General features: G+C 33.1%; 5 protein-coding genes, 2 long non-coding RNA genes and 3 pseudogenes across 9 annotated transcripts; 6 read left to right on the forward strand and 4 right to left on the reverse strand.

Annotated features, from left to right (window-relative positions):
• Positions 1-12,514: 12,514 nt before the first annotated feature.
• LOC108463231 (squamosa promoter-binding-like protein 3) lies at positions 12,515-13,569 on the forward strand. The gene is made up of 2 exons (XM_017763172.2): positions 12,515-13,003; positions 13,146-13,569. Exons 1-2 carry the CDS (start codon positions 12,702-12,704, stop codon positions 13,390-13,392), a joined length of 549 nt encoding a protein of 182 aa, XP_017618661.1. The 5' UTR covers positions 12,515-12,701; the 3' UTR covers positions 13,393-13,569.
• A 319-nt stretch (positions 13,570-13,888) lies between these two features.
• LOC128286887 (uncharacterized) lies at positions 13,889-15,228 on the reverse strand. The gene is made up of 2 exons (XR_008277567.1): positions 14,334-15,228; positions 13,889-14,256 (listed from the first exon to the last, which is right to left on the reverse strand). It is a non-coding gene; the product is annotated as an uncharacterized LOC128286887 (long non-coding RNA).
• A 7,890-nt stretch (positions 15,229-23,118) lies between these two features.
• LOC128286843 (uncharacterized) lies at positions 23,119-23,968 on the forward strand (annotated as a pseudogene).
• A 183-nt stretch (positions 23,969-24,151) lies between these two features.
• Positions 24,152-32,236, forward strand: LOC108464422 (uncharacterized). 3 transcript variants are annotated; one of them, XM_017764715.2, is made up of 21 exons: positions 24,153-24,439; positions 24,852-25,088; positions 25,701-25,757; positions 26,493-26,520; positions 26,608-26,730; positions 27,436-27,547; positions 27,772-27,809; positions 27,942-27,995; positions 28,194-28,262; positions 28,448-28,564; positions 28,693-28,761; positions 28,978-29,057; positions 29,265-29,393; positions 29,478-29,724; positions 30,075-30,167; positions 30,762-30,929; positions 31,090-31,220; positions 31,311-31,443; positions 31,523-31,647; positions 31,717-31,899; positions 32,023-32,236. In XM_017764715.2, the coding sequence occupies exons 2-21, from the start codon at positions 24,994-24,996 to the stop codon at positions 32,060-32,062; spliced, it is 2,091 nt and encodes a 696-aa protein (XP_017620204.1). In that variant the 5' UTR covers positions 24,153-24,439; positions 24,852-24,993; the 3' UTR covers positions 32,063-32,236. The 3 variants fall into 3 exon arrangements, 2 of the variants coding, with proteins under 2 accessions (XP_017620204.1, XP_017620205.1); XM_017764716.2 differs by having other exon boundaries at positions 31,314-31,443; XR_008277442.1 differs by lacking the exon at positions 32,023-32,236 and having other exon boundaries at positions 24,152-24,439; positions 31,542-31,647; positions 31,717-31,854.
• Positions 32,237-40,646: 8,410 nt separating this feature from the next.
• On the reverse strand, positions 40,647-41,166 carry LOC128286521 (uncharacterized). Its single transcript, XR_008277106.1, has 2 exons — positions 41,021-41,166; positions 40,647-40,929 (listed from the first exon to the last, which is right to left on the reverse strand). It is a non-coding gene; the product is annotated as an uncharacterized LOC128286521 (long non-coding RNA).
• Positions 41,167-42,699: 1,533 nt separating this feature from the next.
• LOC108463422 (ethylene-responsive transcription factor 4) lies at positions 42,700-43,414 on the reverse strand. Its single transcript, XM_017763364.2, has one exon. It carries the CDS (start codon positions 43,284-43,286, stop codon positions 42,786-42,788), a length of 501 nt encoding a protein of 166 aa, XP_017618853.1. The 5' UTR covers positions 43,287-43,414; the 3' UTR covers positions 42,700-42,785.
• A 1,690-nt stretch (positions 43,415-45,104) lies between these two features.
• Positions 45,105-46,057, forward strand: LOC108462650 (30S ribosomal protein S20, chloroplastic-like; annotated as a pseudogene).
• A 2,706-nt stretch (positions 46,058-48,763) lies between these two features.
• LOC108461420 (uncharacterized) lies at positions 48,764-52,041 on the forward strand. Its single transcript, XM_017761264.2, has 4 exons — positions 48,764-49,155; positions 49,521-49,916; positions 51,217-51,631; positions 51,730-52,041. Exons 1-4 carry the CDS (start codon positions 48,834-48,836, stop codon positions 51,929-51,931), a joined length of 1,335 nt encoding a protein of 444 aa, XP_017616753.1. The 5' UTR covers positions 48,764-48,833; the 3' UTR covers positions 51,932-52,041.
• A 1,063-nt stretch (positions 52,042-53,104) lies between these two features.
• Positions 53,105-55,918, reverse strand: LOC108461716 (putative pentatricopeptide repeat-containing protein At3g15200). Its single transcript, XM_017761639.2, has 2 exons — positions 55,505-55,918; positions 53,105-55,115 (listed from the first exon to the last, which is right to left on the reverse strand). Exon 2 carries the CDS (start codon positions 54,990-54,992, stop codon positions 53,277-53,279), a length of 1,716 nt encoding a protein of 571 aa, XP_017617128.1. The 5' UTR covers positions 54,993-55,115; positions 55,505-55,918; the 3' UTR covers positions 53,105-53,276.
• Positions 55,919-62,904: 6,986 nt separating this feature from the next.
• The window catches only part of LOC108462648 (probable bifunctional methylthioribulose-1-phosphate dehydratase/enolase-phosphatase E1), a 16,094-nt pseudogene continuing 15,269 nt past the window's right edge, over positions 62,905-63,729 (forward strand).

Below are 63,729 nucleotides of genomic sequence, written 5' to 3' on the forward strand. Positions count from 1 at the left end.
TAAATAGTTAATTAAGTAAAAAAGACTAATTTGTAAAAGGTATAAAAGTTGGTTTTTATTAGTTAAATGGACTAAATAGCTTTAAAAAGGTAAACCAATGGACTTGAATGGTAATTATATCATACTATAATTTGGTGGATGTTTCTGGATAGGTTTTGTGGTAGTTATAATGATTTTCTTAAGGTTAAATTAGTAATTTAGTAAATAAACAAAAAAACTAAACTAAAACAAATCATCATGTTCCTCATTCTTTCAATTGGAAAACCAAAACCACCATTAGAAGAAGCTTGGAGTATTCAGTCATGCTTGTATCTTGTGCATGGTAGGTTTTGAAGTTCCATTTTTAGTAATTTTTATGTTTTTGAGCTCGTTTTAGCTTAGACTATCTAGCCCAGGGTTAAATTGCAAAACTGTTAAAGGCTTTGGGATATTCCATGAATGAATTTGATATGTTTGTGAAATTAGTTGATGGATAATTAAAGTTAGTTGTTAAATGAACATGTTTTGTTATGATATTTTTAGTTAATTTAAGGTTTAGGGATTTATTTGTTAGAACGGTAAATTCCATGTATATTTTGTGAAATGAGGAAAAATATGGGTTGATATAGATATAAGGAAAATTTGGCCAATATGGGTTTTAGTTAAAAATGGTTGAAGTTCTAGTTTCGGGATTAGGGACTAAACTGTATAAAAGCTAAAATATCAGGGATAATTATATAATTTCACATTAATATAGATTATAGGTTTGAATTGGATATTTGAAGTTATTTGAAATACTTAATTGAATGTCAATATTATTTAGATCAAGATACGCAACAACAAGACTTAAATCAAAGAAAAATTAAAGCTTTGGACTAGCATTCAACTCTGCTTTCGCAACCTTAGTTATTGAGGTAAGTTCGTACTACATGTAATGTGTTAAGTTAAATTTCTTAATAGTTGTGTTATTCAAATAATTGTGGTGTTTGTTATTTTAATTTTTTTTTAGAAAATTAATATTGAGATTAAATTGAATTGGAGATGGCGATTTAGGCTTTATGCCTAGCAGGCGTCGTGCCAATGTGTTGATTTAGGCTTTGTTCCCAGCAGGCTTTGAGCCCGTGTATTGAATTAGGCCTTGAGCCTAGTAGGCTTTGTGCTGGTGTATTGTATCAAGTAATTTGTATTGAAAATATTAATACAAGTATTCAATGTTATTCTATTAAGTTCAATGAGTAAGTAAAAGTTAATGGAAAGGCATGTATACAATTGATTATTGTTCATGATCTTATGAAATTTAAAGGTTTAGAATTTATCATGTGATGTAAAAGAGAATTATGGAATTCATTTTCTAGTATATGCTATGTCACATAGATGTTATGTTTACATGTTGAATACTAATCATGTGGATTGTGGTGAATAGGAAAGTATAATATTTAAATGTTGAAATGAACTTGGTTGAATGGTTTATCAATTGATGTTCGGTAAGTTGAATTAAATCTTATGTGAGCTTACTAAGCATTTAATGCTTACCTAATTGTGTTTCTTTTGTTTTGTAGTCTATCAGATGCTCGACAAGTTGGAACCTTGTCGGAGTCTTATCACACTATCTAGCAATCACTTTGGTAGTTTTGGTTATTTTAAATTATGGTTATAAATGGCATGTATAGGGTTTGATGTCAATGCAGCCTTTGATATGTTTTGGTTTCTCAATAAATGATTATATGTATATATGGTTTAGTTTGGCTTGTATATGTCAAAACTCTTATGACTATGGTCATTTTGGTATGCCTATCTAAAATGGTATGTTGTGATGGTAATGGTTGTCAATAATTAGCTCTTTTATACCTATGTCATGTAGTTGAGATATGACATTATAGTTTTATTCTAGAGTGATTATGATTTGGTATGAATTTAGGTGCCTTTGAATGGTATATTGGTTTGAATTTTGTTAGGTCGATTGATTTGGTGTATTTTAGGATGTTTGAAGAGTGTTTTGGTCAATTGAATGTATGTGAAAATGGTGTAACTTGTTAGGCAAGGTTAGGCATCGAAATGGATTGTTTTAGGGGCTAAATTTGAAGACACAGCTTAGGACACAAGCTGTCACACGGTGTGTGCCACACACAGTCACCTCATATGGCAGTGTGCCATTTACATTTTAGGTGCATGTTTCACACAGTCTAAGACACGGCTTACGACACGGCTATGTATCTCAAAATAGTTTGTCACACAGCCTACGACACGGTTGTCTAACCCTATTTTGAATATACACACGGGCTAGGACACGGCTATGTGTCCCTACTTTGAATGCTCACACGTCTAGGCTATGTCACACCTCCTGGACACACGACCACATGACCCCTATTTTCCAATTTTTCATGTTTTTTCCAAAATTTTCTCATTTGATTCGAATTGATCCTCGATTATTTTCAAATTTTTTAGGGCCTCGAAGGCTCAATTTAAGGCCCAAGTGTGTATGTTTATTGTGATTGTAATGAGTTATTGGAAATTAATATTAAATTGTACTATTGTTCAGTTTCTAAGTTAAAAGTTCTGTTTTGTACAATACTACTCCATAACCGTAATTCGGCAATGGAGATGGGTTAGGGGTGTTACACGAGGATAATGGAAAAGGTTGTTCGGTTGAAAGCTGAGAACATCAAGGATCCATCTCACACAAAGTACATGTACTTTTCGGGAAACGTTTATCATTGTAAATATAAAAAATCGGCATGATTTTCAAATTTTTTATTTTCCTCTATGACAGAAAATCATTTTTAAGCTGATTTTTTTTCCAACATCCTCTTATAAAGAAAAACATGAAAGCTTCCAAGTTTCATTCTAAGCTGTGTAGGATTGTGTGAAAATATGTGGTAAAAAAACAAACTTCATGAATAAAGGCACATTCATCTTGATGACTTCAATGAACTAGACCTTGTGACTCAACTTCAATATTATAATATTTTCATATCTTTTATTCATGTGAAACCGTATGCGAAAGCCATTGTAAATGAGTTATATAGAAATCTTAAAAAAAATACTAAATATCAAGTTTTTGAATGGTAGATGAAAGTTTATTTACAAATACATTATATTACATTATTTATTTCTATTGTCGTGATAAATACCTTATTAAAAACCACTAGAGTTGAAAAAGATTTTGAAGTGGTGTAACACCCCTTACCCGTCTTCGACGTTGGAACAGGGTACGAGGCATTACCGAACTTAAACACAAGCAAACATACATTTTCGAGCTATAAATTTGAGTCCAAATTAAAACCATTCATATTTAATCACAATGTCCCTATTACGAGCCTACGAGGCCCAAAACATGCTATGGAAACGGTTCGGGACTAAACCAAAAACTTTAGAAAATTTTTCAAAACTTAGAAAATTTTTCACTAAACAGGGGTCACACGCCCATGTGGCTTGGGACACGCCCACGTGGGCAGGCCGTGTGGTCACACACGCTCTGTAACACCCCATACCCGTATCCCATGCCGGAGATGAATACGAGGTATTACCTAAGTCGATCTCATGCACCCAAACGTTCATAAGTCACCCAGACTCAGTCCAATTTAAAACTTTTTCAATTTCTACTTTAAACCTCTTGTTATGAGCCTACGAGCCCCTAATCGACCATTGAGAACTATTCAGGATCAACCCGGGCCCTTAAACCATCTATAGAAAATTTATCTTTAGGACATGGCACACGCTCGTGTAGAAGGGCAACACGCCCGTGTGGCCATTTCAATATGGTCATGTTGATGGCTCGTGTGGCTCACACGGCCTAAGCAATATAGGGACATACCCGTGTCCTCCACTCGTGTAGAATTTATTCTAAATGCACACCTACAGGGGTTTTTACACGGCCTGGTACACGCCCGTGTGCCTGACTCGTGTCCTTCACACGACCATGACACGCCCGTGTCCTAGCCTGTGTGCAAAAACATGGACATTTTATTTCTGACGTCAGCATCCCCAAAATGACACACGACCAAGGCACACACCAATGTGCTAGGCCGTGTCCCTCACACAGCTGAGACACACGGTCGTGTCTCTGCCTGTGTGTTTCCTATCATGCATACTGACTTGAAATTTTTACGTGCAGGGGACAAATGGCCGGACCATACGCCCATAGGGCAGACCGTGTGTCACACACGGCATAGACACATGCCCGTGTGTCTACCCGTGTGGACAATACAAGGCTATTTACCAAGCCTCTTTGCCACCCTTACTTACACATCCACACATTAATCAACTAAAACCAATACAAGGCTAACTCATGCAACCACATCAGCCATAATAAACAACATTCCATGAGTGCATTTTACTCATCTATGAAGATACATCTTTGTATATAAATCAAAATGAATATTAGGCATCATTCAAGGCTTAATACAAATGAGAGATTTATCCCAAACCAACACATTTGGCCAAATTGATAATGACACAAAACACAAGTCTAGTTACCTATACATACTATATTCAAAAATATAAATCAAACTATACCGAATGCTTCAATTGATAGTCTGATCGATATCTCTAACTTCTGATAATCCTTGAGCTAGATAGGCGGCACTATAAGAAAATGGAAAAGGAGAGGGAGTAAGCATAAAGCTTAGTAAGTTGCACATAAATAAATATACAACATAACTTTATCATATATCAACAAATATCATAATACACAAGTGGCATATGCCAAAATTGCTCATCAATATTCAATACACCTCACGTAGCATATATTGAGCTCACATTTCATACATAACATATAGGTACCTGTACCACTCACAACATAATTATACTTTCCTTGTTAACTTGAAATCATACATTCACCGTTGAACCATTTGGAACATTATCGGATACTCATTTAGCCTCAAACATGGGAGCAATTGTCGATGTCATGTCCCAGACATGGTCTTACACAAGCTCTAGCATATCTGTGCCGATGCCATGTCCCAGACAATGTCTTACACTGACACATCTCGTAGCCAATACATGTCCCAAACATGTCTTACACTGGCTTACGTCTCGAGGCCAATGCATGTCCCAGACATGTCTTACACTAGCACTCGTCTTAATGCCGATGCAATGTCTCAGACATGGTCTTACATTGGCTCTCAAAATGTGGTCGATACATGTCCCAGACATGTCTTACACAAGCACCCGTCTCAATGCCAATGCCATGTCTCAGACATGGTTTTACACTGGCTCTCAAAATGTGGCCGATGCATGTCCCAGACATGTCTTACACTAGTACTCAATAGCTCATATGTTATGGTATGAATATCCGATTCATTTCCTAAGTTCAAACGGGAACTCTACTATCTCTATTAACATCTTGCTTTCTCAATTCAACAATCAAGCAATTCATGCTATATTAAATTCAAGTACAATTCAACACATACATTAATATTATAGTTGTAGTATTTACATACAACTTACCTCGGATTACAAAATGTGGTGACTAGTCGATTTAGTCGATTTGATTGGCTTTCCCTCGGTCTAGATTCAGATTTGGTATTTCTTGATCTATAATAACAAAATGCACCTATTTAGTCACTTTATCAATCTAGGCACTCTACAATTCATAATTAGGCAAAATGACCAATTTACCCCTAGACTTTTGCAAAATGACCATTTTACCCCTAAGCAAAAAAATCGATTTTATCGAATTTCTTCATATCTTAAGCCTAGCCGAACCCTTTTTACTCTTATAGCAACTCCAAATTCCCACTATTTCACATACTTAACATCTATTTTACAACTCATGTAAAATAGTCCTTTTAGTTGTTTTCATGCTAACACATTTCACAAAAGTTGCTCATAACACACCCAAGACTTATTTTCTTCCATAAAAACTCAGCAAACATTACAAACCCTTTCATGGCAAAACCCTACACTCTTGATCATTTTGTAAAGTAGTACCCTCATTTGAAAGCTCATGCTTCAAGGGTCTCAAAAGTACAAAAGTATTCAAGAAAAGTCATTAAAATCACTTACTTGTGAAGGCTTAAAGTTGCTGAAATTTCAAGCTCTTAAAACCCCATTCTTTGCTAGAAATTTCAATGGTAGAGAAGAAGATGAGAAGGTGATATCATCTTTCTCTTATTTTATTTCTATTTTAATCAATTTAGCCACCAAACCCACCAAATTTGGACTTTTTTACCAAGTTTGTCTCCTATGGCCAGTCATGCCTCCTTAGAGGGTATATTTGCCCTTTAAAGGCCCCAATTAAAGGTGTTTGGCAATTTAATACCTTTAGCTATCAATTTAGGACTTTTTCATTTTATGCGATTTAGTTTTTTTTCTCAATTGAGCTCACGAACGTCAAAATTAACTCACCAAATTTTTCATACACTAATATAAACATGCAATGACTCCAAAATAATAATAAAATAATTTATTTGACTTCAGATTTGTGGTATCGACACCACTATTTTGACTAGGCCCTAAATCGGGATGTTACACGCTCGGTCCCAACGCCGTGTAACTATCTGTTTGTCACTAAAGAACAAATTGTAGACACAAGGCCAAGTCACACGCCCGTGTGCTTGGCCGTGTGGTCGAATTAAAATTTATGATTTTTCATAAAATAGGTGCAGACTTCACACGCCTAGGACATATGCCCGTGCCTGAGGCCGTGTCATCCACACGGCTAAGACACACGGCTGTGTCTCTGCCCATGTGCTCAATTCTAAGCATTCTGTTTTGCAAAAATTAGGGTGCAGGGGACACACGGCCTAAGCACATGCCCATGGGGCAAACCGTGTGTCACGCACAGCCTAGACACACGCCCATGTGTTTACCCATGTGGACAAAAATAAGGCTATTTACCAAGCCATTTTGCCACCTTTTGTTGCACACGCCTACACAACTCAACATAGCACCAATCCAAACATTTACATACAACCAATTTAGCTACAACCAAGACATCAACACATCATTCACATGCTACCGTCTATCATACACAAATATCACATACTTATCAATTCAAAATAAGTAAAATCTCACATCCATGAAAGACATCATCATATAAATTACTTATACCAATAGTAGCCAATTTCCAAGTGGCATTATACAAAATGAACTTTCAACCAATATAAACCAACACATTTGGCCAAATCAATTATGACACATAACAAAATGACCAAGTCCCTTATACATGCTATAACTCAAAATGTTGAAATCATTGGTACCGAAATAATTGTTGATAGTATGAGTGGATCTCCGACGGTCTCCGATCCCTCAGCTGGCTTGATGACACTGTAAGACAAGGAAAAGGAAAGGAGTAAGCTATATATCTTAGTAAGTTCCTATGCAAATAATAAGCATCATAACCATACATTAAACATGCAATTAACATGATGAAAACTAACATGAATGTTATTAAAATCTTATAACTTACTCAATCACGACCTTACCAAGGTTTCATCACATATCGAGCTCATTACTTATGAGTTTTACGTGCATACCTGTACCAACTCGCTACATAACCATATCCTTTCACAACTTTGACATTCCTGTTGAACACTTAGAATATTAACGGATACTCGGAAGTCTTGCACATAAGTGTCATATATGTAGCCGAAGCTACCTCATAACTCATAATACATATGGGCTCGTTTTCGAGCTATTCTCGAGCCTACTCATACAAGCTGTCAGTCAAGACGTAACTACTCAGTGCTACTTACACAAGCTGTCAGGTATCCGTAACATATGCCAGACTGCCCAGCCACTGGTAGGAAGTACAAGACCAGCACCCAGATCACATAAACACATAGGTTCCTAGTGACATGTCACCCGTATCCTATTCTATTCCTAAGGTTTAAACGAGATTTCTCGCTTGTCGAAACTTTTATCGATTAGTCGAAAAAGTCAAACACAATTCATAAAATATTAAAGAATTAAAACCATAAATATAATAATGCATTATTTACATACGAACTTAACTCGGTACAAAAATAGTAGAAATAGGACCCAATCGTCAAACACTTTGTTTTTCTTCCGATTTAGGTCCGAACCTCGTTTTTCTTGATCTATAATAACAAATTTAACTTATTTAATACACACATTGTTCAATTCAGTCCAAAAATCATATTATATAAAATTACATCTTTTCCCTTAATGTTTCACATTTTTACAATTTAGTCCTTAGGCTCGTAAAATGTTTTTCATCCAATTTCTTCATTACCCAAGCCTAGCTGAATCTTTATCATGTTCATACCAGCCCACATTTTCCATTTAATCGCACTTTTACTACTTATTTCTATAAATTTTACAAATAGGTCCTTTTTTTACATTTTTACTGAAATCACTTAGCAAAAGTCATTCAACAAACATGCATTTCTACCATTAGCCATCAAAATACATACATGTCTAACATGGGTCAAACCCTAGGCCTTAATTATACCTCAAATTGGTGCTAGAAATAGGTAGATCGAGTTACAACGACTTCAAAAATGTAAAAAAAAAAACATTAAAAACGGGGTAAGAATGGACTTACAATCGAGCTTGGAAGCTTGAAAAACCCTAGCTATGGAAACCCTTGAGAAATTCGGCCATGGGAGGATGAAATTGAGAAGATGACATCTTTTATGTGTTTTATTTGTCTTTACTAGCCAAATGACTAAAATGCCCTTCACTTAAAACACTAAAATTCCTCTTACTCCATATCCATTTTTGTCCATCTAATTAAAAAATGGTCTAATTACCATCTAAAGACCTCTAATTTAAAATTTCATAGCAATTAGATACCTCTAATTATAGAACTCAAGTTTTGTACTTTTTACGATTTAGTCCTTTTTACTAAATTGAGTATTCAAACATCAAAATTTTCGAACAAAATTTTCATAGAATCATTCCATTAAATTTTAGACCATAAAAATATAAGAAAAATAAATTTTTCTACGTCGAATTTGTGGTCCCGAAATCACTGTTCTGACTAGACCCAAAATCGGGCTATTACAAGTGGACTATGAAATGTGATCATTAAGGAACTCACTACTAAATCCAGATCATGGTGGCTAGGTGGAAAGTCTTTCCTAATAGTTGAGTTAACTAAAATGTATTCAACTTTGCATAAGGTAGCCTTAAGGAATTTGATGCCCTCTACATGAATTTAAGGTTTAAAAAAAAAAGCCTAGCAAGCTTACTGTACAAGGTAGGTAAGATAATTACTTTTAATCTTAGGTCAATAATCTTTAACCAAGTTGTGGCACAAACTAAGCTCCGAACCTCTTTCAGCACTCTCTAATTTTTGTCCATTATTTATAGGATTCTAATGAAACAACACAAGGTTAAGAGGGAATTTGATACCTTGGAAACAATGCCACCTGCTATAACAGTTTCTAGAAAATTAAAATAGAGAAGGCATGTTGATGATGTCCCAGAATTGTCATGAAGAAAGAGACTATGGCTCAAGGTTCCCTTATGCTTTCATCAAAGGGTGTTGAATTTGATGCTGCACCACAAAGTACAACTCCAAATATAGTTGTAGCCCATAAAGCTGAAAAGAATGCTTATCCATAAGATCTACTAAAAAAATTTAATTTAGAGATGCCAAAGCTTGCCCAATCTTAAAGACAAATTCTTGATTTACTTGTAGATCCACTAAGGACAACTTATTAAAAGGGAGCTTCAATCATTTTTAACAAAAAAAAAAAAATAGAGATAATACTAATATTGGATGCTAGTTGCTAATATTATTTGCAGATTATTTCTTCTCTTATATTGTTAATTTTCTGGCAAACTATTTCTCTAAACAAACATAAAAAAAGTGTAATTGTATTCACCATGTTACATAATCAACTCTTGTGCATTATTATATTAAACATTATAAATAACATCATAAAAAACCAGAAATTTCATTTTATTAATGTTCCTACAATTATTTTGAAAACCTTATTTAAATGTTGAATTTGAATCAATAATACATCTACACACGTGCACACTAACACAATGTTGGGTGAACATTTTTATCAAGTACCCTAGTACAATTGCCATATGAAACCTTTGTGTTGTGTCAATGTCACCAGTACAAGTTTTTTTAATATATGTAATTTTTTCTACCTAGATCCCAAGTTGAAAAACAAAACCTAACTGTTAAATTAATGAGTTTTTAGTACATGGATGAAAAATCAATTGATAAATTCTTTTACTGAAATAAAAGGAAATATTGCTTTCACATCTGGTAAAAAAAGAAGTAGATAAAGTAAGATAAAGGAATAAAGTGCGAAGAAAAAACTAGAGATTTATTAGTCCATTTGAAAATGGAGAAAAAAACAACATAGACTACTCTGATTCAATAAATGCTTGTCCAACTCAATATCATTAAATTATTAGTAAGTTTACTTTTTGATCATTCAACTTTAAAATTTTACAAAATAGTCACAGAACTACTTGGAAGTTTTCATTTAAGTCACTAAACTATTCGAAAACTTTTATTTAAGTCATTGGATTGTTAAGTTTTTTTTTTTTAAGTCTAGCTGTGAGCTCTAAGTGACGATTCGATGATTGGTACGGTGGATCAATACCCATTGACAAGTAGAAGAACATACCTTAAATCCAAGTCAATCTGATAGTTAATGTTGAAGATTGGAGAAGAAAATTATTTGGATTTTGGTTCGTTGATTTGTGACATTCAAAGTTGTTTCATGAAAAAAAAAACTAAACTATAGAAAAGAAAAGGAATGAGGATTTATATTAGTGTAGGCGATGCAAATAGATAAGGCCATATAGTAGCGATTGTAACAACCCAGTGACTTAAATAAAAACTTTCAAATGGTTCAATTATCATTTTGTAACTTTTTGAAGTAGAGTGACCAAAACATAAATTTACTAATAGTTTAGTGACATTGGTGTAGTTTACCCTTTGTTACATTATGTATTTTGTTATATCATAATGATGTTTAAAATATTTTAAATTTATATAAACTATAAGTTTTTAGATACCCTTAGTAGCAAGAGTATTATGTTGTAGCGAGAGTTTAGATTCAATTACGAGTAATATCATTTCACGCCCTCAATTATAATATATATTCAACATGGTTATTGGAATCATATAGGTTAATTTAAGTGGAGCCAAAATTTATTTTATAAGTTTTAATAATTTATTTAATTAAAATAAAATTAATAAATTGACTAATCGAGTTCAATCATCAATCTAATTTTAAAATTTTAAAATTTTAATGGTCATATCATATTTTTTTTATGTCATATAATACAAATGTGTGCCGCATAGAATATTAGGTGTTTCATTTAATACATGGCTTGTGTGCCGCATATAATATTAAGTGTTTCATTTAATACATAGCTTGTGAAGGTTTTAAACTCTAATAAATATGACAAGTATTTATTTATTGATGTATTTAATTTTTATTTTTATTATTATAATTTATAACACAAGTCACACCTAAAAATGTGTCCTCATATCAATGGATCTAGTTTTGGTGCTGTACAGTGCATTACAGGACTCATTTGAATGGCACTTTTGATATGTCTCTCTCAAGGGTGTCGTAATAACAGGTGTTATAATTTTACAACCTGTAGAATTTGTTCTCAACCATTGTAACCTCAAAAACTCTTGCAAAAGGTTCTTTCTTTGCTCAAATTTGTTTCAAAAATTATAACAGTAGGGTAAGTGTTGAATCAAATTGAATTTAGTAGAAAATTTTTGAATTAATTGAGTTTATATTGTACTATTTTATTATTTTAATTGATTTAAATTTTGTTGAAATAGAATTTAAGTCGAATTAAATTGAGTAAAATTGTTCGAGTTAAATTAAAAATTAAAGATATCAAATTAAAATCTTGTTAACTTATTTAGATCCCAAAATTATTATTTTAAAAAATTTAAATTTTAACTATCCTAATATATATTCTTTAATTTTTTAAAAGAAAATTTTATAATTTTTAAAATGTATAATTTTGGAATTATAAATATTTTGAATTTTAAAATTATTTTAATTTTCTTTTGTAATGTTTGTTAAGAAAGATTAATTTGTTCATTTTCAAAATTGATAAAAACTAAAGGGATATTTATATTAATCATTACTTGAAATATTTGAATTATAAAATTTAATTTGACTCAAACTCAAAATTTAAATTTTTTTTATTTTTCAAATCGAATTAAATTTTGTAATATTTTTTCGAATTAAATTTTGTACTTCTTATCTAATTTATCTTATGATAAGATAACTAGATCATAGGTTAACTATTTGAAACAATTAGTCTACTTCGAGGTTTTGGCGGAGGCCTAATAGAGATAATAAATCCATTTACATAAGGGTACTGAAGCTTTCCAAATTTGTGTGAAACATGTGCCATGAGGCATCATTGTATCGAAGGACGATGAAACCCTAAAATCACTCTATTAGATCAAATGAAATGGTAAAAATTTTGATGCTTTTCAAGTAAGATTTGGCAAAATAAATAATAATAATAATAAAGTTGATGAGATTACTTATGAAAACCAACAATATTCCCAGCTGCTTCCTTTTGAACATCCAATCATTCACTAAACAGACACACAAGCAAACATAAAAACAAGAAAAAAAATGTTGTTTCATTTGTGGTCCTCAACATCTTTTTCACCCTTTTTTTTTTTTTTCAAATTTTGATCTCAACATTTCATCACACCCCTCCATTATTTATATCTCCTCGACTACTGCAAATCGTAACTGCAGATTTCAGAAGAGAGAGTAAATTGCAAAGTAAATATGAATAAGGATTTCATAGCTGAAGAACTTGACAATGACATGCAAGAAGAAGAAGAAGAAGGTGTTGGGGGTGATCATGGTTTCCCTGATGATGAAAAGAAGAAGAAAGGTTATGGAAGGAGAGGAGCCGCTGGTGGCGGTGGTGGGGTGTCGCCGCCTGCTTGTCAAGTGGAAAAATGTGGGCTTGATTTATCTGATGCCAAGCGATACCACAGGCGCCATAAGGTGTGTGAGATTCATGCCAAGGCGCCATTTGTGGTTGTTGCTGGTCTCAGGCAACGCTTCTGTCAACAATGCAGCAGGTTTTGCTTTTACTTCTTTTTATCATCTTGATTTACTTTTTCTTCTTAATTACTTGACCAACAAGTCAATCAAAATTTACCATTTCATCTATATTTTTAAACATGAAAAACATTCTATGTTTCATGATGTATACATTCACAGATTCCATGAGCTACCGGAGTTCGATGAAGCAAAACGGAGCTGTCGAAGGCGGTTGGCCGGGCATAACGAAAGGCGTCGGAAGAGCTCAGCTGAATCATCATCAGCAGCAGAAAGTTCAAATCGCAGAGGGATGATGATCAGTGCTCAACTGAAAGAGTCTCATTACCTAGCTGATGATCAAAGAGCCAGAGTCAATCCAATGGCAATCCATGGCAGTTCATCTTTTAAGCGTTCCCAAATCAGATAAGGAAGCTTAAGAGACCAAAACAATACGCTCCCTCTCTTCTGTCATCCGATGGTTCATGTCTTGTACTATTCTGTCATCCGATGGTTCTTGTCTTGTACTCTGTACCACTTACTAGATTTTAATGGAGGATTTTAATAACAATGTCAGGCATCAACTCGATTATCGAGATTTCACAAAGTTTGTGTTCATGCGAACTTGCCTTGCTGTATAATGATGATAATAACCCTTTATCTATGGAGTCTTCTATTGTATTTGCATCAATGGTTATTTATATCCATAATCCCCAATTAGCTAGTTGATTAATTGCTATTATATTCATATTTTCGCCATTTAACAGGATTAAAAGCAAACATTTTTTTAAAGTGATTCTACACACTACTAATATTTTAATAAAAATATTATATTTCACAAAATTATACTATCAAATATATCTCTTCTGAAGCAATATCTCTTATTTAGAATAGTTGTTGTTAAGAACAATTTTGTTTGAGAATAATTATGTGTTAAGCAACACTAATATTGTTATCCAAAGTGGTTAGCATTTGGCTAAGTCTGTTATCAAAGTTGTTAAGAAGAGTTATTGCTTAGCTATCTAAAAATATTATGCTCAAAATATACAGAAACAAGTTTTGAAGTCTAAATACATAATTGATTTTTCTTCATAGCAGCTTAGTCTTTGCTTCTCTTGAATCTAAGTTTACCTAAGTTTCTTCATGGTATCAGTCGCTGGGTGATCCTCAGTCCTATGGCTACCACGAACTCCATCGACTCTGCCTCTGTTGATGGTGGTTGCGTAGCCTTTAGTGGCGATAGAGTGGTGACTTCTTTCCCTCGGCATGACGTTGCGAAACTTGATAAAGGCACCTTCATCCAATGGAAACAATAGGTTCGTTTAATTTTAGGTGGTTATGGTCTAATAGGATTTATAGTTGGTACTCTACCTCAGCCGTCATGCTTCGTTCAATCATCAGACGGTTCCCTCGTTGCTAATCCGTCTGCACTGGTGTTTGAGCAACAAGATCAGTTGCTTACCTCGTGGCTCCTATCCACGATTAGTACCTCGTGTTTTTTTTCCTCCACGAATGCTCGATCGGCCTGCGATGTGTGAAACACAGCGATGAGTCTCTTTGTGGCCAACACTGGTGCTAAGTAGTCCTGGACTCATCACGAGTTACACTCGCTAAAGAAAGGTACTCTTTCTGTCAAGAATTATGTGGCTCGTATTAAAAATTTGTGTGCTCTTTTGGAAGCTTCTGGCACGAGAATTCCAGAGGCGGAGAAGACTTAGGTCATGCTTGCAGGTTTACCATATGAGTTTGATACTGTTGTTTCCTCGGCATCTCTTTCATCGGAGCCGATGCCGTTCCAACGATTAGTTGAGGCTTTGCTTGAATGTGAGAACCGTCAGCTACGAGCGGTTCAGGAGGTGGCCATGCAAGCTAATCTTGTAGAAGGAGATCTGTCGCAGGTTTCGGCAAGGTCAGTTTGTGGTGGTCGCCCTCCATCCAGTGGCCGTGGGAAAAGGTTTTGGCCGCGCATTCAATGCTAGATCTACAGTCGGTACGGACATATTGCTCAACGGTGTTTTTACCGGTTTAATCGTGACTTTGACGAGTTGACAGATCAGTCTACTCCTAGGTTGTCGCGTTCGCCGCCAGTATTGGGATTGTCTGCTCCATCCATTGCTCCTACACTGCAACGAAATTTTGCTTCTAAATATGGGGGTCTTCTGCGCAAAGAATGAGGTTTACCTATCCATTCAGTCAAAATCAAGTTCAATTTGGTCAAAATTGGTTTCCAGCTGGCCAAAATGTTGGTGCTTCTGGTGGACCGAATTATTCCAACTTGAATGGGCATGGTGGTTTATTTGTTGGGCTGAATAATGCTTATATGGATGGGCATGTGCCTAGGCCTAATTTGGGTGATTTAGTTGGGCCAAGCAGGCCTAATTTGTAGTGCACATAATGGTCTTTCTAGGCCACTTCATAATCCAAGTACTATTGGGCATGGCAATTTAAATAATGTTGGGCCCATGAGTAACTGTGTTCAAGTTGGATATCAGCTAAATCGTGATCATTTTGTTGGGGCGTTGAATGGTGACAGGTGTGATGCTTCAGCCCTGCTTGTTCCTTAGAAAGCCAAACCGCGAGCTCAAAATTATACCAGTTCAGATCCGTATATTGGTATTCCTCAGGTCTGTGATTTACATGTGTCTGATTATTCAGATTTTTTTGGGTCACATATCAACACTGCTCAGTTTGGGACTACTGATGGTGGCACAGATTTGTATATACCCATGTCTGTTGGTTCTGCGTCCTGGTACCCCGACTCAGGTGCTAGCAATCATGTCTGTCATGATGCGTCGACTTTGCATAACTCCACTCCGTGTTTAGGTAAGTCTCCTCTCTTGATGGGTGACAGGACTCCCGCACCGATCTCTTCTATTGATGATTTCTTACCTACACGGTCTAAATTGCTTCGATTATCTAATGTATTGTGTGTGCCAAGAATACGTAAAAATCTGTTATCTGTATCACAGTTTGCAAATGATAATAATGTGTATTTTGAGTTTCACCGGACATATTGTGTTATTAAGGACATCATGACCCGGGAAACTCTGCTGAAGAGCCACATTCGTGATGGTTTATACCAGTTCTCTCTGCCAGATTTGTCCAAACAGTCTGCTCAATCTCCGATTGCTGCTTCCATTGTGCTTCAGAATAAGTCTGATAAAGGTGATGCGTTTTCCTTGTGGCATAAGCACCTTGGCCATCCCTCTGCTTGTGTTGTTAAAAGTGTTTTAGAAAAATGTAACATTGTATCAAATAAAGACTGTCTTGACGGTATATGTACGGCCTGTCAAAAAAGGAAGTCGCATAAATTGTCGTTTACATTTTCTACTACTGAATATAGTAATTCGTTTGACTTGGTTGTGTCTGATCTCCGGGGTCCTGCCTCTGTTGTTTGTGAGAATAATTGGTATTATATAGCGTTTATTGATGTTTATACTCATTTTACGTGGGTTTATCTACTTCATCGAAAGTCGCAGGCCGTGCAATATTTTGTTCAGTTCTAACAACTTGTTAAAACTCAGTTCGGGAAGAGTATTAAACAGTTTCAGAGTGATTGGGGAAAAGAGTATCGAGCTTTCACATCGATCCTAGCCCCTCAAAGGATTACTCATCGATTAATGTGCCCACATACTTCTGAACAAAATGGCGTGGCTGAGCGCAAACATCGTCACATTGTTGATATGGACATCACTCTTCTAGCCCAAGCCGGTCTGTCTATGGAATACTGGGGCTATGCGTTTTGTTGTGCAGTTCACCTCATTAATCGTCTTCCTATTCTAGTTCTAAAGGGACAGACCCCTTTTAAGCTCTTTATGGGCGTGAACCCACTTATGATCATCTGAGGGTATTTGGGTGTTGTTGCTTCCCTTATTTACGGCCATTTACACCTCATAAGTTGGACTTTCATTCTCAACCTTCTATTTTTTTGGGTTATAGTGCTCAACACAAGGGTAACCAGTGTCTTCTTCCGTCTGGCAAGATTATGGTTTCTCGTCATGTTGTGTTTGATGAAAGTAGATTTCTGTCCTCTGAGTCTACACCTGCGGGTTCTTTGCCAGTTCATAGTCAGCTTGTCTCAACGTTCATTTCGATAGTTCGGTCTGATCCTGCTCGACATGATGAACCCTCGCTTGCTCAGTCTTCTCTGCGGGTTTCTCAACGTGGTAATTGGTCGTCAACTTCTAGCACAGCTCAGCCTGAGGCTGGGTCTGGGCGAGAGTCTCATTCCTCTCCTCTTCCAAATGATGCTTTTAGTTCCCGGTCTAATGACGGTGCTGCAGTTTTGTCTGATGGACCGGTGTCTACTCTACCTATGGCTAATACTCATCCCATGGTCACTCGGGCTAAGGCTGGTATCTTCAAATCTAAAGTCATGAATGTTGAAATTGTGAAACCTTCTACAATTGAGGAAGCCTTTTCTACTTCAGAATGGCGTGCTGCCGCTCAAGCTGAATATGATGCCTTCGTTCGCAATTTTACCTGGGAGCTTGTTTCTATACATTTTGAGCATAATACTTATAGATAGCTAAGCAATAATTGTTCTTAACAACTTTGATAACAGACTTAGCTAAATTCTAACCACTTTGGATAACATTATTAGTGTTGCTTAACATTATGTCCAAAATAGTTATGTTCAGAACAAGACTTTAATTAGAACAACTGTCATTCAATATAATTATTATTTGAGAACAACTCTAGTTGAGAACAACTAAAGTTCATAAGAACTCTTGTTTAGAATAATGGTGTTTCAGGAATAGATATGTTAAGAACAACCATTATTTGGAACAATTGTGTTTTTCCGGAAGAGTCATTATTCAAAACAAGCTTTACCAAGAAAAGCATCACCACAAAACATCTTATTCAAAACAACCTCTATTGAGAACAACTCACATTTGGAACAAATCAAAATAAATCATTATTAAGGAACAACTCTTATTCAAGAATAACCATCGTCTGGCGTTTCAAGAGTGTTCTGCGGAAGATATTTCATATGGTAACATTTCACCAAAGTAGAAGAAGTGGAAGTAACCCTAGAATATGGCAGGGTTATTTGGTTATCTTCACTTTTAGAATGTTCTAGAAAGATTGGCTTGATAGATCAGATATAGAGGTAGTTAAAAGGTTCTCTTCTTAACATTTTCCTATAACAATGAATGTTTTTCCCTTCGTTTAGAAACATGGTGAACTATTTTTCACTCTTCTTCGTCATCATCACCAACAAAACCTTTCATCATTCTCTATTAACCCATTGTAACTAAAAATTAATTTCATTACTCTCATTAATTACCAACTTTGCAACTCTTATTCTTGAAACACTATAAATAGGAATCTTCCACAACTGATTTAAAAACTTTTAAGACTTTTGGCATTTGTAGCAATTTGAACTCTCAAAGGATTCTCTTTAAAATTATCTCAATTTACTTCTTTGTTAAGTCTGATCGTTAGTAATATTTCTCTTTCTTCACCTTAGAGGCCACCACCTTCTTCTAGTCATCTTCTCCACCTTCTTTTAGTACATCTTGTTCACTTGTTTACAACGCTTCCTCTCTTCATCAAAGAACCCTCTACAATGATCAAAGTTTAAGTAATTTAATGTCTTAAATTCAACCCATATCAAGTTAAAATGCTAAAGCCTTAAGCTTGAATCTGAAACCAATTTTGGTTACACACATGTTTAGATACTAATATAGGATTCCTCCACAAATACTTATATTCAACACTCACATCGAGTGCAAATGGCATAGAAATTAACTAATTTTTTTTTATGGCTTCTTGTAGGAAATTCATTCTAGAAGCTGAAATGTAAGGCACATATTTGACACAGAAAAGAATAGTGATGACCATGAAACAACAATGTAATATGATTTGTTATAATTTCATTGGAGATCGAAATTAAAACTAATTACTTATAAGATCTAGAGATTTAATATATTATCAAAACAAATTTGACTTCAAATTGTCTGGAATAATATGCAAATATAACAAATAAACCGAGCTCATCGTTATCAACTTGCTTGCAACAACAGTCTTTCTTCCATGGGAATGATTTGCTTTCCCCTTTACTAAATGATAGCGATGTGTTATTTTCTTGGATATCTTAATTTTCCCATTTCAAGATTCAATTTTGGTAATAACTTGGCCACATTTTATGTACTTTATTTTCCTGCTGTAAATTAATATAAGCAGATGATGTTTTGCTTTCCTCGTAAAGCCTCTCTCTCTCACTCAAGAAGCTAAAGCATTCAGCTTGGGTATAAATGGTGAGGATTGTAACAACCTAATATTTTGTCGGTGTCAAAAAATCTGAATTAAGGTTAAATTTTTAAACCGAAACATCTAAATTTTTTAAATCAATGAATTAGTGAAATGAATATGAAGTTAGAAAGTAGATCATTGTATAGCTTAATTAAATTGGTTGTTTAATAAAAAGTATAAGGACTAAATTATAAATTAAATATAATGAAATTTTTTATTGACGCATTGTACATATCCTTGATTAACAATTTACCATGTCCTTATAAATAAATATCCCATGATTAAAGTTTAGTTAGCAGAGGAATTTGATCATTTCCATTCATCTCCACTAAATTTTATAATAGATAATGATCATTAGTTTTAGTTTAACTAAGTTTAATTAAATACTAATATATATATATATATATATATATACATATAAGTGAGTGGAAAGAGAGATAAAACTACAATCTTTTTCCCTTTATTGTTGTCGTCCAGGTTAAGGAAGAAAGGAGAAAAAAAATATTTTCATTTTCCAATTTCGGTTCCAAAAATCAACAAGGTAATTATGTTTTTCTTCTTAAAGCTTTTATGAATTCATGTTGTTTTAAGCATGATTTGATAGATCCAAGTTTTAGATTTTAAAATTATGAAGTGCATATCAAGTTGTCATTATATGGGTTGGATGAAATTTGAAGCTTGAAAGTAATGGATTCATGAATGATATGTTTAGTACATGTTAGGACTATATTAGAAAGTAACAGAACTAGTTGGATTAAGTTAGAAATTAATATAAGTTTTATAATTAATTTTGTGACATTAAGGATCAAATTGAACAAGTTGAAAGCTATTAGTAAATTTTGCTATAAAATGAAAGTACAAGGTCCCTAGTGGTTAAATTCAAAGTCGGATTTCAATTCGATAATGAATATTGAAAGATATGAGCATTTCGGATAATAAGGTTTTATAGCAGCTAAGTTGAATAAATTCTTAACATGCTTAAATTGAATGTGTGGTTTTCACTTTGTATTCATATTTTAATTTATCAAACATAGCTAAAAATAAAGTCAAATCGTCGAGAGATAAAGGAAAGGCGAAAATCGTCAATGACTAGCTATTTCAGTTTGTACTAATGTAATTTGTTTTTCTTTCTTGAATTCAGTTAAGTAACTAATCTTGTTAAAATACTAGTAATATACGATTACAAATTGTGTTAAATAATGGTTTAATTGGTAAGCTAACAGGTATGTTTAGGCTTGTGGAATTCATTATGGTATTAATACAATTAGTTACTCAGTTATTATTATATTGAGAAGTACATGATAATATATATATCGATATTGCAAAGTAAGAGATTGTCCTATTAAATGATGCTAGACATAGTTAGGGTATAGTTGGCATGCTATAGGATTCATATATGTTACTGGTGAGAGCATTTTGGCACTACTGTGCAATTCATTCTAGCACTTTAATGCGTTACATTTTGTGGAGTGTTAGGGATTAAGTTTGCGTACCTATACTTATATTTGCATCCAATTAATAAGGGCTAAAAGAAAATGTTTAATATGTAATTTTGATTCTAGAAATGATGTTATATTTTGATTCATTGATAGAAATGTCATTTTGAATTTGATAGTCGAATATTATGTTGATTCTGTTTATGAAAGATCATTCTAAGTATAATATGTGATGATAATCCTGTTAATATGATATCTTGATATTATTAACATTTTGATGTAACATATTAGTTATATGTTACTATCTTAATATTTTTATATTTGAACTCAATTTATGTTAGTGCTATTGAGTATTCAATACTAAACGTATAGTTTTGTTTGTTTTCATGCACAGACATGTCTTAGGTTTTGGTGTGCTCGTGATCTTGTTAGCATCTAAGCCATTAGTTGTAATGTTTTCTTATGTTTAATCATAAGTGATATGTACCTAAGTCATTAGAAGTGTCTTGAAGTTATTAAGTCATTTTTATTTGTAAATATGTTAATGATGCTTTACGTATCTTTTGGTATATATATGGATTTGATGGAGTAATTTTCATTGAATGGCTAGTTGTGCCTAAGTTAGTTTAATTAGGTTAGTTGTGCTGGAATAAATAATAGGCTTAATGACAAATTTTGTCATTAATTTTTACATATTTTGTCAAAATGATCTTAATTGTATTTTTGAACCTTTTTTTTTCATAAATCTTTGTTTTAAGTGTTGAATGCAATTATACAAGTTAAGTATGTGTGCATTGGACTGGTAATTATTTATATATACACCACATTTATGTTACGTTTTTAAAAATTAATCGATTGTCGAATTAATTGTGTCACCTATTTTTAATCCAATTGATTTAATTAATTTGATACATTTATCGGATTCAAAACAAATTGATTATTAAAAGATAATAAAAATCGACTGAACTTATTCCATTTATGACATTAATCCATTATCTAAATCGACTGAACTTATTTAAACCGACTCCTTTAAACGAAATTGACGGAGTTTTGGCTCTTGATGCTGCTATTATGTTTTTTATATTGTTTAAACTTGGGCTTTTCTACCTGAGAAATAGCCCATTACATTGTTCAAAACAATAAAACGTAACCCAACTAAAAGCCCATTAAATAAAAAAATTCAGTAGCTGAGCCAACACTTGTAAAATAATGGACCTACCATTTTAAGAGATTCAACAGAAGGCTAAAATATTGAAAAAGATAAGAGAAATTAATGACTTGCTTGTGGGGTGGGGGCTCACTGCTTGTGGTCCCAAAGATATTATGAACTCAAATGGGCCCAAAAGTTCATCAAAAGAAACTTCCTAACTAGCTCCTTTGTCTAAAGTGTTTGATGACCCTTTGCTTCCAAAATAAAGTTAGAATAAGAAATTTAGTAAATGGGGGTGACAAATTCGAATATAATTGTCAACATCTTTTTCCCTACCCCTAAAGACTAAAGCACTACCTTCTTTATACCAAGGTTTGCTTTGTTGATCTACTATCATACCCATGGTCTTAGAGAGGAGCCAAAACAAAACAATAGGTTAGTACTTGGTACTTACTTATATTAGCATTTATTTTAAGGCAATTAAGTAGTCAAATGTCTCTCCTATCTATGCTCCAAAAAGCTCTCTCTTTTCGCTTTACATGAAAGAGTATTTTTGGGAGATTGTAACAACTTATTGGATATATATAAAATTTAAAGAGCAATGATATTAAATTTTATCAAACTAGATATTATATGGTTTTGGGGCAAGAATGTTATGTTTCCTCGGAATATTATATATATATATATATATGAATTAACTATAAATTATTTCAATTTAATTTGAAGATGTCTTATTTTTTACAATTTTTTATTTATATTTTTAATTTTAAATTTAAATTTATACTAATTATTATTTATTTTATGTCTAACTAATGTTTGTGATAATTATTTTCTTGTGCTATTACACTAATAACTAAATGACACATTAAAATTAACCAAGTACAATTTATAATTAAAATAGGTAATTCAAATTATTGATGGTGAGAGATGAATAAACCTACCCACTTTGGAATGATTTAAGTCATGAAATTTGGGAATATCCCACACACTATCCAAGATTATTACAACACCAAGGTCTCCATGTGCATGGTTAAGCTTGAGTTGGCAAAATAACTTGATGATTTACACCACCAAAAACTCATCCCAATCACCCAACAAGGGGACCATATCTTTCCAAGCTGTCCCCTATACACCTCAAACACATGGTTCTCGCACATCCGATCATTTTAAACACGAAATAATCATATAAACATGTAAAAATCTATATAATACTGATTATAATTATCTCAACTTCCTTCCTTAATATAAATACTAGTACACAAGCTTACTTATATCAACATTCCAAACTCCCACACAAGATACATTGTAATCAAAATCTCCCACGGAAAATCGGAGGAAAAGGTTAAGCTCTGGTGATCAAGATTCCGATTTCGAATTCGGGTGCTATACCTGCCGCCCGGATTCACCCTCTTTAGATCCATATAAAACCTCACCAGCCGATCATCTTTTCTTCAATGGCCGACTCTTGCCACACGCCTTTCCTTTACAGCTTTCTCCAACAACAACAACAACAACAACAATGGGTTCAGCCGAAAATGGTTCTCGACCTACAAGCCGAACAAGCAGCATCAACAGCAAGCATTCATTGATGTCTTCGAGAAGCAACAGTAGCAACAGCAGAAGCAGTACTTGCAGCAGTGCAAGAACAAGCTCGAGTGACAGTTCGGAGAGGAGATTATTGTACCATAGAAGAATCCGAGGATGTGAAAACACAGCAAGCAAGCTTGCAAGTGGTCAGTTGTATGGGGATCCCCACAGATGGCAGTATATAACAGCAGTGCCTGTTCTGAAACGTGAGGTTTCCAGGAGGAAAATACTGAAGCTAAGAAACAAGGTGATCATCAACAAAAGTGTGTTTCTAGAGGAAGATCAAGGGGTTGCCTGAGATTTTTCAGGTTATTTTTGTTGGCCTGTAGGGAATGCCATGCCTTGGAACCTTCCAGGAAACAAAGGTGTGGGGCAAGGAAATTTGACTAGTGTTGTTCGATAATTCATGATTAATTAATCCATGTAGATTATTCAACCTTTTTTTCCCTGAATATATTCTTGTTTGAGTTTGTGTTGATTTTGTCCTTTCAACGTCATTTGTTTGGAATTTTGGCACAAAATTCCTTGTAAACAGAAAATAAAAAATCAGAAAGAAAAAAAAACCATTGAAGATATATATATCATTTCCATGATTTTGGTATTATTACATTATTAGATTTCAAATATTCGGTTTAATTTTTAATATTTTTAAAGAATTTTATAAAAATATATCTTATATCAATATTTGATTTACAAATTTAATACACCAATAAATATTTTAATTTGGTCTGTGAAAATTTCAATAATATAGATAACAAAGGCCCATTTGGATCATGGCCTTGCTGAGCCATGTTTTTACCTTAATACGCTGCCCGTTTAACGTTTATCTTACAAATCTCCTTCTAAAAGGCGCGTTTTAAGTCATCGCGAAATTAAAATTTTCCCGAAAAAAAAACCTCGAGAAAAACTCCATATTAACAAACAAAACTTTTATTTTTCTTATTCCTCGATTTTCTTTCAAAGCTCTTAAACACCCACGCTATTGACAGAAACAGAGATAGAACTATCGTAACAACGAAAGAGAAAGATCTGCAAAAACCCAACAGGTAAAATAAAAGGAAAACATCTTTCGAACAAAAAGAAATAATCTTATGAAATTGAAAAAAAAAAACATGTTGTTTTTGTTGGGATATTGTAGTTTCAGTATTAAAGGATATTGAAATTTGTCGCTGTTAAATTTGGTTTTAAGAATTCTTGTTTTTTTTTTTTTTTAGCATATCAATTTTAGCTTATCCTTTCTTTCGCGTAACAGAAGTGGAATTCTTTTTTTTTTTTCTTTTGGTGTCTCTTTATATGTTCTTTGCTTTCAGTGTGAGAGCTTATACATCTGCTTTTAATTAGATTTTTAGATCTTGAAATGTGGGAATCTTTTAGGATATGTTTTTGCATTTTGTTATTTGTAGGTGTTAGTTTTTATTTGAGAATATTAATGGTTTTGGTTTTATATTTCTGTTTCAGGGATTGGGTTTTTGATAATGGTTTTGCCTATTTAGAAGTGGGTATTGAATTGTAATTGAAGAATGGGTGGAATGTGAATGTTTTGAGGGGTTGATTTTGGGGTGGCTTTGATCTTTGGTGTCCAAGGAGTTTGTACGTAGAAATGGCTGATATAGAAGGTTTACAACCAGCAGCGGGGTATAGATTTAGTCAGGTGGAGTTGATTGGCAGGGGAGCCTTTGGTGACGTCTATAAAGTGTAAGCCTGTTATTTTGATTTATTTCCCAATCACATTGCTTGAGTTTATTTGCATTGTTTATTTACATTTTGTTGTAAGAAAAGAACTTAAATCTAATGTGAGTATTACTTGTGATTGAATATTTACGTTGCACATTGTAGAAATCTTTTTCCGGTGTTTAATTTAGAGTTGCTTCATGTTTGTGGGATTAGATTATTGATAATAATGCTTTATTGAATTGAAATCTTATCCTGTCTTAAGTAGAAAGTATACCATTTACCTAAAACTTGAACTAGTGTGTATATATATATGGACAAAAATATCTTCCTAACGGATGGGGAAAAAGGAGCTTAAAGGGCTGTTGGGTGAAGATTGACTAAGCACTAACTTGGCAACACCTAACAACCTTATGAGCATTATAATTACTTTGTTTTGTTATGTTTGTTGTTAGCTTCTTTGATTTTGCTAAGTTTTGACCATTATGATTATCTTGAGATAGGCACATTATTTGGTATGTGCTAATAATAGAAGTGGCTTCAAAAATGACTGTTGCAAAAAGATGTGGTTGTTTAAATCATGAGCCATGGTTAATGAAAATGAGATGGATAACTGATGCTTTTCTTGATTTGCAGGTTTGATAAGGAATTGAAAAAGGAAGTTGCTATCAAAGTTATTGATTTAGAGGAATCGTAAGTTGGTAACTTTGTTAAATTGTATTTGGTTTGTTCTTATTTCAACAGTCAAAAGGCTGGTGCTTGCTCTGAGCAAGAAAGTCTTGTATGCTATCTCTTGTTTAGTGTTTATTTTTTATGTTAGACCTAGCGATTCTGAATACAAGACAGTTACAGAGCACTAGCATGACACAGTAAATAACTAAATCATGATAATAATAAAAATGACATGACACCAAAAAAAAAAAAAAACATGATCCAACATGAATACACAAATGTGTCAAACTACATACAACATGAATTACTAAAGTATCCAATTTTATATAAATATATAATATCTTAAACATGCATGTGACACGTAAAATTACAGCTACACGACAAGAATACATGAATTGCCAGCTCGCTATTAAGTATTAAACCCACTCTTTTTTTCTTCCCCCTCCCATCTTCCTTTCAGTCTATGTCTAAGTGTTGGGTCTTCTGGTGGCAATCACTTTTTGTGTGACAAATAAATTAATTGCATCACTTGTTTGTGCATGCTTAGCAAAGTAAATTTATCTTCCTTTATCAGTATCATTCTTAAGAGCATCATAATTCATCAACTTGCATGGAAGTTACAGAAGCCTTTACTTATTAGCAAGTAGATGGGGCATATAACAACTTCCTTCTTTCACTCGGTGTTTATTTTTATTTTGGTTTTGGTTTTGGTTTTTTAGCTGTTTCTTATGGTTGCCTTTGTTTTGTACTCTGCAGTGAGGATGACATTGAGGACATCCAGAATGTATTGCCTTACTTTCCTGGGAGCTAGTATCCTAAGTTTTCAACTAGTAGGTTACTAGGTTTTTCATATGTTTTGTTTTTGTTCCAGGAAATTTCTGTTTTGTCACAATGCCGCTGTCAATACATCACAGAGTATTATGGTTCCTATCTTCATCAAACTAAACTGTGGTTGATAATGGAATACATGGCTGGTGGTTCAGTCGCTGACCTAGTAGGTCACTTCTACTTGCTTCTGCATGTTTGTTGCATGATGCTTGGCTGAAGATTAACAAATTTTGCTTCCCTATTAACATGAACTCTTTTGTGTTTTCTTGGTTTCACACTGTTTCTGATCAAGATATTTGAAAATTTGAAAATGACCATAACAATGATCATTACACATATACCATTATTAGGAAGAAACAGATTAGGAAGTCTTGATTTAGACTATGCCTTAATCAAAGAAGGAGTGGATTTAAATACTTCTCTCTGTATTACTAGATGAAGAACTTGGTTCCTAGCTTTTTCTTTTTCACTTTTCTAACAATATTTTCCATGTAGTTTGAATTCCATTGATCTTGAACTTGCTTTTGTTTTCTTCCCTTTTCCCTCTTTTCTTTTTGTAAAATATGAACCCCATGATATTTCTGCCATCTTTCCTGTAGTAGTGCTTTTATCTCCAATTTCAAGGTGTCTTTTTTAGCAGACATGACCCTTTTTCTTTTCTTCTTTTCTTTACCTGTTGTACTGTCAACACAAGGTTTCTTTTTCTGATATTTTTGGACAATTCCCTCATATACCTCTCTGGTTGTATGTGAACTAGTATTGGCTGCTTATATTAGTGTATTTTCTCTTGTTTATCATCTGACCCAGTGCACTATAATTGCCAAATAACACTTCCTTTTCTGTAAAGTTAATGGTTACTCGTTATGTACAGCTCCAATCAGGCCCTCCACTAGATGAAATGTCAATTGCCAGTATTTCAAGGGATTTGCTTCATGCAATTGAATATCTACATAATGAAGGAAAGATTCACAGAGATATCAAAGGTTGTTTTTCTTCACTCATGTTACCCACTTATAAGTTATAAGATATAGGTGCACGTAGATACAAATAATTTTAGAGCATTTGGTCTACAGACTTGTATAGTTATACCCTGCTTCAAGTAATTCTTCTTATTTTTCTTTTCAGCCATTTGATTTTCTAATGTTGTTTGTACCTAGCAATTTACTTTGTTCATTACTGGAAACATTTTTGCTATCACTTTTGGCAGCGGCAAACATTTTATTGACTGAGAATGGTGATGTTAAGGTACTTCTCTTCCTCTCAAATGGGCTCACGTTTTGCATGAATTATATCTGTAGAGTTCCTTCGCATATAGTATAAAGTGGTATAAGTATATACAATTTGCTCTTTGGAATTAATTTTGTGGCCTTGAAACAGGTTGCAGATTTTGGTGTTTCAGCACAATTAACAAGGACAATATCGCAGAGAAAGGTACGGTACAGTACATTTTATTTTGTTCACATTGTTTTTCCAATCTTCTCAGGCTTTGGCTGCTGTCTATGCCTAGGGTGGCACTGCTCTCTCTCCCTCCCTCCCTTCCTTCCTCCTTCCTCCTTCCTTCTCCCTCTCTCCCCCAGTGGTTTGCTTGTCTTATGATCATCAATGAACTAATATGGTTGACGATGTCAGACTTTTGTAGGAACACCATTCTGGATGGCACCAGAAGTTATTCAGAATTCAGATGGATACAACGAAAAGGTACTTCTAAAGCTGTGCTTTGGAGTTCTTTCTCGAGTTTTCTGACATGTTTTGTTGCTTCCACCTGCCATCCATCCATACATTCTCTTCCCCTCTTAGACACGTATACGCAGCCTGCCATATCTTTGTCTGCTAAGCCTTGTTGAGTAATGAGCATTTCATCATTTGATTCTTTGATGATACAGGCAGATATATGGTCTTTGGGCATAACTGTGATTGAAATGGCCAAAGGGGAACCTCCACTGGCAGACCTTCACCCAATGCGAGTTCTTTTTATAATACCTCGAGAAAATCCACCTCAGGTAATCTCAATAGTTTTGTTATCATGCTGAAATTTACATCAAATGATTTATGCTTATGTTTCTCATTCTCTTGGTGGAATCATCATGCTTTACAGTGTACATGTAATCCTAAATTTTCTATCTTGCAGTTGGATGAGCATTTTTCCCGCCCCATGAAAGAATTTGTTTCCTTATGTTTAAAAAAGGTACCTGCTGAGGTAAGCAATTAAGCTTTCACATATTTTTGTATTTGTTTAGTGTATGTTGTTTTTCTAGAGCCCTATAAGCTGCTAATAAACCACAACATTAGTCTTTAATTGTTGTTTTTTAAAACTATCCTGATATGTATTAGTCAAGTGATCCTGGGTTTATTGGCTGAGTTGTTTCTTAATGCTATAAAATGTCTTATGTTTTTCTTTAATTTGTATATTCAGAGGGCTACTGCTAAAGAACTTCTCAAGCATCGTTTTATCAAGAATGCTAGGAAGAGTCAGAAGCTTCTGGAGAGAATTAGGTGCCATCCCGTACTTGGTTCTTCTAATCTCTATATTATAGGAATCTTTATCTTACGGAATTTTCAGGTGTCAAAGCATCTGGAACTTGCCACATTATGCTTATGCCTATGTTTCTATAATGTCATGACTGGGGGATGCTAAGTTCGAAATATCATTTTTACCTTGGTTATTGTAGTTAAGATGCTTGCATTTTTTGTTCTTAATAGAGAGCGCCCAAAGTACCAATTAAAGGAAGATGCTGAAACCCCCAAAAATGGCCCCAAGCCTGTAGGAGAGTCAGCTGACACTGTGAAGGTGACAAGAGATGTAAGAGGTGAAGAAACTGTGAGAGCTAGGTGGGCTGATCATAGTAATTAGCTTTACTCTTTTTTTTTTTTTTTTTTTTGATGGGATTCTTACTGACTTCTTCTGATCAGCAGTAATCAGGGGAAAACATTTAGAAGTGCTGGATGGGACTTCAGTATTGGTGGACCACAGAATACAGGTACCGTTCAAAGTGCTCCAAAACCTCCTCAAGTTAGAGAAAGGAAACTAGACGTCACATGTAATCAAGCTATACAAAGACCTCGAGAGAGTGGTAACACACTTAATGAATTCCCTGAAGTTTCCTCTGGAAAAGGCACTAGAGAGTTGTATTCTAATGAAAATCAAGATAATTACCATGATGTAAGATTCTTTCTCGCTGTGCATTGTGGCTTTTGGCATCAACAGTTATTTTCTTGTCCTATGTGCTTACTAAGAATATCTGTTGCAGGGGATGATCTTGGCATTTCAAAGACTACATTTTTCTGAATTGACAGATTGGAACTGGACATATGATTAAGTTGATATATTTTGTTGTAATATGATTAAAAAATTTTGAGAAATTTTTTCCTGTCTGCCGCTAATTGGACTAGAAAATTTGCTTAGGTGTTTCACCAGCCATTTCTGATATAATCTGTTTGTCTCTCACACTTAAGTATATGGACATTTTATGCTCAGATCTTATCTCATTGTTTTTGTTGCTTAATTCCCAGGATGAAACACTTGTCGGTGGCTCAGGAACTGTAGTCAGAAGATCTCCTAGAGGATCTCAATCATCTGGATTGATTCGTGATCCAAGTTCTCTTGTAAGCCTCCTTCACCTCTCTCACGATAGTGTTCACAAAAAAACATTATGCAGACAAGTCTTGGTCAAATTAGGGCTTTTATCCCGTTACTATACTCAACTTGGGGATGTAGCCCATGTACTTTAATTTGACATAATTTGGTCCTCCTACTATCATTAATATTATGCCTTAATCTAAATCATTTACACCGTTAAAAATTCCATTAGCCAGCTGGTGCAGATTTTACATTAAAAGAACTAAAATTCCCTATCATTTAAAAGGTGAAATTATGATTATCAAATTAGTTGTTTCCACTAATTTATCATTTACAAAAAAAAAAAAGAAAGTTATAACTCAGCCTCATGGTTTGAACTATTGTTTTGAAAAAGAAGTTCCCCATCAGCTGACTAATTGAATTTTTGAATGGTGTTAGTGATTTGTACTTAAGGCATAATATCAATAAGTACAGGTCGACCAAATTATGCCAAATTAAATTGTAGAGACTAAATTCCCAAGTTGAATATAGTACAGGGATGAAAACCATAATTTGACCTAAAGTCTTTTGCCTTTTGTGTCTCATCTGTTGATTTTATTAAATTTCAATGTGCTATGTAGTCTAGCAGTGAACATGCTTCTTTTGAAGATGCTTCTACCAGCGGAACTATTGTTTTCCGTGGCCAACATGATGACTCGGATTCTCCTCCAACTCCAAGATCTAGGCTAGGTATTCAAGGGAGACCTTCAGCTGCATCGGTTGAAGATAGTACATCAAATCTTGCAGAGGTTTATTTCTTTTTCATCTTTCTTGATCAGCTATGATACCTCTTAGATTCCTCCTATAGAAATCTGAGTTCAGCATGGAACTCAAATTTACGTTTAGCTTCTAAATACAGCATGTATGATGATTTCTGTTGAAATGCTCATCTTTTAACATTTGCTTCAGGCGAAGGCTGCAATGCAAGCTGGGCTGAGGAAAGGAAATGCAAGGGACAGGTCTGCACCGAGCAAGAACAATGGTACCGGAAACGAAAACAGAAGAAGAGATCAAATGAGTAACAGTTCTAATTCTTCTAGGTAAACCATATGAAGAACTCGCCGTATCTTCACAGCAGAGTTTTATATAGCTTTGGTTATGATTTGCTTGTGTTAATATCTCCATTCCAGAAGTTCTCATGAATATTTTGATGCGCAAAAAGCATTCCCAAGAACACGTCAACCAAGTGATGATGAAGAAAATGCAAAGATCACATCATCATGTATACCACTATCCATGTTGCTTATCCCTTCCCTTAAAGAGGTGTGCACCACATGACATTTAGGTAACTTTGCATTATATTTGTTCACATCTCAATATTTTGTTAACGCACGAAATGTAGGTCATTGCTGATGATTCAGAAGGGCGAGCTATGCGTGTAGTTACAAATTCCCTCGTACATATGGAGCGTACAAAGCCTGGATCATGCAAAGCTCTTGTTTGCAAATTGCTCGATCGACTAGCCAGGTTCAGGAATAAATAATTGTTTTTGGTCTTTTAACTTGAAGAAACTCAAGCAGAAGTAAACTTTTGCAGCTCAAAGGAACCGTCAATGAAAGGTTTGCAGGACGTAGCAGCTCGGATGTTCAATAAAGGCAAGGTGACTCCTGAAGATGTGCAAAATTCAAGCCCAGAAAGTGACGGTAAGAAAAGGCTGCAGCATAAAGAACTTCATTCAAATTCCAACTTGAGCCCACTGGCAAGGTTTCTTCTTTCCAGGTTTGACGGAACATGACTCCCTTACCTAACAAATGATTTCATTATTTCACAAGATGAAGTCTTGTTTACAATTTGCTATTTAATGGCACCAAACTGTTGTAAAAGCTTTCTCATAAAATGCAGATGGCAAAGCCAAACATCTCTGGATCTCAACCCGAGTTAAAATGAAAACTGTGAGATCGATTATACATCTATCCTTCATTTGTTCTGATTTTGATGTACATAACATTGCTAGTAATTGTCGCATTTTTGACATCATTGATGTATAATTAGGGTTTGCAATTATCACATGATAAAATGTAATCTCAGCAACATCAATCATATACATTAAACATAATATCTTTCGCAGTATATCTGATCATTTTCATTAACAAACTGATTGGAGGCCTCGGTCAGTCCTCATGACCATCGATGGGAGCAACCTTCCATGTTTTATGAATGAAGTGAGTTTATATGATTGCAATGTTTAGATATGGATGTCACCTAATCTGAGCCAATAATGAAACGCATCCTTCCAGGTTTCTTCTGAAGATAAAGATATGGCTTCCATTGCATTTCAGCCATGTAGTTTCAGAGACTTTTTCTTTTTGGTGGGTGTAAAAATTCTAGAGTTTCATTTTAAAAATTTGAGGTAAAGATTGAATATTCAAGTTTCTTTGTTCATGCCTCGGTGGAACCTTTAAGCAACTGAAGATTGAGCGTTAGAAGCAGAATGCAAGGTCTCACGTGTTGCCAAACCCCTTGAATTTGTACCGTCTAAGAAACTAATCCAACTGAGCATAACCTAATTGGTAGTGGCATTCATTGGGGCCTCTCTCATTCGTTCAGGGGGACAGGAGGAAGAAAATGAAAGAAAACTTTCTTTTTTCACAAATAATTAAATATTAATCATGACCTCTCATATCTAATTTTGTGCTGAATTTTTTATTTGGTGCAATTATACAACTAAAATTTTTTAAGTATTAATTTATGATATATCTTTTTTTAAGGGATTAAATGGAATATTTTTCATTTTTTAGGGGGTCAAAGCATAACTTTTCTTTATATAAATTTGTAATTTGATCATTTATTAGAGACTAGTGTTGTAATTTTTCCATTTTTGAAAAAGGCTCTACTTGCGGTGTTCAATCGGTTAACCAACTTGAACTACCATTAACTGAATTAATCGATCCTTTTAAATCTTTAACCGTTAACCGAATCGAAATTTTTTCAAAAAAGATTAACCGAACTAAACTTTTTTGGTTAATTCAGTGAGTTAACTGAATTAATTGAAATTTATATTTTTTTTAGTTAAAACAAGTATAAAACATATCAAAAAATTAACCGACTTAACTGACCGATTAATTTATTCCTAAAAAATTAACCGAACCGACTAAATACTTATATATTATAATATTATTTATTAAATTCGGTTAATTTGGTTAATTGACCGATTTCAAACTGAATTATCCGTTAACCAAACTTTTAAAAAATTATTAACCGACCCCCAACCGAATTAATTCTGTTAATCGACCGATTAATTACGGTTAATCTATAGGTTAACCGAATTAATTCGGTTTTACCCAAATTTACACATCCCTACTTGTATCTACAAATGTATATATAAAATTTTATTTTGAATCAACCATACACATTTAAAAATATATATCAATTTATTTTTATATTAGATAAATATAACTATTTATATATTTAATACATAAATATAAAATAAATATATTAATAATTTATAAAATTAAATCAAATAAAATTTCATACCTAAAACTTAAAAAAATAAAATTTAACATATAAAACCAGTTTTACTATTAAAGTAAAATTTCAATAAGTTATTCAAGTTTTCCAAATCAAATTAAATAAATTTAAGAGCTTGTTGGCATAGAGTGAAAGCAGTGAGTTGCCGCCATTCTCTAAAATCCAAGCCGACACGTCAGCTTAACTGTTACTCACCTTCGGACAAGATCGCATGTCTTTTTCCCATTCCACAGCCGCCGGCATAAGCGTCCAAAAGTTTCACGTGATGCCGAGCAGCGGCCAGCAATGATTGGATGGAGATGAATTTTCAACGTGGGCGGAATTAATCATAAAAAAATTACTTATGCGTGACATTAAAGAGAGTTTAGTTTGGCGGAATCAAGACGACACGAAGACTGGCGTGGCCCCACTCAAAAAGTGGCAGCCGCCGCGGCCACCTCTTTCAAGAATGTATCACGTGTGGATTTTATTTTTTTATAGGTCCATATACTCTTTGAAATTTAAAATTTAGTCTTTTAACTTTTAATTTTGAAACAATAAGTTCTTGTACTTTTTATTATTTAAAATTTTGGTCCCTCCTATTAAAGTTAATGGTGTCAAAGGTAAAATAATTTTTTAACCTTCAACATATGTATATTTTTCTATTTCATCCTTACCCAAAGTACTTAAAATTTTTAATTTTTTTCATATTTTAAATAAAAACAGAAAAAAAGAAAAAAACCTCTTAAAATTCAAAAATAAAAGATATAAATAATTTTTAAAATATATTTTTCCCAAATTCAATTATAGATAGTCGAACCAAAATCAATTAGGGCATCAATCAAAAATAGGTAAAACAATTGATTCACCCTTAAACTGGTATGGGTTGGTTGAATCGAGCTAAAAAATCAGTTGAAGCGATTTTGAACTAGTTTGACCAAATGATTCCCCAAACAACTGGTTTGATTGGTTCAAAGAAAATAAATTATTAAAAATAAAAAATATATATATTTGAAAAATATAAAAATCGGTTCAAGTACTAGTTCAACTATTTTTTAGCTTGGTTCAATCAATTCGTACTAATTCGCGGGTCAACTAATTTTTTATAAACCGATACCTCAACGGTTCTTAATCTAATTGGTCCAATCCAGTTTTGATTACATTGAATTTTGAAATTTTATATTTTAAAAATATTTTTAGAAAATCTTTTATTTTTGAATTTTAAAGAGTTTTTTTCATTTTTAAATTATTATGTTTTTGTTTAAAATAAGAAAAATATAGTTTTTTTATTTATAAAATCTATGTACTTGTAAAAGGTATGAATCAGATTGATAAAAAGACTATAAATGTTGAGTTAAAAATTTTAAAAATAGATAGACCCGCAAATTGATACGGAGTGGTTGAACTAAGCTAAAAAATCAATTGAACTAGAAATCGAATAGATTTTTACAATTTTTTTTTTATTTTCTAATAATTTATTGCTTTGATATTGGTTGGACCAATCATTGTTGAAACCAATTGGTTAGATATGTTCAAAATCAATTCAATTATCGATTCAATTGATTTTTTAGTCCAATTCAACCAGTCTGTACCCGTTCATGGGTCAACCGATTTTTTACCTCTCATTGGACCAATACTCATTTAATTCCTAGTCTGATTGACAGGTTCAATTCGATTTAGATAACGTTGAAATTCGTAATTTTTGTTTATATTTTTTAAAAAAAAATCTTTAATTTTTTAAAAATTTAAAGCATTTTACTTATTTTTCATAATTTTTATTTAACAAAACAATTATATACTTTTTATTTTTATGTTTTATTTAAAATGAAAAAAACATTTTAAATTTTTTAAAAATTTTAAAGGTAGGGACGAATCCCAGAGTTAACATTGTTAAAGGTAAAGACCAATCCTAGAGTTGACATTGTTGGGACAACTTAACCTGAGTACCACCCCCATTTGAATAGGTATCTACTATGATAAAATAGATGATGACACTTATGGTTAAAAAAAAGTAAGAACAAAGTACCAAAAAAAAAAAAACTATAAAAGTTGGGGGCTAAAAAGGTTGTTTTACTTTTGATATTATTAATTTTAACAACAAAATTAAACGAAATGACCAGAATTTTAAATAAAAAATATAGAAACTCAATATCTCAAAATTAAAGTATAGATTTTGAAAGAGTATAAAATTTTTGGTATATTTAAAACTTATTTAAATAAATAAAGAATAATATTAAACTTATTATATTAATAGAATAAATTGATTTTTCTCTCAACAAAATTATAAAATAATTTAAAATAATTTTTGAAATTCAAAGTATTTATAAAATTTCTGAAATTTATATTTTTAAATTATAATAATTTTAAAAAATCTAAAAATATATATATAAAGAAAGTTAAAATTTTAAAATGTTCTAAAATAATAATTTTGGGATTTAAATAAGTTAATTAATGATTCAAGTTTATCATGCTAAAGTATCTTAGTTATTATTATTATTTTACTTTGAAAAGGTTTTCAAATATATATGGTTTCAAGTTTATGGGCTTTAAAATGAAATTATTATACTATAACAATATTTTAATGTGACATGTTAATTTTTTTAATTTAACTCGAACAATTTCACTTGATTCAACTAGATTCGAATTTTATTTCACTCGACTCGATTTGAAAAAAATTAAAATCAACTTAAGATGATAAAATATTATTCATCAACTCGATTAACTCAAAATTTTTTCATTCAATTCGGTCGAACGCTCAACCTTAATCTCAAAGAAATATTAAAAAAGGTGTAGATTAGGTATGTTATGGAACAAATAGGGACAGATGAGATATTTGATATTTTCACTTTCGACAAAAAAAAAAGAATTAAATTCTATAACTATATATCAATTCATAAAGGGCATTTGGTAATGATAAGATTCTAATGCAATTTTTGAGCATGTGGTTGGTAACAATCAAGGAGAAAGTTAGAAGTATGGTCTAAGTGAAGTTATGAATTTTTTATTGAAGGTTAAGATGAAATTAAAAGATTATTGTTAGTTGTCAAAAAAATCAGATATAAATCAAGAACTATCATGTCAGATCATTAAAAATAAAATTATACGTGGATGTGTATTTGAATCCATTGTTGGAGATTGCCCAGAAGGATTTTTTTTATCGTCCAAGAAAATAAATTTTCTCTTTGTATAACTCTCTGATGGGGATGGAAAAGAAATACAAAATATATAATCTATTTCTTGGGGACCACTACCTCTTGTTAAATAACAATTATTAAATCAGTTTTACGTATTTATAATTTGGCCCCTCATCAAACTATGTCAAATTATAAATACAACTTATGGTTCTACACATTATTTCCATGATACTTTAATACTTATGACACTTATAACACAATTGGTTGCTTAATTTTATATCACACTTTATAATAGCATTATACATTATACATATGTGCCCATAATTGAGAATTTTAATTCGACAATCTCCCACTTGGGGAACATATGTTTCTTGATAAATGTATGTTGGATTTGGTGTTCTAAGTGTAGTATTTTCGTGTAAGTGCACTTGTAAATTTTTCAAATAAATTGATTAATAAAACAAATTCACGAATTATATTAATACTTTGTTTATTGTCCTCATATGGTTTTTGCACACGCAAAGCAAAATGGAAGCAAATGTTGCTCATTGATTATGTAATATTTAAACTGATACCAAGTGGTATTACGTGGTCAGATCATAATATAAAAAGATAATTTGTATTAGTATATGAATCTAAACATGTCCTTAGTCTAATAAAAAATGAGCAAACCGATTGAAAGAACAATACGTTGTTTATCAAGTCCAAATTAGGGAGATGATTTGTCTTGGGCATCGGTGCGGATAATTCTCAAAAGATAAAGACATAGATGTGACTAAATGGACTAGCAGCACATCGAACTAGACCCAAGTAGAATAGATCCTAAATTCGTTTATGGATTTATTCACTTGTGACACTAATAGTGTGACATACCTAAATTCTGAGTGAATAACAAACTATGTATGCGTGACTCGTACACTTTGATGTAAGTAAAAGCTTGAGTTCAAATAGATAAGGAACAGAAAGCTGGTGCGTTAGGTGTACGACTTCTACAGTATGTAACGTCATTCACAACAGTAGAATTCATACCCTGCGACATGGGTAAATGATATCCTCCTATTGGCATTACATGGTTGATGAAATATAAACATGGTCACAAGTCGTTCGTCTTTGTGATGAATGACTTGATTACTATTTGATGGTAATTGACTTTTCATGAAGGAATATATAATGGCTACCATGATATAGAACTTTTTAATTCTAATTATTTTAATATTTTAGTTAATTTATTCCTAATTATTTAATTATCTAACCTAATTACGATTTTTGATTCACTAACCCACTATTTACTAACCTGATTCTTCTAACCCGATTTTTGGAATGTGACATTCATGGTTTGATTCCTCATAGTGTGGTACAAACTTTGCTGTCGTAGTAGAAGAAGCTACAAGTGTCTGGTTGACATTCTTCCAAGATATAAATCCTCTAACTAACAAGTAAATATAGCTTGATGTAGATTTTCTACTATCTTGGCACCTAGCGAAATCAAATTTTGAATACCCTATGACCGCTAAATGACCTAATCTCTTATAAGTGAGCATGTAATATTTTGTTCTCAGAAGATACCTTATAACCCTCTTGACTGTTATCCAATGATCCATACTAGTGTTGCTTAAATATTTGCCTAACATCCCAACAATATACGCAATATCCGAACGCGTACATACTTGAGTATACGTTAGACTCCCAACAGTTGATGCATAGGGAATCTTTTGCATTTCATGAATTTCAAGGTTATTTTTAGGGCATTGAGTAAGATTAAATTTGTCTCCTTTAGTAACATGAGTGTCACCTGGTCTGCAACCTTGCAGGCCAAACCTTTTGAATACTTAATTGATATAGCTCTCTTATGACAATCCAAGAATACCCCAAGATCGGTCTTGATGTATTTGAATTCCTAAAACAAAATAAGCATCCTCAAGATCTTTTCATCTCAAAATGCTTAGATAAAAACTTTTTGGTTTCGTGCAATAAACCTATATCATTAGTGGCGAGCGAAATGTCATCGACATATAAAACTAGGAATATATACTTACTCCCATTGAATTTGTGATACACACAATCATCAACAATATTCATCTCAAAACTGAACAAGACAATTACTTGATGAAACTTGTGGTACCATTGGCAGGAAGCTTGTTTGAGTCCATATACGGATTTTGTTAATTTGTAACATATTCTTTGGGTCTTCTATTCAAAGTTTTCTGGTTTCTCCGTATAAATTGTTTCTTCAATGTTTCCATTGAGAAACATAATCTTAACGTCCATCTGATGTAACTCAAGATCAAGATGAGCAACAAGTGCCATGATTGTCTTGAAAGAGTCTTTCGATGAAACTAAAGAGAAAGTCTCTGTAAAATCAATGTTTTCTTTTTGAGTATATCTTTTAGCTGCAAGATGTGCCTTATACCTCTCCACATTACCATTTGCATCCCTATTGGTTTTAAATATCCATTTACAACTAATTAGTTTTGCACATTCAGGTAATGGGACAAGTACCTAAACTTTATTGTCTTGCATAGACTTATACTCTTATTGCATGACATTAATCCACTTTTAAGAATTAAAACTTTTCATGCCCTGACAAAATTCAATAGGATCATCTTCTATCATCTCATTTCCATCCTCATGTTCTTAGAGAAATACAACATAATCATCTGAAATAGTATTTCACCTCTCTCTCATAGACCTCATTAATGACACTTGTTCTTGAGTTTGTTCTTCGGGAACAAATACCTCATCTTGAATAGGGAGTTGTTGAACATTGTTTTGTTAAGATTCTGGATTCATTTCTTGATCAATGACAGGTATGAGAACCTAAGCATCATCAAAAGTGATAGTAGAAACTAAGTTAGAATTCAATTCCTCCTTAAAAGCAATGTCTCTAACCTTATGTCTACCTCCAAACTCAACATCCTAAAAAAATATTATAGTTTCTATTTCAAAAATATTCTTAATTGTGGGATCATAAAACATATAGTCCCTAGATCGTTCAGAATAACCAATAAAGTCATTTCTCACTATTTTGGAGTCCAATTTCTTTTCATGTGGCCTATAAGGCCCTGCTTCAGTTGGACATCCCTAAATGTGAAAGTACTTTAGACTAGACTTTTGACTTGTCTAAAGCTCATAAGGATTTTTTGCAACTGCTTTAGTGGGTATTCTATTCAGAATGTAAGTTGTCGTCTTTAATGCTTCTCCCCAGAAAGACTCAGGTAAGTTAGAATGAGCAATTATGCTCTTTACCATATCCTTAAGAGTCTTATTTCATCTTTGGGCTACACCATTCATAGTAGGTGATCCTGGCATGGTGTACTATAGGATAATATCACATTCTTCTAGGAATTTCGTAAATGGTCTTGGATGTTGTTCACCTCATCCATCATACCTACCGTAGTATTCACCACCACGATCAGATTTGATGTTCTTAATCCTTTTATTGAGTTGATTTTCAACTTCAACTTTATAAGCTCTGAACACGTCCAGAAACTGGGATTTCTTATAAATGAGATATAGGTACCCATAACGTAAGTAGTCATCTATGAATGTTATGACATATTGTTGACCATTCCAAGATGCCATAGGGAATGACCTATAAACATAAGTATGAATTAATTCTAAGACATCTAAATATTTGTTGGTACGTGGTCTTTTGGTTTTGGTCTATTTTACCTTGATGCAATCGACATAGACATCAAATTTTCCAAAGTCAAGGGACTTTAAAACACCATCGGACACAAGGTGTTCAACTCTACCTTTTGTGATATGACCTAAGCACTTATGCCATAATGATATCCGATTTTCCTTAATTAATTTATGTTTATACCACGTGATTCCACATGCAAGATTCTATTATAGGATGTAATTATTTCTAGCAAATAAAGGTTGCCATAATCACTTAAATAACTAGTTCCAACAACATTCAAATTTAAAGACAAACTAAACTTATTGTTTCCAAATGAACAACAATATCAAAATTTTTCCAACAAAGAAACAGAGACTAAATTCCATTTAAAAGACAGTTTAACAAAAATGTCTTTTAAATCCGAGTAAAAACTAGATCCTAATAACAATCTAAAATGTCCAATTGCTTTCACTTCCATCGATTTTCTATCGCCCACGAAGATGTGTCTTTCACCATCACTTGGCTTTCGGTAGCTCAGACAACCTTTCATATAAACACTTATGTGAATAGTAGCATCAGAATCTATCTACTAAATATTTCTATGTACTGAAGCTAAATTAACCTCAAAACATACCAAAGTAAGAATTAAACATTTCTTTGCATGCCAGCCGCGATACTTGCCAAATTCTTTCTTCACGTGTCTAGACTTGTTACAAAAGAAACAACATTCTTTCAAAATATTTTTGAAAATTTTGATAGTGTTTATTAGTAACGTAATAAGAATTTGTAAGATAAAATGTCTACTTTAGATATAAAGTTGTAAATCATAAAATATGTACTTAAATGATATTTAAATTTATTAATATTATGATATATGAAATATGAAATATATAAATTTAAATTATAAAAAATTATTAAAAGTAATTTATTAAGTAATAATATTATGATATATTGAGTACATGTAATATATAAACTCAAATTGGTTAATATTATGATATATGAAATATATAAATTTTGATACTACTGAAATTTGTTGTTGATATTGATACCGATAAAATATATAAACTTAAATTATAATAAAATTATAATTGACTCAAATGTAAAGTACTCCTATTTTCACATGTTATTATTACCACAATGCCAAGTTATTATCATTTTGATACTAAAACATATTCAATTTAGATTATAGTACAAATATAATAAAATAATTTATTGTAATTTATTGTTAATATTGTGATATATAAAATATACATTTTAAATAATTAATATAAATTGTCTTTAAAATTTAATTTAAATATATAAATTATATTTATTTTATAATTAATACAAATAAAAAAAACAAATTGGAATATGTGACCCAAACCGGCTTTAAAAAGCCGAAAGTTTATCATCGCTTTTGACTTGAAATAATTTTGAATTCAATGATACACAAAGCGTAATTTGTTTTAATTACTAAAATATTTTACTTTTTTTAAAATATATATATACTCAATATACAATTAAACAATTATTATAATAATATATACTACATTAAATATAATATGAGATTACATTTCATAATAATTGTAATCAACTTATTAACGAAAATTAAACCATAAGAATAATAGATATTTTTATAAAATAATATATTAAAATATAATATTTTAAATTCACTTCATATTAGATGTGTTCGTGGTGGGGTCAAGCTGAGATTAAACGTGAGATTAACACATTTTATGTTTACTCAAGTTCAATCTAACTTAAAATATGAGTTTAAAATTTTTATCTAAACACATCTATATTTATATATGGCTAACCTAAACTTATTTTAAGTCTGCCCATATTATTATTTTTATTTTAAAATATTTATTTTATTTTAATATTTAATAAATTTTTATGTTTTTTACTTATCATAATTTTATATATAGTCATATTAATTTTTATTACTATATATTTAATCTTAATGGGTTATAAATTGTATAACATATAAAAATAAAAATAGATTGAGCCGAGCTCATGTTTTAAATATTCAAGTCTAAGCTTGACCCGTATTTTAATCAAGTTTAGTTTTTTATTTAAATCCTTTCAAATTTCGAACAATTAGATGAATAACTCAATTTATAAATAAGTCTACTTTATATCAATTAAAATAATAACAAAATTATTTATTTGTGTTATTAAAATTTAATTGATATAAAATAGGAAATAAATTAATTACCCTTTTAATTTTTATTTTGGTGAAAAATTACCCTTTTAATTTATTTGTTCATTTTCGTCAATTTTGTTTTTGGTTTATTGTTGCTCAAATTTGTTCCAGCTAGTTTATTTCAAAAAAAAAAAAAAAAGAAAGAAAGTTTTATAATTTTTTATATACATTATGTCTCAGCTTTTAATTATTAAAAGAAAAAAGCAGGAAAAAATTACTTCATTTCGGCTGGCAACTTATTAAGATCAAGATCAAACTCTCTCACTTGCCCGCCGCCTCCTTCAAAATCAACAACCCAAGACGACGAATCGGTATCGCTTTGAGCCCCACATGATAGGGGGTAACCCGACCCGGCTGAAGCAAAAGCGTCAAAGAAAAACTGAGGACGATTCGCCGTCACGGCGAGAGTTAGGTCCAACGGAGGCGGAGGCGACGAAGACTCCACGGTGCTGCTATGGCTGGGGCTACGCGTGAAGTTGCTATCGGCGAAATTCGTTTTGGCCTTAGCGCCACGGAACTCTCGTGCGGCAGCGTCGTAAGCACGCGCTGCATCCTCAGCTGTGTCGAAGGTGCCGAGCCAAACTCGCGTCTTTCTTCTCGGGTCCCGGATCTCGGCCGCGTAGCGTCCCCATGGGCGCTTTCTAACGCCGCGATAACGAATCTCCATGGAAACCAGGTTGGAGTTGGGGTTAATGGGTTTTGATCTAGGAGCCATGACTTTTCCTTTAAACTGAAAAGGAAGAAAAGAGCGAGCAATTGGGTTAAGGAAAAGGGAGAAAGGCGTGGGAGTTATATAGTGAAGTTTCCGCGCTTCATTGTGTGCAGTCAAAGCCGTTTCTGTGGGGGAATCCCTTGTCCGTGGAAGTTATTTAAGACAGTTTTAATCATTAAATTATTTGCAGTGGATTAAAAGAATAATGATGTGAAGCACATATGCATTATGCCATTGCCATGCATATTAACATAAAAAATCAATTAAAGCCTTAGATTTTAAACATGCCTTTGAATTTTACCAGATTTGAAGTCCTCTCTCATTTTTCACTTACATAAAAAAATGTATTTAGGTTTTTAATTTTTTTATTTATCATTTTCAAATTCTAGATTTTTTCAAGTTTTTTATTGAATTATTATGAATTTCAATATTTTCAAATTTGAATTATTCTGAGAAGGGGTCCCGACCCTCCTAAAATTGAAAATTTATAAAATTTTAAATTAATAAAAGTAAAATTATACTATGAACTTCCCAAAAATGACAAAATTTTGATTTGATCATTTAAAAATTATAAAGATATAAGCTATTAAAATGGTGAAATTTCATTTTTACTATTGTAAAAAAATACAATTTAATTTTGGCCCCTAAAAAAATTTTCTAGCTTCACCCCCGATTTTGAGTCCAACTTAAAAGAGTTTGAAAGTTTTCATTTAAGTTACTAGGATGTTAAAATTGTTGTTGTATGGCCTTCTCTGTCCATTTTGCTTGTACCAATCGAAAGGTCTCATCCCCTTTCTCTTCTACAGTTTAGTTTTTTTCCATAAAATAACTTTGAACATCACAAATATTCGAACCAAAATCTAATAGCTTTCTTCTTTAATCTTTGACATTGACCATCAAATTAAATTGGATCTAAGGTATGTTCTACTTGTCAATAGTATTAATTCACTGTATCAATTATTGAATCGTCGCTTGGAGCTTGCTAGCTGGACTTAAAAAAAAAACACTTAACAACCCAGAGACTTAAATAAAAACTTTCAAATAATTTAGTGACTTAAATGAAAACTTTCAAATAATTCAATAATTATTTTGTATCTTTTTAAAATTATGTGATCAAAACGTAAATTTACTAATAGTTTAGTGATCTTAGGTGTAGTTTACCCTTAAATTTAAATCGATTGGATTAAATTTTTTATTTGTATTTATTTCTTATTTTAAAACCAATGACAATGTATTTATCTAATAAAATATATATATATATATATATATATATAATATAGCAAGTTACATAAGGTATATATTCTACAAGTGACACTCTCTTATTTTTTCATTTAATTTTTATTTAATATTTAATAAAATTTTATGAAGTTTCAAATTTATTTGAGAATGCACACATGGTACAAATCAATTTTTAATGATATTTTCATCTAATAATTTTAAGTTGTAAATTTGATACAAATTTTGTATGAATTAAAAATGATATTAGTTTAAATATTCACGGGTTATTCAATTATGATTATTTTAATATTTCGTTGCCAACAACAAAATTTAAAAATCATTCTATTGCTTAAACATTTACTTTACTAACTAAACTTATGCTTTGTGAATATTAACTTTATTATAAGTATTACTCACAATGAAGATCATTAAAAAAAAAAGTCCCAACATTTAGCATTAAGAGATGAAACACTTTCTTTCAAAAAAAAAAAAAAAAAGATGAAACACTTTTTTTAATGTATTTATTGAAACGACCCCAATAATTATTTCTCTTATTCTTCTTTAGATTTATTAAGAAGATAAAAACTCAAACATTTAATCTGGATGGCAGGAAAATCCTGGGAAAGATTAACATTTCAGTATATATTTCTGGGTTCATTTGCATTTCCAGTCCCCCAGTGTTGTCCTTGTTTCTTGATAGATTTTCTTGACAATTCTACCGATTCTACTGGTTGTGTGTCGTTCTAATTTTAGATATTAACTGCTTCCTTAGAATAAGCCTTTTAGAATAAGCCTTCCGTTTGGAGATTAAGACTGTGAGTTCGAATGTTTGCTGTTTTTTGTTTCAGTGAGTCTTTTTAGCACAATTACTCGAAAACCAAATCGTTATTCTGTTGTTTGTGAGGCTGCACCAAAGAAGAAGGCCGATTCAGCCGCTAAGAGGGCTCGTCAAGCCAACAAAAGGCAAATTTACAACAAAGCAAAAAAATTCCAAGTCAAAACCCGAATGAAGGTGGTAATAATTTTTTACATGAAGTTAACTTATCTGATTGCCTATTAACGGTTATAGGTTCAACTGTGCATAGGATATTTGGACGGCAGACTTTTATGTGTCCTACTGTGCTTCTTTGCATACCCTCTTTCATGTGAATGAATGCTTAGCACTATTAGGCATGGCTTCAATTATACTTCAACCCGATGATGTAATATGCAATAAAACAGCATAAGCAACTCCGATAAAGTGCTAAGTGAATCTGTTCTATTGCCCGTTCTTGGAAGATTCATAATGTTACGTGAAATGCGAATGAATTGTGTGTTCTTCTCGTTCAAGGTTTTGGAGGCACTGGATGTGCTGCGGAAGAAACCCGAAGCACAAGCTAAAGAGATTTACCAATTGAGAAACTGACAGCCTATTCAGTGATGGATAAAGCAGTAAAAGTGGGAACACTGCATAGGAACACTGCAGCACGCAGAAAGTCTGTCTTGCAAGGAGAAAGGAGGCTGATGAAATCCACCACGGTTGGTATACCCTTGATCCAGCTGCAAATGCAGCCTAGAAGAGTAAGCATGTTGCGAAAACTTGTATTTTTCCTAGGCAGTGAACCCAAACTGTTATTTGTTACCCATTTTCAGTTCAGTCGTCTAAATGGTCTCTCTTTCAACACATCTGAGGATCTTGTTCTGTTGAGTTTGTAATTGTTTTGGATATTACCAAACAAGTCCCTGTGTAGCACTCCCAGGATCTATCTCATTAAGCATTCCCATTTTGTTTCAATCAATACTTGAAACAAAACCGGAAGTCTCTGAATCTGAATGGCAGGTGAACTGCTAATCATAATATGGCAGCTGTTTGTCTACTTAAAGACTAACAAGCCGACATACTCGGTCAACGTAAGAACCACAAAATCCAGAAAATGTGTTTTTTTTTGTAACTTAAATATCACAAAATCCAATATCTATAAAGCAATACTCGATCAGTGGTAAATAAGCAAACGCAGCGTTGGGTATGATTGTAAGCATCACTTTTCTAAGAATTTAATTTTATCTTAAGAATCTAATTTGGTATGTTAAATTTTATTTATTTATTTTAGAATCTAATTTTATCTTAAGAGTTATTTTCTCGTCAATATGCTAATGTGGTTTTTTTAATAAAATGTTGAGGAAATTAAAAATAATATTAAGACAAAATTAACCTTATTTTATATTAATTTAAGATATTAATTTACTAATAAAACGTAAAAAAAAAAAAAACTATTATCTTCTTCTTATTCTACTAAATTTTCTCTATATTTCAATGGATTATTTGCAAGCTTTTATATAAACATTTTTTTCATTTATTTCAAAACAAATTTGATATATATATGATTTTATATGTGTATTATTATTATATTTAAAAATATAGGTAAGATAAATTTGAAACAAGATCACGTTCAATTAACATTATAAATTAAAAATTTTAAAACATCAATTAAAATTATTATTAAATATTTAATCCAAATATTTATTAAGAGTAAAGTTTATTATAAAAATTAAATATATAAATATTATCTTTTATTTAATAAGAGTAAATTCATAAATTATCATTACATTCTTACGAAATAATGTAACTTACCTAAGATTTTAATCAATAGCTTCTAATGTATACTAAACATTGTAAAATAATTTTTCGATAATCAAATTCGAACCATTTACATTTCAAAAATCACATTACATTAAAATTATAAAAAACACCAAATGCTGCTAAACTTTTCTTATTCTAGTCTTTGACTGTGAGAGTATTTTAAGGATGTTGTTTTAAATTGTTTATTTATTTAATTGCATTTTAAACGAAGTTATTGTATGGTTTAATGATATTTCAATGAAATTTTTAAGGACTAAAGACATAACGGGGCTTCATTATTTAATTGCTTAAATGTCTTCACTTCCATTTTCTTATCATCAAATTTTGTTTTTAATTTTTAAGTTCTTTTTTTTTCATTTCCTAAAAGAATTCATTAAAGTAAGCTCGGGGATTAAGTAGGATTATAAAATTTACATTATTTTTATCTAAATGGAAAAATAATTTCAATATAATTAAGATCTTAAATTATGAATTTCATGTTTCCTTTAATTGATGTGAAATCAATTATTGATTATCCATAATATTGTATCATTACCGTTTATCTTTCCATTAGTAACGTAAATAGCCTAGATTTAAAAAAAATTATTTAGAACTGAACAAAATTAATGTTAACATTAAAATTTGAGGAATGTTAATGTTTATATAAAAAGAAAATATAGAATATTTAAAATTAATGTTTAATTGATACGATCTTATGTTTCTAGAAAATAAAATGTAAATGATAGCTTATAGTTATTCTGCTGTGAAAAGTAAATAAATCATATTAAAATTGTCAATTGTAGTTCGTATTTTATAGTTTTGTTAATTAAATCTTTTGTTTAGAATTGAAAAGTAATTATAAAAATAAATTTCAAGATATTTTATATATAATAAATGTTAATTTTATTATAAATTTAAGAGTTTTAATATATAGAGATTAAATTGATCTATTTAATAATAAGTGGACTAATTTAATTTAATTCTAATAATACTGGAATCTATAATATAGTTAACAAAAAAAAAACATATTAATGAAAATGAAGAAGAAAACTGGTGTGGGGCTAAACTAGAGGTCATCATGGGTTGGGCTATCCAGCTCGGCTCAAGGCTTGCCCAAACAATAGGAGAGTTCGAGTAAAAATATAAGCCTGAAATATGGGTTTAGGCAAAAAAAAAAGAGGCCCGCGGGTAAAACTTTTTTAGCCCGAGTTCGGACCGAATTATATACTAAATAAATTTTTTTATTTTTAATCATATTTACTTTTTTATTTTGAATTTTAATATAACAACCTTTTATTATATTTTCAATTTGTGTATTGTTTTAAAAATTATTTTACTCTCATTTTTTATTTGTTTCTTGTTTTAATATTTATTTTTATGTTTTTAAATGTATTTGATTTATTATATTTTTAATTTTTTATTTAATGAAATAAGTTTAAAAAAATTAATATAGGTCAGGCCAAGTCGAGCTCGGACTTAACAATTTTATTTTGAGTCTTGCTTAAATAAATTTTTAGACTCATATTAAAGGTCGAGTCTAAAAATAGACCTAAAATTTTATTTGAACCTAGCCCGGCCCACAATCAGTTCTAGGTAAACCAATGTAAGCCTGAAATTGGTCCATTACAACAGCCATAACCAATGGTGGGTTCTAAGCCTACAATAACAACCCAAAACCAAGAAACATTTGTCCTTTCTCAAATCTAAAACCCTGAATCTTTGCCCCAATTGAAATGAAAGAAACACCGAAAAACAAAGAACGGGAAAACACTTGGACACTAAAACCATTTTTTTTGGAAGCCATGAAAAGGGTTTTGTTCAGAGGCATTTCACTCACTACTCGCAATTTTCTTCACTCTTATACCAAAACCAACCAAAACCCAGTTCCCTCGTTCACCCCACTCGCCGTATCAACTCGGTCTCGACTCAGGTTCTTCTCATCCGAATCGGATTCTCCCGTTGAAAAGAAGCCTGACCCTGTTTTAGAATCTGCTTCAGTAGCTGATTCCCATGTCAAGGATGTAGCTTTGCCTGTTGAGGATGTGAGTAATAAAGGTAAAAAATGGGTTAAAAAAATATTGGATTTGGGTTTCTTTTTGGCAATCTGTTTCTTGTGTTTTTGTTTAGATGATGAGAAATGAAAGTCAAGATGAATGAACAAGTTTGATTTTTACTTGGTTGGTTTGTTATGTTCATGTTAAAAAGTCTTAAACTGGGTCTGAGGATTTAATCTGTTGATCTTCTTTGCTGGAATTTACTTTTTTTTTTTTTTGAAATTATTTGATTGGTTGTTGAGAAAGGAAGGGAAACGAAATCATGATATATATATATATATATGTTTTTGTTTGGATAATGAGCAAAGCAAGTGATAATTTGTTTCTTAGTTATGTTGTTTAACTTTGTTAGTTCTTTGGTGCCAGAGCTGAAAACCCGAATCAAGAAGTACTTTGCAGGGGATGAAGAGGCACTCCCTTCAGTTCTTGAGGCCATTTTGCGGAGAAAGTTGGCTGGGAAGCATGAGGAGACGGATGATGAATTGATGGATGAATTGGAGGTGCAACCACGAGACAACGTGGACGATGAAGAGTTTGAGTCAGATTTTGATAATTTGTATTCGACTGATGAAGAGATCGAAAATTTGTATAGTGCCAGGGATATAGTCGTGAAGGGAATGGTCAAGGATGAGTACTTTAACATGGATGATCAGAAGTGGGATGAAATGATTAAGGAAGCTGTTCAGCATGGATATCTTAAAGACACAAAGGAGTGCGAGGAAATTCTAGAGGACATGCTTAGCTGGGACAAGCTCCTCCCAGGTTTTTCTTGATTTTAATATCACATATGTTCTTTTCTATGTGAGGCTCTCTGGTTCTATTGTACTGGGTCGCTTTACTTTCTATTGTGGACCTGTAAATCTCTGCCAATTCTAGCTTATCGTCTGCAATATTGATAGATGTTTAGATTATCAATCCATTTTCTTGTGAAATGATCGATTGCATTATTTTCAGGGCTTCTTTTTGTAGTGTAATGAATGGTAGACTTGGTAAACTTGTATGTGTTACAAAATTGAATCTAGAGATCCGCTTCCCTGTCTTGACTTGAGCAACCTACTTCCAATCTTCCTTCAAAGTAGTTTCCTAATATATTTGGCTTTATGTATGCACTTTCTGAAGAATCTGAACTATTAGCCTATGATGCTCCTACTTTTCATTTTTCTTGAAGTACCTGTGTCCAACGTATATATAGACATCGCTATGGGGATATGACCTGACAATGATCCTTGAAATATATGAAAGAAGTTAGCGAAGATTCAACACACCTGTATCCTGCACTCACACCCTAGTCTGAGTAATATAGCTATTAGCCCCCATTCAGTTTTTGATGAAACAAAGTGTGGATAGAAAACCTGTCAATATTTGCAATGTTTGTCCATAATGTTTGTAAATGAGAAATGACCCTTGTCTACTTCATTTGTCAAAGCCAATTGCTTGCGATTGCATGTAAATGTCACTAGAAGGCTGTTGCTAAGGCTTAAGAATCTGTTTTATGAGTCAGTGTTGGTTGTTTCAAGTTCACTTTAATGTCACTCTGTTTACTGCTTTCTAGTTTAACTTTTTTATGGTAAGTGATTTGTATGCTAGTTGTTTCGCTTGAATATGCATGCAGAACTTACATATTAGTAGTTACAAACACAGATTTGCTGCTTGATAACAGATCTTTTTCTTTTTCTTTTTTTTTTTATAGTTTACCATGGTTGCTTTATGCCTATATGATTTGCTTTCAAAAACATAGCTTGTATGATTAAAGGGAAGCAAATTCATAGCTCTAGTATAAAATTTGACACTTATGATAATATTCCATTTATCTTTTTGGCCTCTAGACTCTAGACCTTCATTTGAACTTTACATATTCTCTTAACTAAGAACTGCATGGAGCTTGTACAATATGACAATAGGTGCAGTTTCACTCAACATGGACTGTGTTAGGGTTTGAAGTGGATTGGATCAAGGGATTACTTTGCAGCTTCATGCTATTCCAACTCATTAAACTTAGGCTCGTTATAATTCATAATTTTATGCAAATGATAATCGTATAGCATTATCCTGGCATGATCAGATGAGATGAAGAAAAAGGTGGAAGAAAGGTTTAATGAGCTAGGCGATATGTGTGAACGAGGCGAGCTTGAAGTTGAAGAAGCTTATGAGCAATTCAAGGAATTCGAGGATCAGATGGTGATGGAATACGGAAAGATGGTGGAAGCTGAGGGCCAACCAAAATTTGATGAGACGGCTGTACCGGACTTAAAAAAGAACTTGGATGATCCACCTGGTGAGGGACCAATCCTTAGGTGGCAAACTCGGGCGGTGTTTGCTCCTGGTGGTGATGCGTGGCATCCCAAAAACAGAAAAGTAAAGATGTCTGTTACAGTGAAGGAGCTCGGGCTTTCAAAGCATCAATTCCGCCGGTTACGAGAGCTTGTTGGAAAGAGATACCATCCAGGCAAAGATGAACTTACAATTACTAGAGAGAGGTAAAGATATTTCTTTTTTGCTTTCCATATGACTCGTGCTAAGCTTCGGGTTCATGAACTCGTGGGTAAATTTATTTGTTTATTCTTCATTTTTAAAGGTTTGAACACCGTGAAGAGAACAGAAAAGATTGCCTCAGAACACTCTTTTCTCTCATCGAGGAAGCCGGAAAAGCTAACAAAATGATGGAGGAGGCCCGTACTAAATATGTCAAGAACAGGCTTCGAGCCAATCCAGCATTCATGGAGAGATTGCGTGCAAAGACAATGAAATTGCAAGAATCTACGACATCCCATGCATGAGAGTTTGATCTTCAAATTATTTGAATTGATTGATCATTTAACACATGAAGTGTAGCCAAATCTAATATGAAAGTTTAATGAAAAAGGAGAAAAATACAAATTTTAATTTATCTGATTTCTTGACCAGTTTCATGTCTATGCGACATTGAACATCCCTTCCCAATTGCCACTCATCATTAATTTTCAACTGATTCTCATAATTTTTTTTTTTTTACTTTATCATCATAAGATTCATAAAAGAAAAAGGCAATATTACATTGCTTATTCCCTAGTTACCTCTAATGCTTAAAGAGGAGCATTGCCTCAAACTCTTCAACCTGGTAAAAGTACATGTCTATGCAAACAGTAGATTAAAGCAGTTTGTTTGAGAAGAACAAAATATTATGGCTATGATAAAAGACATTCCAACATATTAAGGTTGGAATTGAACACGGGATTGCTGAAACAATTGGCTTTCCAATCAAAACTGTTTGACATTTTAGGAAGTCATTTTTGGATGGAATTATAGCAATTGCACCACTTTGCTTTAACCCAACACTGCCTCGTAAAATCAGTTCCATTGCAGGCCATTCACATGTGCCAATATCCTTCCCACAAACTATAAAAATAGTCACTTTTATTTGCTTCAAATGTTATTTTAGTCACTTATATTTGAAATATTTCGTTTTAGTCACATTATCGTTTTGTTATGAAATAATTAGTCTACCGTTAAGCTTCATTATTTCCCTAATAGTAGTCCTACGTGACAATTCAAATAAATTTTAAATGCCAACTTGAATGTCCTATGTAGCAATCTAAATTAAAATTATTTAATTAAAAAATTATTTTCATCCCAACAACTAGATATTTAAGTTGACATTTGAAACTTATTTGAATTACCAGATAAAACCGCTATTAGGTAGGTAACGTAATTTAACGATAGAATGACAACTTCGTAACAGAATGATAAAACATTTTAAACATAAGTGACTAAAATGTCATCTGAGACAAACGAAAATAAATATTTTGTAATTTATCCTTAAAAATAATAAAAATCTAATTAATTATAAAAATAATTTAATTACTATTAAATTAAATTATAAATTACATTGTAGTCTAATATTGTCATATGTTAAACATAATTTATTTTTTAATTAATATATGTAATCCAATATTGTCATATGTTAAACATAATTTAATTTTCAATCGATATATATAAGCTTTTTTTTTTTTGAAGTTACTAAGTGAAATAAAAATTAGAATTACAAGAAACACATCCGACTAACTACAACCAAAATTAATGAATGATAACCAGACTCGGTGATTGGCACAGAACTAAAACTATGGTATAATTTTAGAGGAAGCATTACCTAGCTTTGGTCTTTTTAAACCTTTTAGACCTAAACCTCGGTGATTTGCCATTTATCCCTTGATCTTTCTTTTGTTTTTCACCTTCTTGCTCTTCCAACTTGTTCCTCATGGAATTCACCAAAATCTCGGTCCTACGTTCTGGCACTATTCCTTTAGATGTCATCTCATTAAAATAGCTCAAAGCATCTTCAACCCTTCCCTTATCATACAGCCAGTGAATCATTACTGTGTAAGATCGCCGGTCTGGTCCCAATCCGCTTTTTCCGATCTCATCCCACATTTGTCTAACTTTCTCTTCATGATCCCACTTCATATACAACCTCAAGATCAAATTGTATGTATCACAACACATATTGCAACCATTTCTCTCCATCCTTTCCAAAACACCAGGAACTTCCTCCGGTTTCTTGGAAAATTTGAGCAAGTAGTTGAAAGTTACATTATTCGGTGAACACCCTTCCTTCTCCTCCATCTCATCCAAGATCTCATAAACCTTCTCCATCCTCCCAATCTTTCCTAGGTGCTTGATAAGCGAGTTGTATGTTGCAACATTTGGGGAACAACCACGTTCCTTCATCTCCCTAAACACTTCCAAAGCCTCGGGAATCCTCTTCTTGAAGCACAGCGCATCAATGACACAATTACAAATTACCACATCAGGATTACACCCCTTCTCCCACATTCCTCGAAACAACTTCATCGCAGTACCTAACTTTCCTTTCTTCGTCAATGCATTTATTAAGGTTCCGTAAGTAAACAGATCTGGTTTGTATTTTGACTCAATTATGTCCTTCCAAAACCTTTTAGCCTCATGTACATTCCCCAACACGCACCATCCATTGAGAACAATATTCATTGTCTTTAAATCATAGCCAAACTCTCTCCTCTTCAATTGATATAATGTTTCCGCAGTTTCCACGTGCTTATACCGACATAAACACATTAAAAGAACTTGAAATGCAACCAAATCATCCTTGAATTCAAATTCTTTCCTCCTATGAAAAACCCCAATCGCATCCTCCACCATATGTGCAGCAGCATACCGATTAACCAAAATCCTAAAAGTCCTTCCATCAATAAGTCCTCTTTCAGACATTTTATCAAACACCTTAGTTAACTCTTCAAACCGATGCATTCTTCCAAGAATGTCAAGAATTTCATTGCAAACATCAAAACCAAGTGAATTTTCACTTTTTTTAGACACCCATTGGAAGAAAACATAAGCTAGTTTCCAATCAAAACGGTTTCGCCTAACCAACTCCAAGACCAAACCATCAGATATTGTAACCTTGCATTGATCAAGAGCTAGCTCAATCTCTTCTGTTTTGCTATTTCTATGGTTTTTTAAAACGTTCTGGAGTTTCAACGAATATGCCTCGTATGATTTTTGGTGAAAGCCAGTGCTTTCATCAGAATTAGCAAGTGAATGAAGAAAAACTGGGTTTTTAGTGGCACCCAGAAAGGGAAATATGTGAACGCTGGGATGGTATTGAGGGCCAGCGGGATTAGAGGTGGAGAGAAAATGTGATTTCGGGAAATCAAATGGGAATTTCCGATGGATGACGGCTTCCTGGCATAAGCATTTTAACATTTGGGATTGTGTTATGAGACGCATCATTGAGAGATGAAATGAGAAAGTGCAGTTGGCTTTACAGGAAAGATTAAAAAAAAAAATACAGAAAGGAGGTTTAGGGACACTCAGTTCATCCATCAATTTATCATCGGTCTCCTCATGCTTCCCAGCCAACTTTCTCCGCAAAATGGCCCCAAGAACTGAAGGGAGTGCCTCTTCATCCCCTTTCCCAGCCAACTTTCTTGATTCGGGCTTTCAGCTCTGGCACCAAAGAACTAACAAAGTTAAACAACAAAACTAGGAAACAAACTATCACTTGCTTTGCTCATTATCCAAACAAAAACATATATATATATATATATATATATATATATATATCATGATTTCGTTTCCCTTCCTTTCTCAACAACCAATCAAATAATTTTCAAATAAAAAAAAAGTAAATTCCGGCAAAGAAGAAGCACAGATTAAATCCTCATACCCAGTTTAAGGCTTTTTACCAGACTAACATGAACATAACAAACCAACCAAGTAAAAATCAAACTTGTTCATTCATCTTGACTTTCCTTTCTCATCATCTAAACAAAAACACAAGAAACAAATTGCCAAAAAGAAACCCAAATCCAATATTTTTTTAACCCATTTTTTACCTTTATTACTCACATCCTCAAACAGGCAAAGCTACATCCGTGACATGGGCATCAGCTCCTGAAGCAGATTCTATAACAGGGTCAGACTTCCTTTCAACGGGAGAAACCGATTCGGATGAGTAGAACCTGAGTCTAGACCGAGTCGAAGCGGCGAGTGGGTTGAACGAGTGAACTGGGTTTTGGAATAAGAGAAGAAAATTGCGAGTGGTGAGTGAAATGCCTCTTAACAAAAAACTTTTCATGGCTTCCAAAAAAAAAAAAGAAGGTTTTAGCATCCAAGTGTTTTCCCGTTCTTTGTTTTTCAGCGTTTTTTTGATTTCATTTGGGGCCAAGATTTAGGGTTTTAGATTTGAGAAAGACAATTGTTTCTTGGTTTTGGGTTGTTATTGTAGCTTAGAACCCACCATTGGTTATGGCTGTTATAATGGACCAAATTCAGGTTTACATTGGTATAACCCAAGACCAGTTTCCTTCTTTTTCATTAATATGTTTTTTTTGGGCAATTTACTAAAAAAAACCCTTTTATATCATTATTTATAAAAATGACTTGACTTTTTGATTATTTACAGGAAATGGCCATTTTTCACGAAAGCGCGTGCATGTCAACGAGAAGTTCGGGGGAGCGTTTTGCCCCTTTTTTTTCAGGTTAGGGTTTTTGGTTGGTTTAAAGTTAGGATTTAGTGGTTTATGGTTTTTAGGATTTAGGGTTTTAATATTTTTTAAGGGAAAAATTAATTAAATTAGAGTTAAGGGTTAATTAATTAAATTAAATATGAAATTAAAAATTCAATTAAATTAGGATTTAGGCTTTATTAATTAAATTAATTATTAATTACGGAAAAAAGCTCTTACGTGGATGCTCTTTTACTATAGTAGTATCTGAAAAAATAATTTTGAGAAGATGTTTCTGAACAAATAGTGTCAAAAAAGCTTCAAGAAGGATGCACAGTCAGCAAAATTACGGAAAAAAACTCTCATGTGGACTTTCTTTGCTACAGTAGTATCTGAAAAAATAATTTTAAGAAGATGTTTCTGAACAAATAGTGTCAAAAACGTTTCAAGAAGGATGCACTGTCAGCAAAATTACAGAAAAAAGCTCCTACATGGACGCTCTTTTACTACAGTCGTATCTGAAAAAGCCTTGGACTATAAATGAGCCAAATTTCATTCTCAGGTTGTATAAGTTACAGCAAGAGAAATTGAGGCTAAAGTAAAATAGAAACAGAAGATGAATGAACATATTAGTGCTGTTATTTACTATGATGGCGAGGTCCGTGACACTGAGAATGGCGTTGCTTTTTTATTGAAGAACACAATGCCACTGGATTTTTACCAAAACATAGATTTGACAGAACTTCGTAAAAGAATTAGGAGTAAAATCTTCGGAATGACGCCAATGAAAGTTTTGTATATTAAGTATCGATTTTATACTTCGGTTGATCCCGTGAGATATTACTCATTTGACATCAAAGGTTCTCGTAGCTGGGAGGCAATGGTGCAGACTCATCTTGCTAGTGGATCACCCTATCTTGAGTTATATGTACAATTTTCATCGAAAAATGATACATTTGTGACTTTAACATCTAATGTTGTTCGAGAGGAATACACGACCCCTGCTCGACACTCTGTTAATGGGTGGCAAAACACGGAAGCGCCCGTGTTTGGTAACAGTATGGAATACATAACCCCTACACGACACTTCGTTGGTGGATGGGACATGCACCTCGGTGGGTCGATGTTTGATACTGGAAATACGTAATGGGGAATGACATCAACTTCTAGTGGTTGGCAATTCACATCGGATTGGGGACAGTATGAAACATCTAGAAGAAGGGATGATGTACTCCCTACGACATCCACCAGCGATGGGACTTTGTTCGTTGCAGATGATGGTGGGTCAGATGATGAGTCCGATATGGATCCACTTCGAGAGTCCGGCCCAAATGGTGCAAAAGTTGGATTATTTTTTGAACCAGAGCCTATTCCAACCATACCTGAATATGTTGAAGGGGGTTCAGATGAAGAAGAAGAAGAAGATCCGCAACTTGGGGTGTACTCGCCTTCAGTCCATATGCATAATGTCGATCTATCTCAAGAAGATGCATTGGAGTTTCTAGATCTACCACACAGAAGGCGTGACCGTACAAGTTCGTCATTAGATTCGGGTGAAATGGAAGTTGGTAGGGAGTTTTCCAATAAGAATAGTTTTCTTGGTGCATTGAAACAACATAGCATCATGAACGGGGTTAACTACAACGTGGTTAAATCCAAATTCGGTAAGTTTGAGGCCAAGTGTGCAGTGCAAGATGGTACATGTTCATGGAAAATCATGGCCTCATTGAGGAAAATGACAGGCTTGTAGGAGATAAAAAAGTATAAAGGTCCACATATATGCGTTGGCGGTAAATTATAGTAGGTGTTTAGGGTTTTTGAATAATAATGTTATTACGTAATGTTGCATTATTTAACATACTTCGTTCACAAGTGTTTCACAAGATCATCCCAAGATGGATTCAAATATGTTAGCTAGCTTAATATTACCGATAGTGAAGGCGGATCCGAAGACTTCAGTGCCGGTCTTAATTGTCAATATTCGTAGCCAATTGAAGTACACGGCCTCTTACCGCAAGGTTTGGATAGCTAAGCAGAAGGCGTTGGAAAAGATGCATGGTAGGTGGGATGCTTCATATAATGAAGTGTGGCAGTGGTGTCAGGTGCTGGAGAGATATGTCCCAGGTTGCATAACAGACATTGAAACTGCAATTACGTACTACAACGACCGATTGCTCCATGGATGCTAAGTGTTCAAGCGTCTGTTCTGGAGCTTTAAGCAATGTCGGGACGCATTTATATACTGCAAGCCATTGTTACAAATTGACGGTACCTTTATGTATGGTAGATATACCTATCGGCTATTGCTGGCTGTGGCACAGGATGACAGTGGGAGAATCATTCTAATTACGTTTGCAATAACACCGAGGGAGTCAGTTGATGACTGGGATTTTTTTCTTTCTAAGTTAAGGAGGCATGTCTGCCCCCAACCTGATATATACGTTATATCGGATCGGGGCACTGGAACACTAGCTGCAATTGAGCGACAAGGAAGCCAATGGCATCGCACACACCATCGGTATTGCCTAAGGCACGTTGCGTCCAACTACTACAAGTAATATCGATCTACAACTGAATGACGATAAGTGACCAACATGGGTATTTAATCTCTATTAATATAATTTCGTTTGTAATATTCAATTTATTCTGAATGAAAGAGTGGTATGTAATTTTCGTTATCAACTAATATTGGCAGGGTATGAGATAAGTAATGACCATTTTTATGAGATGTTAGCAGTTTTGTGTTTAGTTAACGAAGAAGGCACAAACTACCTTTATAACATACCTTTCGAACAATGGATACATGCATACGACGGCGGCCTTCAATATGGTCATATGACCTCAAACCTGGTTGAATGCATAAATTCTGTTCTAAAAGGAATGCGTCATTTTCCGATAACAGCCGTTGTGTGAGAGACATATTTTCGTTTAGCGGCACTATTTCCAAAGCAAGCAGCGAGTTATAAAGGCCAAATGTAGGGAGGCCATGTATGGTGCGCGAAGGTATTGCGAGAGATTAACAAGGCAAAGGCATGAGCTAACACCATGCACATAGTTTGTCACGATCTCGACAATCTATGGTTTCGTGTAACGGAGTTTGACAGACCGAACCAAGGTATTATTGGCGGGCAATATCGTGTACACTTGAGAAATAGGACATGCGACTGTGGGGTGCATGACACATTACGTTATCCATGCGCTCATGTAATTGCAGCTTGTCAAAATCTCCGTCTGGATCCCATGACGTACGTCGACCAAGTGTACAAAATAGAATACATGTACAACGTGTGGAAACACGTATTCTCATCGATCCCAGATGAACATAAGGGGCCATCTGTATCGCTTGCTCCGTTTAAGCTGTTACTGGATAGAGAATTGCGTCGCAAACCAAATGGTCGACCTTGCTCGACTAGAATACGTAACAATATGGATATCCAAGAAACAACGAACCAACAGAGGTTGTGCGGATGGTGTAGGAACCCAGGCCAAATAACTCGATCATGTCCAAATCGGAAAAGTTGATGGTTGTTGTAATAAAATTATGTTGCATTATTTATATTTTATTAAAAATATAAAAAATATTACCGTATTCAAAAAAACATTTATTTTAATAAAATTATTAGCTAATTTAAAAGAACATTTATTGTATTAAAATTAAAAAAGTAAAGTTCAATTAAAATATTAAAACAACTTTTATTTTATTAATTATAACTATATAAAAATAAATATAATAAAAATATTGACTAATTTAAAAGAACATTTATTTTAATAAAATTAAGAAAAGTGAAGTACAATTAAAATATTAAAAATAACTTTTATTTTATTAATTGAAACTATATAAAAATTAAATATAAAAATAATAAAAATATTGCCTAATTTAAAAAAATTATTTTAATAAAATTAAAAAAGTAAAGTACAATTAAAATATTAAAACAACTTTTATTTTATTATATGAAACTATATAAAAAAAGTTTCTACAAATATATTAAAAAAATCAATGTTGGTGTCTGTCGAAATCAGTGCCATATTTGGGTCGTCGACGGTTACGCGCTGGATTCCTCCTTGGTTTAGCTTCTGGCGAGGGTTGTGGTTGCTCCGGTGGGGATTGTGGTTTTTCCGGCAGGGGATCTGATTGTGGGTGTTGGGAGGATGACCCACCTTGATAGAATAATGAATGCGGAGGTGTTTGCATCACCCATGGTGGAGGTGTTTGAATCCCATAAGGCGATGGGGAATAGTAAAAAAAAGAGCTCCCCGACGGTGCCTCGTGCGATTCCTCATGCGACAGTGGCCTATTGATTGGCGGTTGACTTGAAATAATTGGGAACAAAGATAAACCGAGCCATGCATTCCAACATGCCATAGGACTGGGAAAAGAAAATATAAAAAGGTTAGGATACATATAAGGGTTAGGATACGCACTTGGCACAATCTAAAAAGGTTGTGATATGGGTGTCTTCGGTTGAAGTGTTGGGCCAGGTGGCTGTGTGGGCATTGTTGATGGGCCCCGTGATTGTGTGGGCGTCGCTGATGGGCCAGCATCATCATCCCTTCTTCTTGGATTTAAAGGGCCCCGTCGTTCCCTTTGCATACGAATTTGTCGTCACCTCTCCTCTTCCGACAGTAAATATGGCTTACCATGGATCCTAAACCATGACATGTATTTCGGCACGCATGCTAACTTACAAACGATGACCAATTCTCGAGTAGGTATATAGTCATATCGATTTTTCCACATTTCGATATATTCTGACTAGTGTCTCGGCCAATTTGTATTCAATAACCGTAAGTCGACTTTGTGCTCATCATCGAGCATTTCAGGTTCCATAATAATCGGTTGTCAGAATTTAAATTGCCCCAATACCCTATCTGACTGGTGCGTCTCCACGATAACATAGTTGACCAATGGAACCTTCAAATGCCAAATGTTCAGATTTTGAAAAAATTTATCCGTAATTACTGCTCGAATTGCCGGATCCTCATATGGTGTCCATTGAAACTATATGAACATGATAAAAATATTAGTTATATAGGTAATACTAAATAATAAATACTAAATACTAAATACGAAACGACTATTTTATTTTTTATATATATATTTTATTTAATACTTACTTGTGCTTCCGATCATTGGTCTAATAGAAGCCATATATCTTCAAGAGATGTAATTATTCCAACATAACTCGCCAAATGGTTCCACCTAATTAAATAATTTTTTAGCATACAATTATATTTTAAATTTACGTAATAATGAAAAATCTAATATAAAATTTACCTCGTTATTAGTGGGAATGTATATGGGTGGTTCACTCGAGGACGTAGTGATAGGCATCCTCAGATTTTGGCTTTATTCGGTTGCGTCGCCTCGCACATCTCCCGGTACAATGTTACTAACACGGAAGACCCCCAACTTAATTCACTTGCTGCTTTAAAATCAAGAGTTTCAGCAGCCATCTCAGATGTACGCGGTCTCGTGACAAGTCTGGCATCAAATAACCTCCAATCATCTCAAGAATGTATGCCCGGCTCCGAAAATGTATATTGTATTCTTTCTAATTTAGTCGAATCATTATCCGACTCCGAAAATATGTCTCGTAACCAGACCATCTCGATTCGATCTCCGTTAATATTATCTGGAATAGCATCCAAAAGCTCGTAACATACAGCCCCTCAATCAGCAGATTGACCGGACCCAGTGATTGTGTACCCATCGATCGAAAATCCCAATTGCAATTGCACGTCTTCCAAAGTGATAATACACTCTTTGTATGGAAGATGGAAAGTGTGCATCTCGGGTCTCCACCTCTCTATCAATGCACTGATTAATTTAGGGTCCAACTTGCACCCCCGGCCTATCGTGGCCACGTGCCAAAAACCTACTTCCCGCAGGTAATTCTTTATTAACGGCGATGGAGGACCAGACATATTACGGATATAACATTGCAGCACCCGATCTACAGACTGTTATAAAAAAATTATAAAATAAATATTAATTAAAATTTCATAAATGAAAAAAAATTAAATACTATTCAAAAATAATTAAACTTATCACTTACCATTGTCATTTGATCGACGGAGATGTGTTTCGTATTGAGACGAATTAATTCTTCGGCCATTTCTAACACGATCGAATATTTTTGTAATTTAAAAAATAAAACTAATTCAAAAAAATTTGAACAGAGCTTTCTTTTGCAAAAATTAGAGAAGGCTTTGACAAAAATTAAGAGAAATTTGAGAGAATTTGGAGAGAATTTAGAGAGAATTGTGAGAAGACTAATGTGTGAAAAAATAAAAAAGGGGAGGGACCTTTTATAGTTTTTTTTTTGTTTTTGTTTTTACCGTTGGAGTTCAAGCAATCATGTGACCGTTGGGGGAAAAACGCTTCCCTGAGGGAGCATTTTGCTGACATGTCCCCTGACTTCGCGCTGACGTGGACGCGTTTTTGGAAAAAATGACCCTTTTCGGTAAATAATCAAAAAGTCGGGCCATTTAGGTAAATAATGATATAAAAGAGCTTTTTTTAGTAAATTGCCCATAGTTTTTTTAATGTACTTCAGAGGTCCCTATATTATAGAGACTAAATCAAATTAGTCATTCTATTATTAACTAGATCAATTTAACCCCTATATATTAAAAACTCATAAATTTGTAATAAAGTTAACATTTATTATAATATTTTTATTTTTCAAGGAAAAAATTAGAGCCCAAGTGAGATAGTAAAAGCTTCATATAGTTGGGCCAAACAATTTTTTTTAGCCTTCAATGATGAAATAATTGGTTGCAACATCATGACCATCGAAGAACAACATTCTAGAAAGCAGATCTTCATTATCACCGACAGTGTTGTGCAATTGGATTCAGGAAATGCAGCTTCTGGGGGAATAATTCTCGTTGAAAATGGAGGTTGGATCTTTAGGTATAACCGATACTTTGGGAAGTGTTCGATCTTTGATGCCAAACTTTGGGGCATTTTGGAGGGCCTCAAGCTTATCCAATGTAGAGGACACGACAATGTAATAATCTAATCTGATAGCTTGGAGGTTATTAAAGCCATTCACGGAAGTGTTTCCACCACATTAAATTTAGCCTTGATCAGACGAATCCAATATATTTTGGCACAAGAAAAAACAATAGCTCTTAAATTACACACCTAGAGAGCAAAATCAAGCTATGGATTGCTTAGCCAAACTAGCTTTGGTCAAGAAAGAAGACTAAGTTTTTGATCTCCATCCAACTTCAGTTCTAGTTTTTCTAGAATCTATCAAAGCAAATGGTATTTTTTCTTTTCAGAATATTTCTATGTAATTAGATAGTTCTTGTTTTAATTTCACAAAAAAATATTTACTATATAAAAATATATTGAAATTTATTTTCAATTCTAAAAAAAGACTAATTTAATTTTTATTTAATATGTTAATAACTATGGTTAAAAAGGTTTGGTAAAAAAAATTGAATGAAAATGGAAAGCAACATCTTAACTTTGACATTTGTGATGGTCAAAGCTCAAAAGGTAACAACTAGAGATATAACACAAGATTGTGAATAAGTATAACTTCAATCTTAAGTCCAATGTGAGGTCCAGGTACATTCATTCTTGTCTCAACCAAATCAAA

This window comes from Gossypium arboreum, chromosome 13 (assembly GCF_025698485.1).
Source record: "Gossypium arboreum isolate Shixiya-1 chromosome 13, ASM2569848v2, whole genome shotgun sequence".
Lineage (NCBI taxonomy): Eukaryota > Viridiplantae > Streptophyta > Magnoliopsida > Malvales > Malvaceae > Gossypium > Gossypium arboreum.

What these genes read in the sequence shown, in the direction of transcription:
- LOC108463231 (XM_017763172.2), top strand. Translation starts at nt 12,702, where the DNA reads ATGAATAAGGATTTCATAGCTGAAGAACTTGACAATGACATGCAAGAA. An exon ending in TTCTGTCAACAATGCAGCAG is followed by an intron (nt 13,004 to 13,145) that starts GTTTTGCTTTTA and finishes ATACATTCACAG; the next exon opens with ATTCCATGAGCTACCGGAGT.
- LOC108464422 (XM_017764715.2), top strand. Translation starts at nt 24,994, where the DNA reads ATGGCTGATATAGAAGGTTTACAACCAGCAGCGGGGTATAGATTTAGT. An exon ending in AAGCTTCTGGAGAGAATTAG is followed by an intron (nt 29,058 to 29,264) that starts GTGCCATCCCGT and finishes TGTTCTTAATAG; the next exon opens with AGAGCGCCCAAAGTACCAAT. An exon ending in GTACATCAAATCTTGCAGAG is followed by an intron (nt 30,930 to 31,089) that starts GTTTATTTCTTT and finishes CATTTGCTTCAG; the next exon opens with GCGAAGGCTGCAATGCAAGC.
- LOC108463422 (XM_017763364.2), bottom strand. Translation starts at nt 43,286, where the DNA reads ATGGCTCCTAGATCAAAACCCATTAACCCCAACTCCAACCTGGTTTCC.
- LOC108461420 (XM_017761264.2), top strand. Translation starts at nt 48,834, where the DNA reads ATGAAAGAAACACCGAAAAACAAAGAACGGGAAAACACTTGGACACTA. An exon ending in TGAGGATGTGAGTAATAAAG is followed by an intron (nt 49,156 to 49,520) that starts GTAAAAAATGGG and finishes CTTTGGTGCCAG; the next exon opens with AGCTGAAAACCCGAATCAAG. An exon ending in CTGGGACAAGCTCCTCCCAG is followed by an intron (nt 49,917 to 51,216) that starts GTTTTTCTTGAT and finishes TGGCATGATCAG; the next exon opens with ATGAGATGAAGAAAAAGGTG.
- LOC108461716 (XM_017761639.2), bottom strand. Translation starts at nt 54,992, where the DNA reads ATGGATGAACTGAGTGTCCCTAAACCTCCTTTCTGTATTTTTTTTTTT.